This window comes from Castor canadensis, chromosome 11 (assembly GCF_047511655.1).
Source record: "Castor canadensis chromosome 11, mCasCan1.hap1v2, whole genome shotgun sequence".
In the NCBI taxonomy this organism is placed as follows: Eukaryota; Metazoa; Chordata; class Mammalia; order Rodentia; family Castoridae; genus Castor; species Castor canadensis.
This window is the reverse complement of record NC_133396.1, coordinates 127,023,503-127,083,240: the sequence shown is the minus strand read 5'-3', so window position 1 is coordinate 127,083,240 and position 59,738 is coordinate 127,023,503. Positions and strand designations below refer to the sequence as shown.

Sequence of the window (59,738 nt, the reverse complement as noted above, 5' to 3'; positions counted from 1 at the left end):
AATTATTTCTAACTTTTCTATTCTACTAACATGAGACAAATCAGGACAAAGTGACCAAGGAGATCCATTACTGCTCAGGAACTCTTAAGTAAGACTCAAACTCTGAGGAGATAAGAAGTTAATTAAATATGAAAGAGCTGAGAAAGATTTTTCAGTGAGTTAAATAAAAGTTATTTATCCCTGCTCTCCTTTTGATGAGAGTGCAGAGCACGGAACATTCGGTTATTGCAAACAGGAGTCGTTTTCACACTTGCAATTTAACTCTGAGTGTAACGAGATGGTGGTTTTTAATTAACCATCAGCAGACTTTGTAATTGCTGAATTGGCATTTGAAAAAAGTCAACTATTCATTCTCTGGCACACAAATTGATTTATATAGATTTGTGCAAGTCTTGATAAGACTTCCCAAACCTGTGCCGCTTAGAGTTCAATCAGTTTTATTCCACTGATCCCTTGATCCCCACCCCCAAAACTGACCCCTCCACCTACTTAACAAAATCCTGAAAAAGACAGACACATTTGTCAAACTTTTCAACACAGATTTTAAAATTTAGGACTTTATTTATTGTACCTCGTTTCTATCATGTGTCAAGGCTTTTTAATATTGCAGTGGAAATGACACAAGATAATTACTCAGCATAGGAAGATCTAGACCAATTTTAAGTAATGACTTTGCTTTTATTGGTGATCAATCAATGTCCAATTAGGAAGAACATTGTATACAAGCTAGAAAAAGTTGTGAATTGTTAGAGTTTTTTAGGCATGCCCTAGTTTTCCACTTTAAAACTATGCTTCCTTTCCTCACACATAGTAGGTGTTTAGCAAATGACAGTTTCCTCCTTTCCTATATGTTCAGGAAGCTGAGTGACACTTCTAGGCCTCTAGTAAACAACCTAATGCTTGGGAGAAAGAGGCACTGCACCTCAGCACCTTGGGTTTTTTTGTATGGAAGGCTAGCTTATGCAGATCCGGTGACATTTGTTCCTGAGAACAGCTGTCTGTTGTTTCCCCAGCTTCCCAAAAATAACCTCCAAAAGAGCCCTCATCAATTTCAAGTGACACTAGACAATTGCCTAGAGGGAACACACATATGGAAGAAAAATATTCAAATGGAATCCAACTGGAAGGCTAACCCACTCACCCTTCACATGGTTGTCTGAAGTCTATGCAATCAGGCCGGTTACTAAAGCGGGGTGAGTTTCACCCTAGGGTTTCCACTAGCAACCAATCTCTCTTTGCCTGTTAGATATTATGGTAATCATAATACTGACAGTGTGACATCAGTAACTCCCATGGCAACAGACTGATGTGAAAATCAGATGACTAATTTAACCTAAATGCAAACAGAAGGAGACACTGGTGGGCTTCATAGGGGGACTTCCATGAGAAGATGTCGAGATGCAGAGAAGTTATGATATACAGGAAGAAGAAGCTGCTACTAAACCAATTGGTGTAGTAGAGTAGTTTGACCATCTACTCTAGGGAAAATAGGAAACCTCTGTTAACTTGCTAAGGATTGCTCAGTTAAGAAAACTGGAGCCCGGTGCCAGTGGCTCATGCATGCCTGTAATCCTAGCTACTCAGGAGGCAGTGATTAGGAGAATCCAGGTTCCAGGCCACTCTGGGCAAATAATTCTCAAGACCCTATCTCGAAAATACCCAACACAAAAAGGGTTGTCAGAGTGGCTCAAGTGGTAGAGTACCTACCTAGAGAGTGTGAGGCCCTGAGTTCAAACTCCAATACTGCCAAAAAATAGAATCAGGATGGAGGGCAGGTAATTAATTGTACTCTGTAGAATTTTGATGGTTTTGGGCTTTTCAATGCATTTTTATATACTATTTCATCTTCTGAACACTCCTACAAAACAGCAGAGACAGATATTATCACCTATATTGCAAAAGGCTTCTTGTTGCTTTATTTTGGTTTGGGTTGATTGTGTTTTTGTTTGTTTACTTATTTATTTATTGTGGTAGTGGGATTTGAACTCAGGGCTTACACCTTGAGCCATTCCATCAGTCTTTTTTTGTGATGGTTTTTTTTTTTTTTTTTTTGAGATAGGGTGTCATGAAATATTTACTGGGGCTGGCTTTGAACCTTGATCCTCCTGATCTCTGCCTTCTGAGTAGGTAGAATTCCAGGCGTGAACCAACAAGGCGCCTGGCTTGTTTGTTTATTTTTGAGATAGGGTCTCACTATGCAGTCTTGAACCAGAGGTCCTCATGCCCCAGCCTCCCTCATGCTGTGGTTCGAGGTGAGTATCACAACATCCAGCGATTTGCTCTATTTTGCTTAAGCAAAGATCTGTCAGACTATTAACTAGAGTCTTTCAAGAAAGACTGTGGCAATTTTAAAAACGATTATGTAAGACAAAATGTAACTGTGAGAAAACACGATGCGTTGATTAAATACCAGGGGAAGAGGGGGAAACCATCTGAAAGGGCTTAAGGGAACAGTAGAGCCAACCTGTCTACACTCAGGCTCCGAGTCTGTCCCAGCTCTATCCCAGCTGGGCGAAATGGGACTGGAAGACACAGTGGTGTCTCCTCTTCTTCATCTGAGATGGGGATGATGGGGGGCCCACCTCACAGGGCTGTCATGAGGATTTGGTGAGTTATAATATACAAAGTACTTAGCATGTTGAAAGCACGATGATTATTCACAAGCCACAGCCTCAGGAAGCGTTCACATCTAGTCTTGTCCTCAGGAGGCTCCATCCCATTTACACTTGCCCACGGGATTCTGTAACTTCAACTCTTTCCAGATCCTGGCAAAGAGCTGAGCATCTTTGGGAGGATGCTGCAGAAGCACTGAGTGTTTCCAGTGGCTCCAAAATTTCTGAATAGAACATCAGTTTCCAAACAAACAGGCAATGTAAACATTTAGCAACATTCAAACACTGGCTTCACCAAACAAAGACTTGGAAAATTGACACATTTGTTTCAATCAAAGCAAATAAATGATAGGCTAGAGTTATTAGGATGCACAAGCATTTTGTTTACATTTCCCAGAATTGCTTTCAACAAAAAAGCAGCCAGCAGGTGGAACTGCTTCCATTTTAAACACGAGACTGTTGGGATGAAACAGGCATTTTTCTAAAATATTTTCTTGGTCGAACCTCTGGGGTTTAGAAAGAATTAAACCAGATGCTCTCAACCTGCATGTATGGGTCAAGCCCCCTGTTATGTGCCAACTATTCTGTTGGAAGCTATTCTCCTGAAACACACCTCATGCATATCTATGATTCCAGTGCTCGTGTTATTCCATTTAAGAATTCCTGTCCTCTGCGGAATCCTGAAACACTTGGCGTCGGTGTTTGCAGCATCTCTCTCTGTTTGATCTGTGTAGTCTTGGCATTAGCTTGTTTTTTTGTTGTTGTTGATTACTCTCTCCATGGCTGCAAAGACATTTTATTCCATTTCTTGAGGGAAGCAAGTTTTAATTGCCAATCGACTAGGTATTCAACATGATAAGGTGTCTAAATCCTGAGAGCTTCCTCCTTTCATTAAAATGTAGATCCAATTTCTCTTCCCTTAATGCCACATGCTGTTATTAAACCGAAATAATGAAAATAGTAAAAGCCAGATGTCACTTCAGTCTCAGGTTTGATGTGGGGACACAATTTCCTCTCCTCAAATCTAATCTGCCAGTTATTTACTCACCTCATCCTTTGGAAGAATGCACAATTTAAATGTAAATGCAATTCACATAGGGAAGCAGATAGTAGGTTTGCAGTTTCAATTGCCAATAACCTTTAGCAAAGCAAAGATTTGCTGCTGTGGGTCTCAGATAACTTTCCTCCTGAAGCCACCTGCCTCCTAGCTTCAGCCATGCAGGCAAATGGAGTAGGGAATGGCCATTTTCCCAGATAATTTACCCAACTGGGGGGAAGAAGGACAGGTGTCGGTTTCACTGAGATAAAGCCATCGTGGTTGAAATTGTCAGTTGACCAATTTCTTTCAACAGAGATTTATTGACCATTTCCTATGGGACAGGCCCTGTGCTTGTCCTAAGTCAGGGAAGGTCAAGGAGACAAGGAGACAAGACAAGGATACAAAAGCTGCAGTCTTTGAAGGAGCTCACTATGTCTGTTAAGAGAAATGGAAACAAGTCATTACAAGAAAATAAGACAAGTTGTCATCAGGGAAACTCAGCATTGGGAACCCCTAAGGGTCAAAAGTGTTATTCAGGCTGAGCAACAGTGTGTCCTGTGACAAGTAGCTGCACGATGGTGCAAGAATGCAGGGAGCAAAATGAAAGGGTCTGGTGGTTCACACCTGTAATCCCAGCACTCAGGAAGCTGAGGTAGGAAGACTGAGTTCCAGGCCAGCCTGGGCTACATAAATAAGATTTTGTCTCAAAAACTGGGGTGGGGGGTGGGGAAAGGAAAGGAGACAGGTAAGTCAGGTGAGGGTCAATTTGTGAAGGACCTCATGGGCCATGCTAAGGAATCTGGCTTTTATCTTCTGGCACATTTTAGTTTCTGAGTGAGACATGGCATAATTAAACATAGGTTGATATATTGTAAGAACTTTTGTAAATGCACAACAATAAAAATAAAAATAAAACATAGGTTGCTGCTGAGTAGAGAATGGGTGGGGCGGGCAGAATCTGGAGGCTGCAGACAACTTGGGAGTTATCACAGCAGTCTAGAAAAAGGATGATTCAGTCTGAGGAGGACCAGAGAGGAAGACACATGGCTCAAGAATGATTGAAGAGTCAGAAAATCCTGGACAGGATGCCTGATTTGCTGTCTCCACTTCTCTTGCATAGGCCCCCTCCTCAGTACCCATCCTTAGTCTCAGTCATGAGCCTGCTTACATAAGAAGCCATATGGAGTTTGATCTACACAGCACTGACACTTAAAAAATTAGTCTGTAACTGTCTAGTCAACCCTTGACTATCCACACTACTTGAAGGCAGCAGCAATACAGATAATCCATAACTCTCTTCTGTTTGGCCTTGTAATTAATTACACCTTTTAGAGCAAATTTGCCTTCCTAATTAATCTTTCTTAGGCTAGTATTAAAATTAACTAATATTCTCTAAGCCCACACCAGCTGGGCAGGGAAGGGAGAGCAGGCGAGGAGGGCAGGAAGAGACAGTGCCACACTGAAATTCACCTTGAATCAACCCAAGGGAGGATCTAGGTCCAGCTCATGGCAGGTGCTCTGGAGTTAGACTCCAGCCTCTTGGGGAGTTCAGTCACCTAGCACCTACTAAGCACCAGCATCCAGCCTGCTAAAAATGAGAAGAACAGACCTCAGTACTAACTGGGGTGCTGGGAGGGAGAGGAAGTTGATGGTTTAATCAGGTGCAGTGAGTGCTTTGTGCCTTCCCTTTAAGAAAACAGGCATGAACAAGGTTAATAGAGGGGGGAAAAAATCCCAACAAATTGGTAAGAAACAAAGAGGGAAATGTAGCTTAATTGCCATTTTGCAAACACAACAGCAAATATGCTTTTAATAAAACAAGCGTATATAATTTCTTCTTTCAGTAAACCAAATTAGCAAATTTGTCTAATGTGCGGGAAGATATGATCTCCCCGAGCAATTTTCAAATGGGGTACCCTATCCAAGGTCTCCTCACTAATGCTTGGAGCAGCCATGGAGGGGCAAAGGGCACAGAGAAGCCCCACTCCAAGATGGTCACAACAATCCACCCTCATCTGCCTTACATATTGGCCTCCTCCCTAGAGAGCATTTAAAGGAAATTTTTCACTGCTACACCAAGGTAGGAAGCTACCTATCTACTCTGTTTTCCAAGCTGCTTTTTTTTTTGTCAGCACTGGGGTTTGAACTCAGGGCTTCATGCTTGCAAAGCAGGTGCTCTACTGCTTGAGCCACACTTCCAGCCCTCCAAGCTGCTTCTTCAAACCAAACTGTTCCTTGCTTTCAAACCTGTCATGAAGATAAGCAAGTTTCTGATGCTGATAAATTGTGGCCAGGGAAGGCAGCGTCTCTTCCTGATACTCCCTGAGTTCTAAACTTAGAGATTTACGGAACATAAACTACTTGCCAGAAGTTTTAGGTAACCTGTGGAGATGGACGTCTAAGATGAGGTTCTGGACCAAGAGATTACAGTCTAGATGGAGAAACAAACCCAAATATTTTAAGGAAGAGGTAAGCAAAAAGTCCACATGCAAGAGCAAGGGTGGGTCAATGGAAGAGCGCTTGTTTAGCATGCACAGAGCCTGGCCAGCCAGGGGTACCCGTAAGTTCTGCAGAAGTTCAGAAGCAGACAGATCACCACTGGTTGAACCCAGTGAGTTCAGGGAAAGCTTCCTGGAGGTCTGGAGAAGTAGCAGTGGAAGACTGAGTATTCTAGGCAAGGGCACATCATGAACACAGGCTCGGGAACAAGAAAGGGGTCCAGACCAGGTTGGCTTTGGCCAAAGGATTCACTTTAGAGGAGTGGGTGGATGCGGTGAACAAGTTTGCAGAGAGCTCCGGATTTCAGGTGAAGGTCTGAGCCCTCAAATCCCTTCTGTTTCTAGGACCCTTTCATTCGGAGTCCTCTTCTGCTAATGGGAGGCAAAAGGACCAGAAGCATGCCAGGATACTAAAGTCATCCTGAAATACCAGAGGTTTCATGGAGGTTTTCTGCTTCCATAATTTTAAAACAATTTAAGCATTTTCAGAGAAGTAAATGACAAACAAGTACAGTATAATAAAACCCACACTTAGCACTCACCCAGCTTCAACAGTTGTCAACATTTTGTCAATCCAATTTGTCACCAAAGGGCTTTGAGCAGGGGAGTAATGCCATGACATTTACATCTGAGAAAGGCTCCTCTAGCTGCTACAGAGACGATGATAGAATGGAGCAGGGCTGGGTACATGGATTATCATGAGTTTGCAGCAAGCCATTCATTTATTCATTCACTTATTCCTTCACTCAAGAACTATTTCCTGAGTCCTACCACACACCTGCTACTCTTCTTGGTGCTGTGGATTTAAGGTTTAAAAAAGCACCTGAGGTTCCTATCTACCCACTAGAGCATATGGCCTAGGAGGGGAACTCCGACAAGCAAGTAAATGAGAAAGTTTCGAGAAAGATGAGACAGTCTGATGTGGTAGACAGGAGTGGGGAAGGAGGATTCTGGGTGGTCAGGGAGGAACTTGTCTGTATCCCTGGAACAGCAAGAAAGTCAGAGAGGCTGAAGCACATGTGGGAGGATGGGACCAAATGAGCCTGGCCAGGCCAGGTGAGAAGGGATGCTTGCTTGGACTATGGTAGCCACAGTGGGGATGAGGAAAAAAAATCAATGTGAGAGAGATTTAGCAAGGAAAGCCAACAGGATTTGGTGATGGATCAAAGGTGGGATCGGGGAAAAGATGAGAAGGATGACTCAGATTTGTGGCTTGAATATCTCAGTAGACAGAGGTACCCTTCCCTGAGACAATGAAGAGGGACAATAGGGGAAAAGTCCAGATACCTCATAGTCTTCTGAAGTGAGGCCTGGAAAGGTAAGTCACATCTACCCTTAGATCCAGTCAAAACCAGCTACCCTTGCCACTTCCAGGTCAGACATTTGACTCAGACAATTTCAAGTGATTGTCATCATCACCCCAACCCTCCACAGCTGGCACAACTTACTCCACCTCTGGTCACCTAGGGTGTTTGGAAGGACAGGTCCCCAGTTTCATTTGCTTGGGCAGGGGAGACACTGAACGTAGTGCTCTAACTATTTAACAGGGCACTGGGGAGGGGAACACACTGAGCCAAGCCAGAGGAATATGATAGCAGGGTGGTGTTTTTTCAAGGATTAATCTTATCATGATAGAAGGGGTCCTCTGAAGCCATGTCAATGTCTCCTGCTATTTTGTGGCTCTATTTATCCTCCATGCACCATTGACTCAGGACAACATGAAGGCTTAGCATTAAAGGGAACAGGAGTTTGTGGGCAGCCAATATTCAGGCCTGGGTTAGAGAGAGGTTTGGAATGAGAATATCTGTTCTACCCTCATTTTGTGATGTTTTTGCATGGTGGACAGATCTATTAGAAGAGACATAAAAGGCGACCTGTGGAACTGGCTGAGGTGAGGAGGAGGAAGAGTCCCCAAAATGCAGTCTAAACAGGAGATAAGAGTAGCTAGGGCAGATCTCTGTCTCCAGAAATGACTCCTTCACTCTCTTCAGCCGGCTTTTTTGCTATTATCTGTCCTTGCTGCACCTTACTGTAGAAGGACATTTTTCTCTGCTGTCTATTTTGGTGTGTGTTGTGGGGGGAGGAACGGACATTAGGGGTCATTGTCTGGGAATGAATCCTGGACAGCAGGAGGCTGTTGCTCTCCCTCCTCATCCCCATCATCTGTCACCCAGCGAGGGCAGCCGGCAGCTAGGCCACGGACTGCCTAATGAAGACAGAGAGGTGGTTCCGGCTGTGCACAGGTGCTGCATCCCCATTAACAGAGGTGACATTCCGAAACACTACTCATTACAGAGCAGACATTGGACAGGGCTGGGACACATATTGATGGCAGCAGGGCCAGCCAGCGTCTGTCTCAAATCCCATTGCCCCTGAGCAAGAGAGAGAGAGAGAGAGAGAGAGAGAGAGAGAGAGAGAGAGAGAGAGAGAGGGAGAGAGAGAGAGGGAGAGAGAGCCAGAAAGAAGCATCCCGAGTGTTAGACTGGCAGGCCTCTCACTTTGCAGAGAAAAATGAATTCTTGCCACCTCTGACTTTGAGGGCCAAGTTATTCTCTCTGCTGCTTGCTCACCCAAGGAGCCTTAGCCTCAGGCCCACCCCAGTGTCGACCACTTCTTAAGAATTCCCTGGCTTCTTCCCTCTTATGAAGAGCTCCTAGGACGGTGCAGATGGTTCGGGGGGAGGGGTTGTGAGTCTGGTCCTCAAAATCAGACCTGTTTTTGGAGTCTTGCTTTCCAGATGGGAATGGGCCCAACCTAACTAGGAAGTATGGAGGTGTGCTGCCAGACTAAGAGTTATCAGGGACAAGGGACAGGTGGACAACAGAGGACGTAAGAACTGGACTGATCTCCCTCTCATGGGATGTATGGTGGGACAGGACCAGTCTACCCATCACCTTAGGGAAGTGTGAATGGAGCATGCACAGCAGCTCTCGGAGCCAGGTGCAAAGTGGCCAAAGGTAGAGAGTCTTCCTTCGCACGGACACTGCGCCCACACAGCCCCAAGCACGCACCCCACTCCCACCCCCGGACCCTGCACCCCGCGCAGCGCGCCAGGTGCTCTGCGCATGCGCACTCGGCTGCATCCTCCCCCCCACCCCGTGCCTCCTCCCCCCTCCCCCGGCCCCCTACACGGCGGGGCGCCCCCGCCTCCGCGCCACTCGGTTTTAAACCCGAGCAGACGGAACTCGACTTAAAAATAACTATTTTGACAGTTGCGATGTAAATATGTGAGTGACGCGTGGGGCTGTTTTTCCTTCACACTTCCCTCACCCCTCGCTCCCTACCCCAGCCCCACTAGGCTGAGGCTGAGATGATGGGAGAGCGCCGCCTGCAGGATGCTCCCCGAAATGCAGCAGAAGGAAGTGACGTGCTCAGCTCAGCTAAGAGAATCCCACCACCCGACACCATCCCACACCACGTGCGTTTGGGGGCAAATATATTTCTATGTCTTGTCTATACCCTAACAAAGGGAAAAGTATCTGAGTCGCGGGTTTAATGATCCCTGATCTTCCCATACTTCTGTTTTCAATTCAATTTGACCTATATTTACTGAGTTTCTGCTCTGTTGGGAGCACCAGACTAGATGCAGTGGAATATGTGACAGATGCATAATGCACAATTTGCCATTTGTAAATTCTTTTTTTGTTGTTGTTGCCGTACTGGAGTTTGAACTCAGGGCTTCATGCTTACAAGGCAGGAGCTCTACCACTTGAGCCACTCCACCAACCCTTTTTTGCATTGAGTATTTTCAAAATAGGGTCTCTGAACTATTTGCCCAGGCTAGCTTCCAACTGCGATCCTCCTGATCTCTACCTCCTTCGTAGCTAGGATGGCAGGTGTGAGCCACAGGCGACTGGTGCCATTTGTAATTCTTCCAACTAACGCTTTCAGCTTTGGGTCAGGCACTAAGCTAGGCAGGCCTAAAGTGCTGAGCTGTGTTCTTGGCTCTGCCCCAGGTAAAATGCTGATGGCCAGGTAGACAGGTGATGCTCTCTGTCTGGGCCTCAATTCCCAGACATGCTACTTGAGCACATGCTACCTGATTTGGTCCTCACATTTATTTTGTTATATGTATAATATACATTTACTATGGATAATAAATATTTATTGTCTGCATCTTACATATGGGTGGCCCATGTGTGGGAAGATGACATGACTTCTCTGGCTGTCACAACTATTAAAGAGAATTGATCAGAACCTAAGTCTTGTGCTCTTCCCCCATAGCCAACTGAGTGAAGAGAAGGAAGCAGAGTTCCACCGGCTCTATATGAAAGGGACTCAAGGTACAGACAGAGAGCACCACGTGTCTACCTGGCCATCAACATTCCACCTGGGGCAGAGCCATGACCACTGCCCAGCACTTTAGGCCTGCCACCTCGCCCTAGGCAGTAGAGTGCAAAATGAGGGCACAGTACAAGATGCTTCTAAGGTTTCCCAATTTTCCTCTTTGGAAGAAGGGTAGAGGAAAAAGTGGGTGACGAAGAGTTAGAAAAAGGAAGAGGAAGGAAAAGGGAGGAGTGAGGGCTGGAAAATATGTGTGGACACAGTAACCTGGTACTTGGAGCTCCAGCCACCCTGTTCTCAATGTCCTTTCCCAACCTGGTGATGCTCCTTGGCCAGGTGTCAGCTGAGGTTCTCAGGCTCTTCCCTCCCTCCTAACAAAACCTGTTGCAGGAGGGCCTCCAGTGCTGGAGACAGATCATGATAGCTGCCCAGCACTTGTTTCCCTCCTGGATCGAAAATCTCAGAGGATCAAAACCTAAAGTCACAGCCCTAATGAGCTGTCAGGAATCAGAATCCTGGAGAGAAGAGGAATTTGGGAACAGTAGGGCCCACCAGTGACAGAAGAGGCTTCCTAAAGAGCCTGCTGTCAAGGGCAATGCTGGCTCTGTCTGCACAGAGCCATGGGCAGAAGTCTGTAGTTGTTAGCAAAGGGGAGAGAACATTCCCCAGGATCTGTGCCCTGAACATGCTTTTCTCTCCATCTTCCAAGGTACAGATCAAATTCCACCTTCCCTGATCTGTTCCCACTCTGCAAGCAATTGGATCCTCTCAGGCCCCTGGAGTGCCAAAGCCCTTTGCTTGTATTCTACCCAAGGCATTTTGCACTCCGAACGTTGTCGTGCTGCTTTTTGTTATATTGCAAGTTCCTCAGGACTGGGGCAATGCCTGAGTTCCTGTGTTTCCTCTGCAGCAGCTCCCACAGAGCCCTGCAAAGCGTTAGGACTCAGTGTTGATTGAATGGATTCAACAGAGACAGCACACACAGATTTCCTCACACCTACAGTGAAGGCTTGGGTGCAGACAGCAGAGCTGCTGGGGAAGGCATCCCAGCTGCCTCCTGAACTGAAGGCTTGGGATGCATATCTGTCCCATACCATTGCATGAATGCTTCATGAGTGCCCTGTGCCAGGCATCTGCCCGGCTGAGTCTGGAGAAGAGGGAGCTACCCCTCTCAGGAGGGGTGCTCTAACCTACAGCTGCTGTGTGACCTGCCCCCAAACACTTCTTCCTTCCAGGAGACTGACTTTGGGGTCAGAGATGATGACTCAGGTTCTCTGTCCCTAAGGGCCCTTGTTCAAAGTTAAGTAGAATCTCTATCCCCCGATCCGAATGGAGTTGACAGAATAATCATTTTTAAAATAACTTTATTGATCTAGAATTCATATACCACAAAATAACCCTCGTTCTTAGTGCAACGCCATCTTATGGCATCTTTCCGTCCTTGCAAGTCTGAAAATTGACAGTGTTCTGTCAATCGTTCTGAGAAGCCCAGTCTTTAAAGCCTGTAAATCCATGGCATCAAGTAGTGCTAAAGCACCCAGTAGTACTCTAGTCAGCTTTATCTATTTCTCTGAGATGCTAGGAGGAAGGGAGGCTGATTTCCCTCACTTTACAGGTAGTATAAGTGGGGCCCCAAGTTCCAAGGGCTCAGGTGTCCCCAAAGCCTCACTTTACATCATATCCACATCCCGACTCTTCCTCCCAGTCTCCATTCTCCCTCTGCTCAGCAGATTGGTGGAAACAAACGTTTGGCTTCTGCTGCAGTGTATTACAGTGTGAAATCAACACGGAGGCTCCATCCACCCTGACGACATCATTCATTTACTGCAAAGGGATATAATAAAGTCTGTTTATTACAGCAATTAACAGAGCAGCATTTGCCGGCATGCTTTTCAGTGGCAACCAGAAAAGTGCTTACTCCAGGTGCATAGATTTGAGAAACCATGCAGCTTGAGCCAAAATGAAACCAATTAGAGGCTTAATCAATGGGTCTCAGCCACCTCAGAAAAATGAGCCATCCAGGAGTCACTTCAGCAGAGGTAGAACCTCAGTGCAGGGGTTAACAAGATATAGATTGCTACTCTACTGGGTTAAGATCTGATCCTGTCTCTAGGGTCATGGTCTTGAGGATGTACATGTAATGCACCCCACAACCCAGCTACCTCATGTGCTGGGTTCAAATCTCACTGACCTATATAGGTACAGTTGGGGAACATTAGCACCATCGACTCTCAGGGGTCCCCTGCGACTGTGAAGGTGTGGACATAGGACTAAAATCTGGGCCAGAGAGAAGAGGCAGAGAAAGCATAGTTACAACATTTCTAAGAACTTCATTAAATTCAACCAAGAGCATCAAGATCTCAGCTCTAGCATGGGGATGTAGCTCAGTGGTAGAGCTCTTGCCTAGCATGTGCAAAGCTTGGGGCTGTGTGTGTGTGTTTGCGGTGCTGGGGATTGAACCCAGGGCCTTGTGCACGCTAGATGAGTGCTCTATCACACGATCTACAGCCTCAGAGCTTTTGTTCATATTTTTGTTTTAGAGGAAAGATCTTGCCATTACCTTTTTCTGGGCTTGCCTCAAACTCACAATCCTCCAGCCTCTACCTCCCAAGTAGCTGGGATTATAGGTGCGTACCATCATGCTCACCAATGACTTTGATCCCCAACACCATGAAAATATAAAAGACCTCAAGTTCCTGGAAGAAATGTGGTTGTGTAAGTTAGGGGAAGTCGGCTTTCCTGCCTGGAGAATATATACTGTCTTGTTTCTGGCAGAAAGACTAGACAAAGACGTGGAAATCTTTTCTCCTAGCTCTTTGGTGGATGGACAGAAGGAAGTATCCCCATCAAGTGTGACTTACTGCTAATTAACCAAACTGAGTTCTCCATATGTTATTTACACCAATTGGACATTTCCTCAGACCCAGGTCTGGTTTACCCAAGAAGGGCAATAGCCTGTATCAAGGCTGGGTAGGGGAACTTTCCAAGAGTTCTTCCTAGTTTCTTCCAGGGCAACCATTAGGAGTTTCGATCTCTTAGAAAGCATGAAACTGGGTGCCTAAGACAGGTAGCAAACTAAAGGTTACATGTGCAGAGGCAAAACCCTGTCAAAGATCCCTCAGGAAGTTAGTGGATTCTCCTTTCTTCATCATTCCTTTCCCTCCTTGGACCTCTGGGAGAAGGTGCTGTGTTGAGGGATGAGGGCAGAAGGCTGCCTGGCCTCTCTGGAACAGAGAAAGTCAGAGCTTTGAGCATCATGAACAACGGGATAAAAATAGCAGCGTTGCCATGGCAACAGAGGCTGGGAGAGTCCTGAGGATCTGTCTGGGTCCTGCCATCTCCCCCTCTCTTTCCTTCCTCCCGCCCCTCAGATTGGAACACAGAAATGAGCTGAGGGAGGAGAGAGGGCTACCCCAGAGAAGGGAGAGGGACAAGCAGCCATTAGGAAAACCCTTGAACTCCAGACCCTGAAGGTTTCTGCCAGACCATGTTGGGGGCTCCTGGCTTTTGGAATTCCTTCCTTAGCCCAGGGAGTTCCTCCAGGGATGTCCTGGACAGCTCTCACCTCTCCTGGTGGATGGTTTTATTTCCTGGCCTCCCCACTGAAAAGACAAGCTTTCTAATTCTTTTTCATGGCCTGTGGTGGTCAAAGCAGGGCTGGCCACAAGAACTCTAGCACAATGGGCATTGACCACTCCAGGGACAGCCTGGGGGCCAGGAGGGTTCATTCTGATGTGCCAGATGCCCTGGCCCTAGGCTGTTAAGCAACATGAACTCAGGAAGCTGTTTGTACCGCAAACAGGGTGATGGTTGTGACAACTATCTCTTGCTGTGTGTCAGAAGCCTGGTAAGTTCATTCCTTGGGAACAGATTCTGGTTCTTGGTTCTTGCAGTGTTGTTAGCCTGATCACCTCTGGGCACAGCAGCCACCTTGAGGATGAACCCAAACTTCCTGGACTAGCTGCTAGGTCCACAAAGGCAACAACCCAGATTCCCTTCACTGTTGAAGACCAATCTTTGAGATTGTGAACTGAGTGTCCATCTCAAAGTTTAAGCCATATCTAGACATATCCAATACAAGGTGCCCTGTACCACCTGCCTTCACGTGAGGTAGGGAGGGAGGGAGACTCATCACCAGGAGAAAGGAAGCAGTTTGTCCTAGTCATGAGTCAGCCATGGAGATAACTGAGGACTGGAGGTTGCAGTTTTCCATCCAAAAACAGCCACCAGCTCATTCTACCATTATAACTTCCCCAGTCGCTGGGCAAAATGCACATTGTCTGTAGCCAGGGCAAACTTGGCTTGAGGCATTTCCCCTCCAGAAGGCAAGGAAAGGAATGAAGTGGGGTGGTTCCATCGGCTTGAAGAGGGGTGTGTGGTCAGCCGTGCAAAGGGAAGCCCAGGGTTGCATAAATGGGGCAGGTGCAGACCCTGGCCTTTCAGCTCCCTTCTGAATCTGTTGAGCATCTGCAGGTGGTGGCGATAGGGGGCGGGAGGGGAGGAGAGCACAAAGGTGGCACCGGTGATGGCCTAGATGGCCTGCAGTCACAGTGCAGGTCAGACGTACTCCCTTTGGCATGGCTGGGGAAGTGTCGTCCCCACATATTTGCTGTCTACACAGTGCATCCATGGGGACTCAGGATACCTGCAACCCCTCTGCTTCCATGGTCCTGAGCTCCACTGAGGCTCAACCTCCCAGACCTACAGAGCCCTGAACTCTGAAGGGGACTTAGAGGACATTGGTACAGTCCCCTTTATAGTTGAGGAAGCTGAGTCTCAGAAATAAGGTCTGACTCACCTAAGGTCACAGGATCAGTAATGTCTAGACAGGGCCAGAGCCCAGGGACCTGGGTTCCAGCACAGGGCTCTCCAAATCCCACTGTACTTCCTCATGTAGGTAATTAAATTATTGCTTTTTATTTTTTCTAAAAATAACAATCTCCCTATATATTTCTGTGGACCCATAGGCTACATTCAAAAAGTCCTTCCCTGGGAGTGGAGAAGGAAATCACACTCTGAAAGACTTCAGCCTGAGACAACACGCCCTTTAGGCTCATGGGCCAGGGTTCCAGACATCTTAAGTTACAAGGACCCCATGAACCCTTCCCACTTCATTCCCCGTTCAACACCCCACAGCCCCACAGCGGAAATGAGTAGGGGAAGTTTCCCCTTTAGAGTTGGGAGATGCTGAGTGCCCTCCCTTTCTTCAAGGGGGACCTGTTGCCATGCAAAAAAAAAAGAGTCCTGCCTCACTCCAGGAGTTCAGGACTCCCACCTCCATGGAGTCTCTAAGAAAGGACCATGAAATGGCCTTTTCTTGGGCAGGGAGTGGAGAGAATTTGAAACAGAAAAGATAAAATTATTCAACTGAATTTTTGTGAAGGAGTGAGACTCCCAGCAGGGCAGGGAACAAGGTGGCCAGGCCCATCCTAGAAGGAACAGGGGACAAAGAATCATGGGCTACAAGTCAGAGGCACAGGCTGTGATGGGGGAACAGTGGGGCTGCTTTGCCTTTTAGGATACATGTGTCCTGCGCTCACCCAAGGGCACAGAGGTGGGCACAAGTTTCCAGAATGCTTCCCAAGATGCTGAGAGAAGCAAAGTCTCCATCTCCCTGAGCAGGAAACAGAGGAACAAGATGATATGGTGTGGGGGACTGGAGGTGTGGCTCAAGCAATAGAGCGCCTGCTTTGCAAGCACAAAGCCCTGAGTTCAAACCCCAGTCCTGCTCACCCCCCCAAAAAAAGATAATGTGGTGTGTCTGTTTGACACCTCCTTGCTGTCTCCTACTTAGGCCACTGCTCCTACAGCATTGGCTTCCACCTTAGCCTGGATGAAGAAGGAGCCAGCTCCTCTCTGTCCAGAGACCTTGCAGGCCAAGGATAGCTGTTTGTAGGCACCAGCTGGGCTGCACTCAGACAGCCTTGACCTTGGGACCCCACCAAATTCCCAGAGCAGGAGCCCAAGATATCCAGTGTCTTGGGGGAAGCAGCTCTGAGTGGGCTCCCTGCCAAACCCTGCGGCTGCCCTCCCTGCCAAGGAGTGCAGGTACCAGGGGGAAAGCTGTCCTTCACACCTCCTCCCAGGCCTGCATTCTCCACTCTTCTGACCTTTCCTCTGGGTGAGCCTGTGTGGTTGGGACACAACACCCAATACCTCTGAGGCTTGAGGATATGATTTCATCCTCCCCCTCTCAGAGTAACTTTTCCAGGACTGCAGCCTTGCAGGCCACCGCCACAGGGATGTGTGGCCCCAGGAAAAGTGCTCAGACTTCTTTATCAGGGCAGTCCCCACAGCTTTTCTGCTCTTCTCTGCCTCACTCAAGGCTTCTCCTGTCCCTTGTGACCTGACTGGCCTTTATTGCTCAATCTTGTTATTTCCTTGAGGGATAGACTTCTGTTTAGAATTCTTTGGATATAAAAGGAAATAACAGATTGCAGGAGGGGGTGGAGAATGGAGGAGAGAACTCTTAAGCTGTGCTGGGGCCTCACCAAGACAACCCTGATCCCACCAAATCTGCCCAAAGCCCAGGAAATGCCCCTGACTGTGAGCATGAGCCAGGCAGGAAAGGCTGCCAGGTTCTGATGAGCGGCAGAAGGGGCCTCTACCCTCCCTGTTTGTCCAGAGAAGTCTGCATTCCCTGGAAAGGGGAATTCAGACCCTCCTTCTGTCCTGGGCCCTGACCTCATCTATGAGGCCATCTGTTTATCTGTTAGATGGGCTATTTTGTCCCTGGATGCTGGCCTGGATGTGATCGCTCCTGTGTGGAACTGCTCCTGGGAGGAAGATGGCGGGCTCACGAAGCCACAGGATCTGCCTACAGGTTCTCTGATGCTGGTACTCCTGTCCACATACCCTTCTAGCACCTGGGAAGTCCAGGCACAAGGTCAAAGTGGGGACAGAGAGAGAGGAAGGAGGGAAAGAGGGAAGGGAATGTTTTTTCTTTTGCTTTCTACCTCCTAGAAATGGACTAGGGGTGGGGAGGAGGGCAAGACTGAAGCCAAATTGATGGGGTGGGGAGATGAGGAGAAAGGTCAAGGGCAGTCCTAGAGCTCCCCCTGAAGGCACCACATGCAAACAAATTCGCCCCTGTGGCTTCTGAGAAGACAGGAACGAGGCAGGGAGACAGGAGAACAAAGTTGGGGCATAGCATAATACAGGAAAGAGGTCCCACAGTCTGGACCCTGGTAGATCTAGTCCCTGAGGGGGTCGATGCCTGAGGGAGAGGCCTCCCCACATCTGTGTGATGCCAAGTATGTATGGACATCATGGAAGTCAGGGTGTGGGGGGGTGGTCAGGGCCAAGGCTGAGGAAAGACAGCCCTGTGGTGTTGGAAGAAGCAGAGCCACCTCTCACTGTCCAACTCCATCCTCCACCTCAGGCCTAGCCCAGGTCCAGAAGGATGCTAGGAAGGGGCTGGGGTCCTAAGGCCCCAGCAGAGATGCCATTCTGGACTGAAGGTAGTTATCTCACACCTTCAGTGCCAGGATCAGAGCAGGGCTGCTAGGTGGCTGTCTTCTAGAGCAGCCAGTTTCCTATTTAGTAACAGCTCTCTTCAGCTAAGGCCGCTGGTCCCTCGTGGGAGGGGCTACCCCAGAGGAGTCTCCAAAGCCCTCAAGGCATAAGTTTCCACTCCTTGGCTTCCCAGTCTCTGAAAGGCAAGTGGCAGGTCCTGGGATTTCCCTTGCCCGACTGGGGCCTCTGTCCAAGGAGGACTGAAGATCAGAAGTGAATGGGTATGGGCATGGGGAGGCCGATGCCCTCACGTTAGTCAGGAGTCAGCTAAATGAAGACAGAAGACTCACAAATGGCCTCCTGCTCTGAGCCTCAGCTGCAGTGGGCGGCCTCAGGCCTGGAACCTGCTGGGGACTGACAAAAGAGCCCAGGTTCTGCTCACACTGCCGTTTCCCGCTCTCTGTGAACTTCCTCCTTCTTCCTCTTCATCTTGCAGAAGCCATGGAGGCCACAGAAGCAGGCGAAAGTGAACTGGGGCATGCCCTGGGCCAGGCAGGGGGGATGGTCTCCAGAGAAGATCTGTAGGGGAAGGCAGGGAAGGAAGAGGGGTGGGAAAAAGGCAGAAGAGGTAAGCTGGGGTTAATGTTCCTAGAATCCTTTGGGCTCTGTAAGGCTGTTCAAGCCCTGATACCATCACACCAACTAGAGGAGTCTCACCACCAAACAACAGCCTCCTTAAAACCTACATTTTCCTAATCTGTGTGGAGCTGATGTCATCAGAGGAGAAAGCCCAGCTGCGTGCTTTGTCCCTGGCCCTCTGCCTCATATCATCCCCTCACACCTGTGGCTGAAGAATAGGAAGCAAGGTGGCTCAAAATAAGCTCTGGTTGTGTCACCTTACACACAGGTGTGTGTGCGGTGGGGGAGGAGTTCAGACGCTCTAGATGTGGGATGCTGTGGAATGTGATGAATCCTCCATTCAGGACAGCCTCTATTCAGACACCTGGCATATAGTCGCAGGTCGTCTGACTTCCTTAGGAAAGCCTATAAAGGAGCATCATGCATGTCCTTTGCCTGCTAGGAGTAACACATCCTCGTGCTCATCATGCAGGGGAACAGAGAGCAAAGACAGCTCTTCAGCTAACAGGTTATTTTATTTAGCACCTATGCTGGCCAAAGGAATTGGGAGGTAGGAACAAAGAGGAAAGACATCATTTCCTCCTTAGCACAAAGCCAGCTGAGGTGGAGGATGAGCCTGCATTTGCCCCAGCTGGGCATGTGGTTCCCACCTCTAGTATCTGCAGTAGTCTGGCTGGGGATGGGTAGATGGCTCAGGCTATGAAAGTATCCCTTGCCAGTCACCCATCTAAGTTTCTCTAGCCTTGCCTACCTGCACAGCCACCTCTCCCTGCCCCCCTCACCGCCACCCCTTTCACCTCTATGCCTTTTCTTGACACTGAGCCTGCTGAAGGACAAGTACCTGTGAGTCAGCTCAAGCAGGGGAGCTGGGAACAGGAAAGGGCCCTCTATTTGCATCCCGGGCCTGGAGTGAATTGCTGCTCTGTCTAGGAAGAACACAGGGAGCAAACAGGTGTACAAAACCCAATGCCAAAGGGAAGGAGAGAGGCTGGGGGCAAAGTGAGGGGGTTTGGAATTAGGAAGCTAAAACACCTCCCTTTGCTATCAGAGATGGCATCGTATGTTCGGCCCCCCAAACGCAAGGCATGTCTGCAAAGTACTCTGTCTCTGAGGATCCTGGTACAGCCCAGGTGGTGGCTTTCTGAACAGGTCTGGCTAACCTTGCCCATCGGACCAAACCTCCTATGTGCTTCTTCATCAGAGCAGAGGCCCTCCCCAAGCACAGTCCCCACTGTGAAGCCAGGTCCTATCAGGATTCTCGCCTCACTCCCTCCCTTCCCCCCTCAGTGCCTGGTAATACATCTAATAGCTGTAATTAATAGGTGCAATGCATTTCCAATGGCCAGCTGGGTGGGCAGGAGGCCCAGCTTGAGTCAGCACGGGTAGATAGGCAGGCTGTTATTTAATAACCCACCGGCTTTCCAGCACCATTTACACACCCACTCTGGTGGAGTATATATAGTGAGCAGAAAGCAACCTCCAGGATATATATAGACAGAGCCGAGACACAACTACTATATTTCTAGATCCATCTCCTGCAGCTATCTCTGGATTCCTTCCCATGACAAACCTAGAGAGAGATAGGGACCTAAGCCGAAGTTTAGGCGGCCTGGGTTCTATTCTTGGCTCTGACGTTGATTTGCTGTGTCACCCCAGGCAAGTGGCTATATCTCTCTGGGCCTTCATTTCCTACTTTCCGTGTACCAGGTTAGACAAGGTTGAGCCTCTAAACCTAAGGGACTAGATGGACACTGGAAATTCTAGTTCAATCAGGAAGAAGGGAAGGGGAGCAGAGGGGTTCCCTGGTTATCAGTACTTGTAATGTATACACTTCCTCCCATGTTGCCCGTGGATGTCAAGGGTACTATCAACAAAGCATTCTCAAGATTACAGAAAAATGATGTGGAGGAGTCAACAGATGCAAAAACGCTGACTTGGGGAAGGAAATCACAAGTAAAACAAACTGCGTAAGTATCTTTGACTCTCACAGCCCCACCACAGGTCTAGGGCAGTTCAGGGTCTCTGGTCCCAGGATATCTGGATCTTCTTCCCTCTTCATTCTACTTTCCCTCCAGTGCCTATTCTTTGAAAATATACCTCCTTCGGTGACTGCTCCTCCCCATAGTCCTTTGGGAAAGCGAAAATCCTGATTTTTTGCTCAGTCCGCCGTTGTAAAGAAGGTTGGGATAGGAGTGGGAGGACTGATAGAAGACCCTCAGGAGCTGAGCTGGGGGCTGCAACCTGGCTCCCAAGAGGAGCCCAAGGACTGTCCACCCCAATGAGACACCTGGGTCCAAAGACAGGGGGAATAATGACACAGAGGGCCTGGCGCCGTATTCTCCCCAGAACTTGGATCTCGAATGCTTCTCAACCAGGGCCTGCCTACTAGAGGCCTCACTGCAAGGGCACAAGTCCGAGCCCTGGGGGAAGTCTGGGCTGCCAATGGCATCAAGGTTGCTGGATCAGCCCCTGAAGTGGGGGACACATGGGGCAGAGAATCCCGTGTCAATGTCCTTGTCTGCTGACCAGTAGGTACCTGGGGAGCTGCTTTGCCAGGGCTGCAGTCTCTGCACCTCCGTCTGCTTTGCCCAGGCAGGAGTCTTGACCCCTCTTTTGTCTGCCTTTATCCTTCACACTTGGCAGTTGCCCCCAGCACCAGCTGGAGACTCCCTGAGAAGTCAGGTTCCAGTGGTCCTCTCCTCAGTGGCCCCTGGAATACTCCCCACTCACCTGTGCTCCTGATGGGAGCTTTCCTCCACCTCTTCACCCCCTCCCATAGTCCAGAAGGAGATCAGGAATGGAAAAACAGCCCTAGAAATCCAGAACTGGAAGATAGACACTGGACCAACCTCCCTTGGCCTCACAGTTGGCTCAGCTGACTGCAAGCTGTTGGCCCTGGCTCGTTTTCCTTCCTCCTCTGGCTTTTCCCCAGCTCAGGTCTAAGATGGTCTGGGGTCTGGGACATACAGATGCTTCTCTGCCCAGCTAAGTCTAAGAGATGTTGAGCCATAGGGCATCCTCACAAACCATCCAGGGACTCCCCAGCCTCCCTGCTCACCCTTTCCCATGGCTCTTGCCCCACATCTCCTCTCTCTGCCACACTCTCCTGACCCAGCACCTCGAGTGAAAGAGGAGCAGTTTGAACATGTGAAAAAACTAGGAAGAGGCTACCCGTAAGATGGGGAGGAAGCCGGGACTTTGAGCTTGCAGACCTCAAACTCCTTGATGTCTCTTCAATTTTGGCAATGTCTTCCATCAAAGTGGGCGGCAGTGGGGGTGGAAGGGTAGGAAGATATTCAACAGTGTCAGGACAAGCCAGGAGTTCTCAGACAAACATCCCTCCCACTCTCACCCCCTCATCTCCCAAGGCAGCAGAGGAGCTTCCAGCAAGACTCCCATCCTCATGCCCCACCACCCCCACCCCAGGTAAAGGGTAGAGAAGTGACCCAGTGGGGAGGGGTGGCCCCAGTGCCTCTGAAACAATGCAGAGCCCTCTGCCCCCTCCCCTGTGCCCTTCGCACCATGCCTCAGTAATTAAAATATGAATTCACCTTCCATCCCAGAGCCATTCATCACAGCAAAGGGAAGCAGCTGCGGCTTAGGAGACCGGATTTGGGGGATTAGCTCGGGCGGTGGAGCAGACACACCAGGAGAAAGAATTAAAAAGGAAGGGGGGGATTGGGTTTTCTCTCCCTACCTCCTCCCTCTGCTCCCTCTCCCCTGCCATCTCCAAGCCTCACACCCCAACCCTTCCCCCAAAGCCTGGCCTCTGCAGGTTTCTGGGAACTGTAGTCTACCAGGCAGTGTTGATAAACAGGCAGGCCAGGGGTGGGTGGTGCCACAAACTACAGATCCCAGGACTTCTTCCCAGAGTTGGCAGAAGCCAAGCTGGGCACAGGGCTCCCGTCTGGGAAACCCACGTTCTCCTTGGAAGTTAACTCCTTCTTGGCCTGCTGGAGACACAGTTCCTGGGATTCTGGAGCCAAGCCCTCTCCTGTCTTCCATGGCCTTCAGAGGCCACAGCCCCGAGATTACCAAGGCCAGACCCTCTTGCTTCTTGCTTGCCTGCCTATGGAGAAAAGGAGAAAGAAACCAAGCCTATCTTTAAGACTATCAGAGCAGCTAAGCATTTAACAGTAGCTCTGAGATATTTGGAGGTCATTGTAGCTGGGGGTGGGGCTCACAGTAGCAATAGTCTTGAAATGTCCTTGTTTCCTTCATCAGGATTTGAGAGGGGCCCACCTTGAATCATAAGCGTGATAGAAGGTGTATGTATGTGGGTGAGGGGCATCAATAAGACACACAGCACTTAGGAACCTGGTGGCCCAGACTACAAGCACCACAAGGGATCTGTTGGCAATAATGGCACCAATAGGTTTCGGTTCTTATTGCACCCTTAAGCTTCTGTTTCCCAGGTCACGGTCCTGCCTCAAGTCTAGCTTGAATTCAGGATCACCCTGAGGTAAAGTTTTAGTGCCAAACCTTTCTAAAGAGGAGGACAGAGATTTTTTTTTTTTCAATTGTCTTTGCATTTAGAAAGGAGAAGAGTTTGGCGGTCAAATTCCATTTCCATTAAAAATGGAACAAATACCACCAGAGAAATTTGCCTGAACCTCAGAGTGGTTAAACATGGGCCCACTCTCCCAAGGGGGGCCTATGCTGAGTCTATCTGAGGACTACAGGAGACTTACGCTGCTCAGAAACGTTTTCAGTTTCAGCTGTCTGCAGGCAGGGACAGGACAGAGGCAGGGACAGGACAGACGCAGGCCTCTGATCTGTGACTCCTCAGGGAGACAGGGCAGGAGGCCAGCTTGCATATTCAGGGCAGTTCAACAATTACGAGAGATATACAATTGCATATCTTCTCCAGGCCTGCCCCCTGGCAGTGGCCAAGAGTCAAAGGATAGAAAGAAGGTCCAACTTTGTAATCCCAGGCCCAGCTCCAGCAAAGGGCAGGAATGACTGTCTCAGGTGAGTTGCCCAGTTGTGGGCTTGCTCTGGACCTCTCATCTCTTTCCTCCCAGCTCACGATTCCTTCCACTAATATTTACTCTGCAGTCCCTATTGAGTGCTTTATTTTGCTTGAAGCTTTTCAGAGGTAGATTCTTTCAAACAGTTCACCTGTCCCCTTCTCCTCAGTGCTAGGCAAACCACATAAAAGGAGTCCCTGGAAGGGCCTAATTAAGGGATTGGGAGCCAAGGAAAGTGAATAGGGAGGTCTTCAGAGCAAGGAGGGACATTGGGACAGGGGCTAGCTATCTCCCATCTCTTGGCAAGAGAACCTATTGGGCAAAAAACAAACCTGTTCCTTCTGTCATCTAAGAGAAGGCAGAGAGGAAGTAGCCTGGGTCAGCCCCAGCAAAAACCCAGCTGGCCTAGGCTCTGTCTTTGCTTCTATTATTTCCTTCTACCTTCAGTCTCCTGCTGGAAAAGGAAAACCAGTGATTGACAAAGAGTGATTGGACTTGAGCCATGCACCCCATAGAAGCCTCCAAAGAAACAGCCCTGGTGTGTGCCCTGCACTGCCCAGGTTCAGGGTACTTTCCATGCACTAGTTGGTTCTCCCTGCCTCTAGCATAATGTGATAAGAGATGGGTTCTGGCATCATTGAATCTGGGTTCAACCTCTCGCTCTGCCCCTTACTAACCAAATACACTAGGTAGATGCAGTTTCCCAGCCTTCTCTGTACCCTAGATTTCCTGTAAATAAAATGGGCTGTCTTGGGTTCCCGCAGGTAAGATGGCCAGAATCATGGTACACAGTAGGAACTTGAAATGATGATTGGAGAAATTAAGGGCTCCCAGACATTATAAGTAATTTGTCTTCTGACTCTCAATACCAAATACAGTACTTCCTATGACTTTTCAGTGGTCTGTTTTAGACAGACTGGGGGCTGGAAGGGAGGTTGCACAGGAGGTGGGGGTGATTCCCCTGTCACTCCAGCCAGACTGCCTGCTTCATTTCCATCTGTTGGAGTGTCCCAGGATGGCTGGGACTGAGTCAGGAAGATTTAAACTGGGTGGAAGTGGAAATAGGCAAGGGAGGGAGCTAGGCAGGCTGAATGACAAGCAGGAGGGGAGAAGGAAGAGCAGGTGCCATTTGTGTATACAGCAAGAGGAAGAGAAAGACCAGGAACTAGGGACTCTGGGCTCCAGTCAGCCAGCCAGCTTCCTCGAGGGGCATGGCCTTCCCAATGTCAACCTGGAGCATTCTCCCCTTTTGTGGCTGGCCCAAATGTTCCCATTTTCAACCACTTAGGAGCCCGATGTCTCCTGACACAGCTGAGGATTCTGAGTTGGGTCTAGAGGAAAGAGAAATGAAGGAGCAAGGCTGAGAAGAAGAGGCTGTCTGGAGGTGAGGAAAGGCCAATCCCCCTTACTCCAGCCCCCAAATCTCTGGCATGATCTTGGGCTCAGTAACTTGGCAAGGGTGAAACCAACCCCTCAGCAAGGCCTTTGCACATCCTGAATGTCTCCTTCCTCTCTCTTTGGGATCATCAGTCCAGTCTCCTCTTTTAGAGGGAGAGACCGGGTCTTGAGAGTGGAAGTTACTTGGCCAGGGTCACAGAGCCTAGTCCCAAACCCAGAGTTGGTAGATCACCTGCAGGCCCTCCTCTCCGAGCAGACCTCCCTCGGCTGCCCTCTCTGTGGCTGGTCCTTGGGGAGGTGCAGTTGTGCAGAAGGAGCTCGTCCCTTACTGTAGCCCATGGCTTTTAGCCCTACATGAGTTTGGAACAGCAATCACATAGGAATGAAAAGCCATAGGCCACGGCAGAGCTGAGGGGTCCAGCAGCAGGAACCACAAGAGAAAGCAGTAGGCGGGGACATCGGGGGGATTCCCGCCAATACCCCTCCCAGTCTCTACCCAATCCACCCACACAGCCTCCCTGGCAGCCTAGGGCCCCCCCAGGTTGTGTTCCCCACCATCCTCCACCACCTGCCAGGCCCCAAGATCACTAAAGCCATCCTAGTAATGAGTTTCCAGTTCTTTCCTACAAAGGCCCTACACAATGGTCTTCACTGCGGGTACGAGGAGGGGTGGCTTCCTGGCCATAAAGGCCTTCCTCAATTCCCTTAATCAGCTTCCAGTTCCTTCCTGGGGTCCCTAACTACCTCTCCCCACTACTCCCTTTCCTATCAATAAGGGCAATCTTTTCAAGACTGCCAGTCCAGTCCAGAGAGAGGCCTCTTAGTGGCTCCCTCTTTATAAGGCTTAACTCTTTCCAGGCCAGCACAGGAAGCAGAGGGGCAAAGGAATGCAGAGACTAAGACCAGTCTTCTCTTTGGAAGAGGAACAGGGGTCTCAGAGTATCCCCCCAGGTTAGAATGGGCCATGCTTCCCAGTCTAGTGCAGGTAGTTACGCATTTCACCCATTCTTGAATGGACAGGAGGGGAAAGAGGTGGTCTCAAGACCTAGCTGGAGACAGGAAAGGGCCTGCGCTGAGATCCCCACCAGCTGAGAGCAGCCAGCTCTGAGCTGGCCCTGGCTACTGCTGCCACTCTAGTTGGCAAGACATGATGGTTGGCACAGGCATCTCCAGGACTGCGGTGAAGAGCTGAGTTAGGGAGCACTAAGGTCTCAGGACTCTGGAAAAACTGTGGCCTAAACACAAATTCTATTTGATGTTCCCATCCTGCAAGGCCATGGCCTTGGAGGAGTGGGACCCCAAGGGCTCCTGCTTACCCAGGAGCAGGAAAACCCCAGAGGATTCAGACCTCCAGGTGCAGTTCTGACTTCTCCCAGGGACCCCCAATAGAAAGATAAGAAGCCTCAGGCCCAGATCAGACTCCATCAGCTTCAGAAAATAGCGGCCACCCCACCTCTGCTCTATCCTCTCTGGCCTCTGGAGGGGGAGACTCCCTGACCCCTGCAGGAGGCTGGGTGAAGCAACCCTGCCTTAACTAGACTTAGAAGAACACACACACACACACACACACACACACACACACACACCCCCTAAGCAGACTGGCCCAGCCTTGAGGGTCAAGGTGCCATCACCCAGCTTCCTACCTGAACTCTGGGTCACTGGCCCCCAGCCCAATAGCCTCTGGTCTCCCTTCCTCTCTCAAGGACCCCCAGAAGCCCGACTAGGACCTGCAAAAAGCCCTGGGCTCCAGGAAGAATGCCCTCAACTTCCTCCAAGGCACCCTGGCCAGGGGCTGGGACCTTGGACTGCTCACCTAAAGGACCCAGAATGGGCGCCTGTCCCTCGCAGTCTCCCTCAATTCCCGCAGAGCCACTTCCTGCCTGCCAGGCAGCCACTCACTCCTCCACTCACCCCAGCCCAGAGGCTCCACGCCCCGGTGAGGGCAGGCCTCCTCCCTCCTCCTCCTCCGCCCACCGCTGGCCAGGCCTGAGCTGTGCCCAACAAGACTTGACTCACTTGTGACCCACCCCTCCCTCAGCCCTGGACGGTGGGGGTGGGGCGGCCGGCAGGCGGGGGCGGTCAGGTACTCCTTCAACCCTGACTGGCCTGGGTAACAAAGGTCTCATTGAGCTTCTGGCTGTCTGGTCGGTGAAGCACGAACCTCTTGTATCTACTCGCTTTTGATCTCACTCCTTCTGAACCAGCCTGTATTACTCACGTCCCCCTGCCGGGCTATTGGTGTGGAAGGGCTGTGCGGTCCCCTCCCTCCCTCCCCATCTCCTTTCTCTCCTTCCTTCCCCTGCCGCTCCCCTCCGGCTTTTTTATGGTTTAATTTTTTGGCAGGAGACCTGAAGCGGCTCCCTGCAGGCCCCCTCTCCTGCCTGACCCCCCTCCCTATGTATGTAGCCTTGGTTCCCCTCCTCACCCCTATCCATACTCCCCTGTTCCCACCACTCCCTGCCCTGGGAGGACAAGGTCAACACTGGTCTGTCCTGTTTCCTCCTTCAGATCAGCTCAAGTCTGGCCCCACCACCTACCCTCTCCTTGTTCTTCCCTCCTGGCCATCACTAGTCTGTCCTGGCTTCCTGTCCATGGACACAGGAAAGGCCATGGCAGACCAACCCAACCCGACAAGCCCCATATAAGTTCGGGTGGGGGAGGTTCTCACTCTGAAGTGTTTTGGGGGCCAGAAGTCTAGTGGGGGCACAGGTGGCAGGTCAAGTGAGCCTCAACTCCATTTCCCAGGAAAAACCTGCCTCGGACAGTCCTGAGGATGTTTTGTCTATACTGGAGTAAAAGGTCATGCTACAGCCATCCCCACTATTCCTATCCCCAAATCTTCCATTGCTCTACTGGTACTGGAAGCTGTCTGGGGCCCAGCAACCCAAGGAGCCTGAGAACTCCTTGGGTTCTTTACATACTCTGTATGTAAAGGCCACCTCACAGGGCCACTGAACCATTCTCTCTGGCTTTCCCTGGCCTTGTCTCCCAAGATCCCAAGGTCTAAGGTCTGCCTAGGAGTGGCAACAGATGCTAAGAATTCCCATGTTGGCTGATTCCTGAGAGCCCAGCCCATATCCCCCCCACGCCTACCACCTGCCGCCATGGAGTTTCTACCCCTCCCTGGCCCTCAGGTACTCCCATTCAGCTGAGGCCAGGGTTTGGGAAACTTCTCTTGCCCTGACAGAGGCTCCATTCTTCCTGCCGCTGGCTCTCATTGTCCCTCATGACTCTACACATTCTTCGGCCTCTAATAAGAAGTGAGACCTGCCACCAGCCCTGCCCTGCCCTGCCCTTGTCAGCACAGACTAGGCCCTGCAGCTTGTAGCAGGAGCTGGGGGAGGGAGGGCTAAGAGTAACCACAAGGGAGCAAAAGGAGGTGGGACAGAACCAGGAGAGACAGAACAGAGACACTGAGAGAAACTGTGGAAGAGGGGGAAGAAGGTGATGGTACATGGAAATATCAGAGTTGTACAGGGAAAAAGAGCTTGTGTGTGTGAGTGTGTGTGAGTGTGTGTGTGTGTTGTGTGTGTGTGTGTATAAACTGTGTCATGCATGCACTTAGGCATCTATTGATTATAATCACTGAATAAAGCAAGCACTATGGTTATTCCCATTTGGTGGATGAGAAAACAGGCTTACAAAGACTAGCTTGCCTGTTTGTGGATTTTTTACTCTTAGAGGAGAGGGTAGGTAGGAGAAGCATGAAATGGAGAAAAGAGAGATCCTGAGAAAGCAGAATGTGACAAGGAGGAAGTGAGGGCTGCAGTGAAGCACAGGGTAAGCTGGGAGAAGATGGCCGGAGGTGTCCCTGACTTGTGGTCTTTAGAGGCCTTCCACTTGCCTGGAGAGCAGACACTGAAGGCCTGGAGGTGTGCCCTTTCCTCTCTAGTAACAAGTCCCTCAATCCAGCATAGGCTGAAGAACCCTGGCCCAGCCACGAAACTGAAGCTGAGAACATACTGTGGCTTTTTTTGTTTTGGTGGGGTTGGGTTTGAACTCAGAACTTAGTGCTTGCAAATGGCTTAAGCCACACCTCCAGCAAAAGACACTGTAGCTTTTTAAGGAGGCCAGAGTGCTACATTTCTATTCAGTGGCACAGAGTCACCCTGAACCTTGGCCTACATCTGGGCCTTGGGGTTGGTGATGTTTCTACCTGAGAATAAGCCAGGGGGAGGGTACAGCACGAGTTTGCAAGGGGAAGAGTGAGAAAGGTCAAAGAGCCATTTAGCCCTCCATGGGAGACAAAGTGGCTGGGAGAAGTAGCTCTGCTCCAACAAGGGCCACTGGGCAACCTGCCCCCAGAGGCAATGGAACACAGGTGCACAGCCAGCCATTCCTCAGAAACATGCTGGACACCCAGTAGGTGCCTAATAAATGAGATGCTAGTGTAGAGGGAGCCTTGCATCTGGAAGGAAGTTGGATTATCAAATCTAAGATCCCATTAAGATTTCGGAGTCCACAATGGTCCTGACTTCTCAGAGCTTTTTGTAGACTTATGTACCTTTTGGGGGGACTTGGAGCCCCTAGGACCGGTAGGGACATTTAGGAAGACACTGAATAGGAGGCAGCTGCTCTGACCATCCCATACATTCCAACCAGGGGAGACTAAACTGGATGTGGTCTGAATGGCATAGGTTCAGATCTGTTGAAGAAATGAATGAATGAGCTGATGAAGTTTGGAAGTAGGGAGAGAGATGCAGCTGCTCCCATATTTCAGGGTTGGGCTGTGCTTGGAGCTCCCTTGGGCCTGTGCTCTCAGGGAGGGGAGATCCCTGAGCTGGAACATATTGTGGGATGGGGCTTAGGTGCACAGATTGTGACTCTACCCACCATGGTGGGGGACACTGTTGAAACTTCAGGGAATTTGATCCTGATGCCTCTACCACCAAATGGGCTTCCAAGATTTGCAGGTGCATCCCTGGGCCAGAAGTGACCCAGAAGACTAGTTCCTGAAGGACCTGGTAGGCTCTGGTATACACTGTCCTCTAGACCCAGACCCAGAGCAGGACAGAGTGACTTTCCTCTTTCTAGGCCATCAGGTAGCCATCCCCATGACTCCAGCTTCCATGGCTTCCAGCTTCACCTGGTCTCTACTCCAAAGCTCCAACAGTGTATTTAACAGTTTGGGAGCCCCACCCCCGGAGGTGGGGTGGGTGCTGCTCCACTGAGCAGGGAAGCACAGAGAGGTCAGGCATGAATTTCCTTTTTTTCCAGGGGCTTTCTCCAGTTGTCCCAGGAGCCTCCATTCTGAGTCTTCCCCCTCAGTAAGCACAGGGAGCACTCAGCCTAGCAGAATCCCTAGGCTTTTACAGGTGGGACCTGGTGATAGCCTCAGGCAATCAAGGTATGAGAGTCAGAAGAAAAACAGCAACAAAGGCAGAAGCTGAGGAGGGTGTGGAAGGGAGAGGAGGGAGTCTACAGCCTTGGCCAGCCTGGCTTCTGATCTCTATTAAGCCTTGAGGCTGGGCTGTAGGAGGGAGGACACAAGCAGGTGCTTGTGCCACCAGAATCCCAGCTCCCCAAGCATAGGACTCGGGCCAGTTTTTGCCTCTCAGACAGCCACACTGTTAAAGAGAAATATCATAATGGATCACTGGCAAACTCACATGCATTTCACCCCAAGCAATTCATGAATATTATCAAAATGTTCTAATCCCTGCCCAGGCCCTAGTCCTGTCCGTTCATTCCATGCCCCCCTCAACCCACACAGGGCAATGAGGGCCAGCCTAAAGAACTCCAGAGCCCGTGTAGAGTACCCCTCAGAGGGGAAGGTAGGCAGAGATGAAGGGTGTGCAGGGAACACCACTCATTTAGCAAATACGAGCTGAGCACATACAAAGAGACGGGCACTGTGCAAGGGACTGGGAGACACGGCCACCAAGCAAGCAGTCCAGTGGAGAGACAGGTGCCCATGCAGGCTGCAAGTCCACGGTCTCCTCTACCACCCAGCTTGGGTCTCTCTGTCCTCCCCATTCCTTTAGGAGAGTGGCCTCTACTTCTGAGGCCTCCCTGGATAAGTCTCTTTTTTGTGCACTGTGGGAAGAAGATACAGGCAGATGGAGGGGCCCTGAGTCTCCCATGGTGCCCAGAACACTTGGAGGAAGTGTTGCCTGGGGAGGATATAAGAAATCTTTCCCTTTTTCCTGCCTCGGTGACAGCCCAATGGAACCGAGCAACCTGAAAGGTGGAAGCTGTTCCCAGTCTGTTCCTCAGCTGGGTCATCCTGGAGGATATAAGCCACCCAACTGCCCCCATCAGGGCTGCTTGCAGGACAACCTTTCCCTTCTCAGTTCAGAACCCTCTCACCTTGGGGTTCCCATCCCAGCCACCAAAGAGCTGACTTCCCCTGCAAAGTTAGCCCTTGTAAGCTGAGCTAAGTTGTTTAGTTGAAAAATCACCAGGGAATATGTAATCAGACCAGAAGAAGAATTTATTAATGAGAGCTGAGGGCAAAACACTAGTGCTTCCAAACAGAGGCTGTGGAATGCTGGTCAGGAAAAGAAGGCCTCCCTGGGGCCCCCAGGCGCCCTCTCCTGACTGGCCAGGGAGAGGCAGAGGCTGGCCAGCTCTCTTTTCCTAGGGGCACCCTGTCGTGGACCCTCTGAGCAGCCTCCCCAAGGCGACCACCCCAGCCAGGGCTCCTCCTCCTGGGTGGGCCAAGCTCCAGCCCTTCTTAGGTGTGCAAGGGCCCCAGAGAGGATTGAGAGGCAGGCTCAGGGCCAAGAGGTCCTACCAGACCTCACAGACACATGACTGCACAGGACTCTAGGGGGTGAGGAAATAGCTGGTATCCCCCTGAGCCTGGGGACCACCTTTGCCTCCGCAAGAGTTGATGGTTTTCCCCAGGATATGATTTCTCCCCACCTAAGTAAGGGTCTCCTGAAGATCTCTGCTCCAGGGGTGCCAGACACCTCTACTCTTCCCTTCTTAGTGCCATACAAATGCACAGGTGTCACAAAGTCCTGGTCTCTATCCCAGTTACAGCCCTTTCCTCATCCTACTCCACACCAAAGAGCAAAAGGAAAGGGGGGGGCACTCAAAAAGGGGGTTTCAATCAGTCGGAGAGGGAAATTCGACTATCCCTGAGCCACGACCGACCTCCCTCACAGTCCCCCCAGAATCCCACCAGCTGTAAAACCCTTTACAAGGAACAAAGGCAATGGGGGCGGGGTGGGGGCTCTTTTTTTGCCAGACCAGGGCGGTGGTTGACGCAGCCGTCAGCGGGTCAGCGCTGGCTCGCAGGTGAGCGCCTGAACCCGCACCCTGGAGTTCGCCCCATGCCACAAGGGACCCCCCCAGTCCCCCAGCCCAACCCAGAGCTGAGACGCGAGTTCTCAGCCGCTCCCGGCCCCCAGCCCGGCCGAGGGGTCGCCGACACGCAGCACTTTCTGCCTGTTTGTTTTCGCTAAGTACTCACAGTTCGGATGCTGGGCCGTCTCCTCTCTTGCACTCACTTCCTTTGTCTCTCTCTCCCTCTCTCTCTCCCTCTCCAACCTCTCTGTTCCCTCCTTGTCTGATTCTCCGCTGTAGCTTCCAGTGGGGAAAAATAATTATTCTTCTCAATGGGTTCACACGGGGCGCACGCACACACACCCGCGCGCGCACACACATAGCGCCCTGGCACCCAATCAATGCACAAATCTTCGGGGTCCCTTTAACCTCTGAGGATGACTCTGGGAGTTAATTATGGAGCCTATTTCAGCGCGGCATAAATATGCATTAAGGTATGAAATGACAAGCGACAACCGATTCGCTGAACTTCAAGGAATTGGCATTCAGACAGACTTGTCTCGCCGCCTCCCACGCCCCCATCGCCCCACGAACCATCTCCAATGCCTCGCGCCTTCCCCGAGCTCGAAGTGACCATCGCTTGCTCCTACCCGGGTTTCAGGGGTCCCGGTCGCGACGTGGGCACGGGAGACCCCCTCGCGCGCCCCCTGCGGCCGGGGCAGACCCTCAGCGGGCGGTCCCTCCTACCCCTCCTCCTGCAGGCAGAGCCCAGGCCCCGACGCCCCTGGCTTGGTTTCTATCTGGGAACCAACTCCGAGCTCAGTCCTTGGAGGAGCCGGCGACAGCGGGACGGCTACCTGCCCGCTCGCCTGAGTTCTGGGCAAAAAGACCGCGAGGCGGTTCAACTCTCATTCAGGCAAATCCTCCTTGCGCCTTGGGGTCCCGCCGCCCCCGGTGGGTCCCGACCTGCACACACACACACACGCACACGCACACACACATGCGCGCGTTTGCACGCGCGCGCGCACACCCATGCACGCACACGCACACATGTATGCACACCCTGGCGCACAGACACTCCCGCGCGCGCTCACGCCCTCACACACTCAGGGTTATAACAAAGGAAAAGGGGCCAAGGCTGCCTTACTTTTCTTCCGCTTCGCTCCTCTTTTGCAGCCCCCCAGCCCCAGGGCTGGCGCGCCCGGCCCTCCCTGCCCTCCGCGCCCCCCGACGGCAGCGGGCGGCCGGCATTCCGGAGCAGCGCGTCGGAGCGGCAACTTCGCGCCGGGCAGCCCGCGCCTCGCAGCCCGGCGGGCGGGAGACAAAAGCTGCGGCGCCGCCGGAGGCCGCGCGGCCAAGGTGTGCTCGCTAATTGTCAGGAAACGTGTGTGTGCGCGGCCCGGAGCCCACAGGGCGGGGGAGGGGGCGGCCGGCGGGAGCGGGAGAGAGGAAGAGACCACCCCACCCCCAGCCCCCGCCACTAGCCAGCGCCGGGCACCCGAACCGGGATTAGAGCATAAATTATCTGCTCTCTTCTCATTGGGCTGTGGCTGAGGACGCCGTCGGCGGCGCCGGGCTAGGAGCTCGCCCCGCTCTTTGCATTCACCGCACAGCTCTGGCTCGCCTCGCTTCGCGGGGGCCGAAAGCCCGGGGCCTCGGCTCCAGACACCAGAGGACACCAGCCGGCTGGTCACGCCTCTCCTGCCCCCACCCCTCCCGGCCTGGTTTGACCCGCCCCCCACCCTCACCCCAAATTCTGGCTGGTGTCTTGGGGAGGAAGAAACGGGGCGGGGGGAGGGGAGGCGGGAATAGGCCCAGGGGATAGAGATCTCTTTGCCCTTCTCTGTCACACCCCCCTCCCCAGAAGGAGAAAATCCCGGACAGCTGGGGACAGTCACCTGAGCCAAGCCTGCTTCAACCCTAAAGGCCTTGGAGAGTCATCAGAGGGGACCCGTTCAGTGACCAGGGCCCAAGTCCTGAAGCCATATCCTACTCTGCACACCGTTGCAATGACAAAGAGAAAGCACCGAGGGTTTTTACTCCTCTCCTCTCTTCAGTCTGCTCAGCTCCAGCCCAATTTCCTGGGCCTTCCTTTGGTCCATCTGGGAAGACAGCTCTTTAACTGCCTGCAGAGGAAATGCCCTCAGGAACCCCTGCCAAGAAGTCATTCATTCATTCAGCAAGCAATATGCAGGTCCACCCTCTGCAGAGGCGTGAGCTAGGTACCAAGAATACCAAGGGAAAAGATTCAGATGAGACAGTTGCATAAAACTAAAAACAGCTGTGCAGGCAGTGTGTTATCCAAGGTTCAGGTAAGGTTTGAACCCAGAGGCAGGAATAACTTGCTTCAGCCATTCATGCAGCAAATAATTTAGCTTGTCTTACAAGCCAGGCTGTGTGCTAAGCTTTTGAGATACACAGGTGAACAAGTGGGTGTGGTGCCCAGTCCCCTGGAGCTCACACTCTGGTGGACAAGATAAACACTGGTGTGATACGGATTTATCAGAAGGCATATGGAAATGTGTGAGAATATTGGGGGCTCGTAGTCTACTCTGGGGGAGCCCAGGAAGGCTTCTCTGAGGAACTGAAGTCTAAAAGATGAAAGATAGTAAACATGGGATGTGGAAGAAAGGAAAGATCCTTGGGCAGAGGGGACTTGTAGAAGGGCCCTGAGCTGCTGGCAACTGGCTTATTTGAAGGCAACTACATGTCCACCTTGCAAAGAGGAAGTACAGAGGGAGGTGGACCTGGGAAGGGTCTGGGGGAGATAGAAGCGCTGCTCAGAATCATATTTACAGCTATAACCGAGGCAGTCTTCTCCAGGATCTGCAGACTAATGTTTTGGATGAGGCTCACTTTTGTGTGTTGCCATATCTCAGGCCAACCCCACACCCTACCCCCTTCTTTACTTCTACACATTGTCTGCTGCAGCTGGACCAAAATATGCCCGCTGAAGACAACTCTGAAATAAAGGACACAGATAATGACATAGATGCTTTAACAGTGGCTTGCTGTTGACTTTGTCATTGCATGACTCGGGGCCCTCACATAGGAGCAGCTGCCCACGTGCTGGCCTGGACTCCTTTCCGTGTGCTGGGATTGTATGTTTTCCCATCACTTCCACCTTTATTGTCCCTGGATTCTCACAACAGCCCTGTGAGTTTATCTCCAGAAGAGAGATGGGGAAACTGAGTCAGCAAGGGAAAGAGGACTGCCTCGTAGCACATAGAAATTCAGAGGCCAAACTGAGTTTGTGGCTCCCTGCCTTTTTTTTCTACTAGACCTCAGGTACTTGCTGACATCCCCAGCTCTTCAGTGAGCCTGGTGAGGGCAGGGGCTGAGTGATCCCAGGCCTGTGTGAGAACCTTCAGCACCTGGGACAGTGACAGGGCTCTGCACGCCCAGTCTCCAGCCAACCCTGCTGTTGGGCCATTCTCCCATCAGATTTGGGAACGTGTTATTGTAGAAACTGGATGAGCTTAAACACAGCCTGATTGGAATTACCACTGTTACTAATGCACTTCACTTTACTTATCCTTTCTGAGCCACTCTTACCTCATCTGCCAAACATGATTCACAATATTCCTCTGAGAAGGCTGTCATGAAAAGTACATATGTATGACTATAGGAAAATACACAAGACATCACTAGCTGTAGTTACTTCTGGGAAGGGGAGCTGGGTGGATACGACACCTATATTTTATGGGGTTTTGTTTGTTTTTGTTTGCTTGGAGATGGTCTTGCTATGCAGCCCAGGCTGTTTCGAACTCAATAAGTGTAGTCCAGACTGGCCTTGAACTGGTGATCCTCCTGCTTCAGACTCTCAAGGGCTGGGATTACAGGTGTGAACCACCACAGTGTGCCCTCAGTTTGTGATTTTTCCCTCTAGTAGTTGTGATGTGGTACGATGTGCTTGTATCACTTGTCCAAAAGGAATAATTAAGTATTTTAATGAGATCATAAAGCAATATAACAGTAACACTAAAATAGACACCTCTGCTGAATTGAATGGAGTTTTGTAGTTTGAAACACCAGGATGTATTATTGAGGAAAATCATAGTCTCTTTCAGAAAGTGAATGCTGGCCTGAGGGTTTGCACACCACCCTCTCTCCAGGCAAGGCTATAGATAGCTAACTGGGGATATTTTCCAGTGGTAACCCTTAGTCACAGAGGGAAACAGCACCCCAGCAGACTTGAGAGATCCAAATCCCTGCAGGTAATAGGAGATGAGTGCGTATAGAGCAGGGGTGATGGGGAGAAAAGGCCGTGGATCTGGAGCACCCCTCAGCAGGCCCCATTGTGTCCTGACAGGAGAGGGCAGGGAAGGACTCCCACCTGCCAACCCAGTGCTGCACTGCTGAGGCCTAGAGAGCTCACTACTTGTCTGGGTGCCCTGTGGCCCCCGAGGAAAGCTGAGAGCGGCAGGTGCAGAGCCTAAGGAGTGGAAGGGGCTTTCTCCTGTTACCCTGCAGGTATTGAGGTCCTGGGACAAGACAGGGCAGCTATTCATCAACCAGCACAAAGAGCCACACTGAGCCCAGCCAGGTCACCTCAGACACTGGGGCATAACATCAGTGGGAACTTTAGAGGCCTCATAAAAGAGGGCGTTGGACTCTCACATCTAGTGGTTTTGGGGGGGGGATTGGGGCAGGAAAGAAGCATTTTGGAGAGGAAAAGACACATGGTGGGCTCAGCTCCAATAAAATAAGGAGGCGGGCAGACACGATCAGAAAGACTAAAAGAACAGGAGTTAAAACAAGTAGAATAATTTACTTTGGAGAAGAAGCAGCCAAAGGAAAAGGAAGGAAGGTCAAAGGCCCAGGCTAGAATGGGCACACTTCCCACTAAGGAAACTATGCACTAGTCCTTTCTCTGCTGGGTCTGTGCTGAGGAGACATTGTTTTAATCTGGGGTAGGAGCTGGGGACACAGAGATCCTACAGCTCCAACACTGGGCAGGTTACCTTCCAGACCTTTCCCTCCTGTCCATCTTGTCCTAAATAGGGCAAAATCCAACTATCACCCATCCCCCATCAGTCCTGAAAATAAGGACTTTTTTTTTTTTTTGGTGGGTCTGGGGTTTGAACTCAGGGTTTTGTGATTGCAAAGCAGGCGCTCTATCCCGTGAGCCACACCTCTAGTCCATTTTGCTCTGGTTATTTTTGGAAATGGGGGTCTCATGAACTATATGCCCTGGCTGACCTCGAACCACATGCCTCTGATCTCAGCCTCTCAAGTAGTTAGGATTACAGGCATGAGTCACCAGGGCATAGCTAGGAAGGACTTTCATGGAAGGGACAAAGACAAACTGTCTCCATATTAGACATCCGGATGCAATTCAGGATTATCCTTACCTGCAGAATTCTCAGTACGTACTGTGTGCCATGCACGGGGTGGGGTCTGTACCTATTACAGCCACCACAGCATCAAATAAGGAATATAAATATTGACAGAGATCCACAGTGTTAATCAATGAGTATGTCATGTGCCTGACACAGCACCAGACACCTCTGCGATACAGGATTGTTTCATTTTCTTGATGAGCAATTCCTCGTACTTGCTAGCTAAATACTTAAACTGTATATGATGTTTTTGTGGTGCTGGGCCCAGGGCCTTGCCTATGCTAGGCAATGCTGTACCACTGAGCTGCACCCCAGCCCCTGTATGCAGCTTTAACTGACCACCCCCTTTCTTAACAGCCATGCCTTGTGTTACAAGTCTAGCTTCCCACCTCATCCATAGTCCCATAACCGGAATCCCCAAACCATTCTGTACAACTACTAATTGAATCCCATCTTTCACTTCCCCTGCCCTCTCAGACCTTTACACTGTGTCCTCCAGATCTCAGTCTGTCACCAGCCAATTTCCCTTCACTGTCTTGCTCTACCAACTCCTGGCTAACCCTGAAGGCACTGCTTCCCCCACAGACCTGCCTACAGGGGCTGAAGCGCAGAGGAACAGTGAGGCTGATTTGAGGTGCTCCCAGATTTCCTCCTGCAGAAGCCCCAGCATCTTTATAGGACCAGTTAGACCCCCACCCTGCTACTTTATTTCCATCTCCTCACTCTCTCACATGAGCAGACCCTAGTTAATAACATTAACTGCTTAATGTTATTCTCTGCCATCCTTGCAGTTATGAGAGACAAACAGTCTGGGTTACCATCTGCTCTAGATCCTTCCATTCCTGCTTCATCCCTGAAACTATCCCCTCAGCCTCCTGAATCACACATATAACTGGAAATGGAACCCAGAATCTTGCCCATGCTAAGCTAGCATTCCACCACTGAACTACACCCGAGGCCTTCTTTGTTATTTTACAGCAAAACTCAAGCCAGTTCACTCTAATTACGCTATACTTCTTACCTACAGCCTCTCCTCAGTTAACTCCAGTTCAACTTCTGTCTCCAAGACCCTACCGATGCCTCTCTTACAAGACCATTGACAGTCTCCATCTTGCCAAATCCAAAGGCCAACTTGACCTGTGATCAGTGTGTGACACAATGGACTACTCACTCTTGAAACACTCCCGACCCCTGCCTCATTAGCCACATGTTTGTCTCTCTCTGGGCTTTCTTTTCCTCTTGTCACTCTCTAGGCCATCCCATCTTATCCTGTGGTTTTAAAATTCAAGCTCTCACCTGAGCTCCAGGCTTGCTTATCCCAGTGTCCAATCCACTCAGGTATTATATTAACTTCCAAGGCTGCCATAACAAAGTGCCTCAAACTAAGCACTTTGTCTTTAAACAGCAGACACCTACTGTCTTAAGTTATGGACGTTAGAAGTCAAAGTCAAGGTGCTGCCTCCTCTGAACCCTCGACAGGGAGGTGCTTTCCTTGCCTCTTCCAATTTCTGGTGGCCCCAGAGTGTGGCACATCACTCTTCTATGAAGGCCTTCCCTCCACGTGTGTACCTTTACATGGTGTCCTGTGTCCTGTGTGCCACTGGAATCTCTCTGGTTCATATTGTATTTAGTGCCACTCTGATGAGCCCATCTTAACTTGATTATATCCACAAAGACCCTATTTCCAAATAAGGTCACAGGTGTTGGAGGTTAGAACTCCACAAATCTTTTCTGGGAACCCAAAACAGAAGACTACTCAGTATTTCAAATCTACTTTGTCCATAATGGGATTCTCAATTTCTATACCTCTCGCTCCTGTTCCTTCCTCACCTTCCCCATCTCATTTAATAGCACTATTGGCTCTGTCCAAAACCCCAGAGAACATCCTGACTCCTCTCTTCCTCACTGTCTACAGCTAATTTATCAGGGAGACATGCTGCCCAAATCCGGCCCCTCCTCCCTTGTTCCCACAGAGTCTAGTAACCTCCCCTCTCTTGTAGGATGCAAATCCTCACTGCTCTCCTGCTTTACCCATCCTTCTCTCTATAGTCTACTTTCCTTCTAAAAGCCAGAGGGAATGTTTTAAAGCACAAATCAGATCACATCCTCCCACTGCTTAATACCTTCCAAAGACTTCTTACTGGAATTAGAATAAAATCCAAGCTTCTTAACTTGCCTTATGAGGTTTTACATAGTCTGACCCCTCTCCTCCTCTCCTCTTTTTTTTTTTGGCAGGTACTGGGGTTTGAACTCAGGGCTTCACACTTGCTAGGCAGGTGCTCTACTGCTTGAGTCATGCCTCCAGCCCTGACCCCTCTCCTCTCATTCCTACAACTCTCCTTCATCCTTACCTCCTCCCTACCTGTCAGGCCTTCCTCTGACGCTCTTGAACATTACACATTGTTCTTGCCAGAGGGCTTTGCACTTGCTGTTCTTTTTCCTGCAACACCCTTCCTGTATTCCGGCATGCATTTCTTCTCATTATTCCAGTCACATCTCCAACGTTACCTGCTGAGAAAAGCTCCCCATCATAAGAGGCGTTGGCTATCCCATTACTCTACCTGGTATCTTAGGTTTAGCTGAAATTGTTTCACTTACTAGTTTCTGTGTTTACAATCTAACTCCCAGTAGAATATAAGAGCAGGAGTTTAATCTGCCTTTGTCATTGCTGGGTCATCAGCATCTGCCACACAGACAGTAATAGGAGTTCCATAATATTTAATTTAATAAACATTGATTATTTATAAATTGATTTATTTAATAAATCAATTTGCTGCTGTGTCCCAGGAACTATACTAAGGTCTAGGGATTCAACAATAAGTAAAAAAACAAAATCTGCTTCTCCATAAACAAGACAGCAGCCCTCCCCCATCTCATGTCACAGAGAAGACTAGCTGTTGAGCAACTTCTCAGCAACACCGTCTCTGAGGAGGAATAATTCTCTGTCCTAGAGGTGCAGAAGTTTCTCCAAACCTACACAACCTCTGATACTTCCCTACCTTCCAATTTCAGAAGATGGTCTTGCTTCTTATTTCACAGAGAAAAGGGAGGCCTGATCCGGGAATCATACTCCATCCCCTAGCTGCCTCCCCTTTCCTCCTTCCTGCCTACCATTTTACAAAGACTGGGCTTTGCATTCAGGCAGACATGGATGCCAACTGTAGGTGTGTGAATGATCTTGGACAATTTTCTTATCCTTTGAATCTCACTGTCCTCATCTGAATCTCAGTGTCTTCATCTGTAAAATAGTCATCTACTTCATTAGGCTGTCTTTAGCACTGAGCAAGACTGGCGATGTAGTGGTAGAAGTTCAAACCCCAGTACCACCAGAAAAGGGGGCAGACAAGATATCTGTCACCAGCCTGCCTTTATATAGATGCCCAGGAAATGTTTTGTTCCCTTCCCTCTTCCCTGTTCCTCTCCCCGTTACCCTCATCCTATGAGATTAGTGTGATTGGACCTATTTGATAGATGGAGAAACTGAAGGCAAGTCTTACGTTCAGATCTATTGGTTGAAACTATTCCAGGAATGGTGGGCATGAATAAAGGAGAATGGTGGAGGGGGGAATTCAAGTATGATCTATTTGATACATTGTAAGAGCTTTTGTAAATGCCACCGTGTACACCCACCCAGCCCAAGCATAGAAAAATAAATTAAATAAATTTGATGAAGCACTAAAAATGCTAATGAATTTGTGAGTAAATAAAATATTAAACGATTAAAAAAAACTATTGGTTATCTTGCCCAAAGTCACACCCTGCACAGTGATGGGCCCTGAATTAAAGCTCAGGTCTCAGACCCCAGGCCTAGGATTCATCCCACTGCAGCAAAAACAAATATAAAAGCAATTTAGTGACTTCTTTTTTTCTTTCGCAGTGTTGGAGATTGAACCTAGGGTCTCATGCATGCTAAGCGAGCCCTCAACCACTGAGCCGCATCCCCAAAACTCTAGTGTTGTTTTAATAAAGCCACATTAATTCAATTTAAAAGATTGTCTCTTAGTGTGACATTTCATCCATTCTCTGTGTGTGTGTGTGTGTGTGTGTGTTTGTGTATTGTGTTAAAATATCTTTTATCTTAAGAAAGATATAAGGGTGGAGGGCATGGTTCAAGTGGTAGAGTGCCTGCCTAGCAAGCTAGGGGCCCTAAGTTCAAGCCCCAGAATTGAAAAAAAAAGAAAGATTTCATTTTTTTTTTCTTTTACTTGGAAATAAAGCTAATTACACAGCATCCATCCCCACTATTAGAAAACTAACTCAGATGTCCTAGGCAGGCTGTTCCACCCCTTCTGGCTAAAGGCTAAACTAGTTCCAGAATGTGCCTTGGAGGAACAAATGCTGGTGGTTTGGTTGGAGGCTGGGGAATTGTTTTGAAGCTGGCTGTATAAATAGCAATCCTAAATTGAAGGGGTTAGTGGAGGATCCAGAGAAATTAGCACCTCTGGCCCTGCCACCCTCTCTCATTGGAGTGCTCTAGGACTTGGGCACAGCCTCTTCAGAGAAGAAACAAACAAACTGCTCAGACATCCTGCCTGCCTCTATAGTCCTCTCTCCCAGGCCAGGTAGAGAATGGTCTCTGCCTGTCTCTTCTGAATTGCTCCCAGCAGGCCCTATGGGAAACATTTTAGATTTGCATGAAGAGCATAAAAATGTGGCCAGTGTATTGGGTCTGTATTTTATTTTCTTTTTTTCATGGAACTGGTCCCAAGAGGTGACTGACAAGTTGGGCCAAGTGTACCGGAAGCCTTGTCTCAGCCAGCCCATAACTCCTGAGCCACACAGACCCCTAAGGACCCTGTGAGCCATCAGAGAATCATAAATCCAGAAAGCTGGAGTCTGGGCATTCACTGATTGTGCTGGGGAAAAAGCCGCTGATCCTACAGCCACATGAGTGGGAAAAAGAAAAAGTAACCCATATGTATGCAACATTGAAACCTGTCAAAGTCATTTCGAGAAGGGGAGTGGGAGAAAAGGGAGAATAATACAGGTGATGAACCAAACCAGGGTGCAATATATGTATATGGAAATGCCACAATGAACCTCCCCCCCACTGTATAACTATTATATACTAATACATTTTTTTTTTTTTTTAAAGATGCAACCCTACTTTGGGAGGAAAGGAAGCCACTGAGGGATGGCAGGAGGGACTAGTGTCTTTTCACCTGAACCACAAAGGGGCCAAATGAGGCTGTATCTGAAGTCCTTTCATCATGGAAATTCTGGATCCACCTTGTAACTAAGGTCAAGCATGATCAAATAAAGGTAAGAGGACATCAGGACAAGACAGCAAGACTGGGGGACCAGAGAAGCCAAAGAGGCAAGGAGGAGGAGGAGGAGGCATTTACTGACTGATTACGGTCACATTTCATCCTTAAGATAACAAGGAAGGCAGGTGTAGTCCCAATTTTACAGAGGTAAAATTACCGTCACAAAGGTAAGGGCTTCAGGCAGTCTGAACCAGAGCCTGCACTCTTAGACCATGTCTGGTCTAAGTATCCCCGACCCCCACCCCTGTGACCAGGAGAACCTTGGAAGATCCGTGTGCACAACACCTGTTTCCCCACTTTATGAGAGAGGAGTGGCTTTTTGTTAGGGCCGGCGCATTGGCGCAGACAGGCAAACGGAGCCAACATGCAGGTGGCCCGGAGCTGGGTTTGTCGCAAGACCTATGTAACCCCACGGAGACCCTTCGAAAAATCTCGCCTTGACCAAGAACTGAAGTTGATTGGCGAGTACAGGCTCCGGAACAAGCGTGAGGTCTGGAGGGTCAAGTTCACTCTGGCCAAGATCCGCAAGGCCGCCCGGGAGCTGTTGACCCTGGACGAGAAGGACCCGCGGCGTCTGTTCCAAGGCAATGCTCTGCTGCGGCGACTTGTTCGCATCGGGGTGCTGGATGACGGCAAAATGAAGCTGGATCACATCTTGGGCCTGAAGATAGAGGATTTCTTGGAGAGGCGCCTCCAGACCCAGGTCTTCAAGTTGGGCCTAGCTAAGTCCATCCACCATGCCCGGGTGCTCATCCGTCAGCATCATATCAGGGTCTGCAAGCAGGTAGTGAACATCCCAAACCTTCATTGTCCGCCTGGACTCCCAGAAGCACATTGACTTCTCCCTGCGGTCTCCATATGGGGGTGGCCGCCCAGGCCGGGTGAAGAGGAAGAACGCCAAGAAGGGCCAGGGCGGAGCCGGTGATGATGAGGAGGAGGATTAAAGATTACGCCATCCCACCCTGCCATGGGCTGTAGAAGTGTCTAGTTTTCCAGTCTGGTAATAAAACAGTATCAATGCTTTGTAAAAACTAAAATAAAATAAGAGAGAGGAGTGGAAATCATATGGAGCCTATAGAGTAGATTGCCTAAAATGCACACCTTCTGGGAGAGAGAGGGACAGACAGAGAGACAGAGAAAGAGGCTACAGAGGATATGGTAGACAGATGTAATATTCACTAGGAATGGGTGTAAACTCCCATACCTGGGTACAAATTCCCATTATCTAGGAATAGTGAGGGGACTAAAAAGCATGAGTTTAAGAGCTTTACCTAACAGCAACTCAACTCAGGTTGAGCCATCAGTTGGTTGAGGCTTCCAGAAAGGCCCAGATCATAACCCCTGGAGTATGTATGCTGGGTTGGGTTTCCTTGCGGCCAAAGGGCCTGGAGAGGATGACAAGCAGAAGGTAGGAGATGGAGATGAATGTTTGAGGAAGAGGTGAAGCACTGACAGATGGAAAGAACCAGGTGACCTCGTGCAAGATACACACCATTTCCTTTCTGTGACCGGGGTTTTGTTTTATAGTAGCACTAGCATAGAGAGTAAGGCCATGCAGATAAAGTGCTTAGCTCCGAGCTCTACACAATAAATGTCAGCACAGTAGCTGGTATTAAACACTGAGTATATTCATTTCCAACAAGGGGAGCCATCAGAGACATGGCTGAGGGTCAGGAACTGGGTCTTCATGGCATCAGACCAGAGCCACAATTCTGTGTCCAAACTGTGCATCCAAGCCTGAGGCCCTCAGTCTTGTTAAACCTCAATACACCATCCTTCTTGGTGGCGTACTGAGCTTCCTCAGTGAACCAAGCAGAGAAGTGTCCAGCGAGCAGTCCATCCTCCCCTGGCAGGCCGATTTGGTGAGGGTAGGGTACCAACCTTCAGTGACCGCTGATGTCCAAGTGCACCTCCTGCTTGCACATCCAGCCTCTTCCTGCCCTGGTCTCTCCTCCTCCCCAGCCCACTGCCCCATCTTGCCCTCTGCCCACTTCCCTGCTCCCTTGCTAGGAGCAGTGACAATGAGGATGCTAGTCTCCCCTTGGGCTTTCTTTCTGAGCCTTAGCTGAGCCTCAGTTGTCTATACTGGCAGGAATGAGGCACATAGTAATCCTTTAATGCCGAGGAGGATGGGTTCTAACTGTCTAGAAAACAAGAGTGTACATCACAGACCATGTGTTAGTCAGTTTTCATTGCTGAAAACTGAGATAACTCATTACTGAAAAACACCTGAGATAATCAACTTAAAGGAAAAAAGATTTATTTTGGCTTACAGTTTCAGAGGTTTCAGTCCAAGGTCCGCTGACTCCCCCTGGCTTTGGGTCTGATGCAAGGCCCATCATGGTGGCAGGAGCATGTGACAGAGGCCACTCGCTTCGTGGCAGCTAGGAAGCAGAAAGACAGGAAGGGTCCGGAAGCAAGATATATACCCTTTGAAATGAAGCTTCCCGTGACCTACTTCTTCCAACCAGGCCCCACCTCCTAGTTCTACCGCTTCTCAATAATGTCAGCAAATTGTGGACCCATCAGTGGATTAATCCCTCGATTAGGCTAGAGCCGTCATCATGCAATCACCTTCAGTGATTGGATCCACCAGCTGGGGGCCAAGCCTTCCACACATGAGCCTTTTGAGGAGCACTTCGTGTTCAATCAAAACAGGCCGTCAAAATAAAAAAGCACCTGCACTATCGCCTTGTTCAATGCTTGGACTCAATGGGTTTCTCACTTTGCAGAGCTTAGAGTTACTTGGGAAGCTTGTTAAAAGGTAGATTCTGAGCTGGGTGCCAGTGGCTTACACCCATAATCCTACCTACTTGGGAGGCTGAGATTGGGAGGATTGCAGCTTGAGGCCACCCTGGGCATACAGTTTGAGAGATCCCCATCTCCAAAATAATCAGAGCAAAATGGACTGGAGGTGTGGCTTAAGTGGTAGAGCGTCTGCTTTGCAAATGCAAAGCTCTAAGTTCAAACCCCAGTCCTACCAAAAAAAAAAAAAAGATAGATTCCTAGTAATCTCATCTATTACCTGTCTGGCAGGTGACACCCCTTTCGGTGGTCTGCATGGACACTGAGGAGCACCCTTCTGCTTCCTGACTACCCTTCATCTGCTGGCTGTGTATCTCTACATATCTGCATGGCTCTGTAAGGGTTCACAAAACACCTCTGCCACCAAAACAGTTCACAAACCTCTGGAGAAAGATTCCAGCAGCTGTGTGTGTGCTATGGCCTGACTGTTGGTCTACCATGAGAGTTTAGAGGCCACCCAGCCTCCATCGAAGGTTATGGAAGGAGAGAGAGCAGAGCTAGGACAACTAGGTAAGGTGTTCTTCCCACGCAGCAAGCTTTGCTTCTTAGTGGAAATGCTCAATTAGCCCAGCTCATGAATTCTGCATGTCTAACTGACTTTCATCCCCTCCCCTCCTCCCTTCCACAGAGCCCTCTGCTCCCTGGGATGTAATTACAATATCTGGCCCATTTTAATGAAGTAAAAATATTCTGTGTTTGTGCATGGTTTCTCCCGTGACAGAGAGGGCTGGAGGGGGCAGGGGAGAGGCGGGGCTTTGGGAGATGAGAGGTTGATAACCTCTCCTCACACTCCAATCAAGCATCTCCATCACAAAGATCGCTCACATATACTCTCTCACATGTTTTAGAACCCTTTCTGCCTGCAAGATGTGGCTGCATGGTTTTTAAAGTGATGTTGACATTATGTCAGCTCAAGTAAATCAGAATTTCCATCTCACCCAACTCATTCAGCTGGGAGTCTGAAGACCAAGATATGGGTTAACTTTCATGATCCCACTATCAAAAGTGTTTTATTAGACAGTCAGTTTTTGTTTCTCTTATTGTTTTCAGTGATACTCACTAACCTATAACCTCACATAATACACTGACCTCAAAGCCCTGGTTGTAACAAGCATGATTATTTTATAAACCACTAAGAAAATAAAGAGCATTACTAATTACTGTATAACCATTGGTTATAAGATGTGTGCCAATTACAAAGATATTAAACTTGGAAAATAACACATGAAAGTGGTAAAATGATGTAGATGACAGAGAGCACAAAGCAAACACTAGCTCAGCTATCTTTGGCATATGAGTCTTTTTATTGAACACTGATCCCAAATTCAATAGCAAATGAGAAGAGGGCCCAGAAAGAGAGTGATAAGAGACAGTTTCCATTTTATCATGCTGGAGGACCATAGATCATTTTTTCTTACACCCTAAAACAATACTACAGCTTTAAGAATGTATAGTTCCATTTAACAGGTGAAAGCATCAAGGCTCAAAGGCATATGTGATTGCTCAAGTTCACATAGGTGAGAGACTCAGTGCTTGGGCTTCTGTTTCAAAACTGACTGCCCTAAATTACCCAAATGTTCATCAACTGATGGATGGATGGAAGGATGGGGGATGGATGGATGGGTGGATGGATAGGTGGATGGATGGGTGGATGAGTGGATGAATGGATGGATGGATGGTTGATGGATAAATTGATAGATGGATGGAAGGGTAAATGGATGGATGGGTAAATGGATGGATGAAAGGATGGATGGGTGGATGGATGGATGGATGGATGAATGGATGAGTGGGTGGGTGGATGGATGGATGAATGGGTGGATGAGTGGATGGGTGGGTAGATAATAAAATATGACATAACTCTACAGTGGAATATTTTTAAACCAGAGAAAAAGAAATAAAATACTGATACATGCTAAATGTAGATGAGCCTTGAAAACATGCTAAGTACAAGAAATCTGACATAAAGTCACATGAGTGATTCCATTTATATGAAATGCCCAGGATAGGCAAGTCCATGGACACAAAAAGCAGGATTAAAAGGAAGAAGAGGGGATGATGAGTGACTGTTGATGAACAAGGTGGTTTCCTTTTTGACTGATGAAATTTTGTGGAGCTACATGGTGGTGAGAGTGTTGACCAATTTATACAGAGAAAAGGTTTCTCTGGGCTCACAGTTTTGGAAGTTTCAGTCGATGGTTTGTTGATCCTGTAGCTTTGGACCTATGGCAAGGCAGCATATCATGGTGGGAACACATGGCAGAGGAAGACTGCTCAGCTCATGGTCAGCAAGCAAGAGAGAGGAAGGAGTTGGGGTCCCATTATCCCCTTTGAAAGCCTACCCCCCAATGACTTGAAGACCCCCCCACTAGGCCCCACCTCTTAATAGCACCACCCAGGATCAAGCTTTTAGCACATGGGCCTTTGGGGGACATTCAAGATCTAAGTCAAAGTAATTGTGAATGTACTCAGTGATACTAATGGACAGGTTCATGTTTTGTGTATTTTTATCACAATTAAAAGGAAGGAAGAGAGGGAGGGAGGGAGGGAAGGAAGGGAGGAAGGAGAGAGGAAAGGAGAGAGGGAGGAAAGGAGGGAGGGAGGAAAGAAGGAGGGAAGGAAGGAAGAGAAAGAATGAATTTTCGGGGGGAAAATAAATTCCGTGTCCTTTCCTTCCAGTTCTGCTGCCACACAATCTACAGGCTGACAGGTGATGCCTACCACACAGTGCTACTCAACACATTGTAGATACAGGTGGGGAAGGGCTGGCTGCTGTCTAGAGAACTGCCAGAAGGCAGGGAACCCAGAGGAAAAAGCCTTGTGCAGCTCAGGAGCCTGTGGGTGGAGTGGAGCAAGGGCCTCACCTCAGAGAATGCAGGACAGGCAGGAGGAAGAGGACAGACTAAAGTGGGAGGAGGTGGCAGGGTGGCAGGAAAGGAGCTGGGGGCAGCTGGAGAGCTTCCATCCCAGAGGACAGGACACATCGGGCCCTTGGCAAGCCCACCCCACCCCGTTCCACCCCACTGTGGGTTGTGACTGTCCGCCTCCAGCAGGAAGACAGCAGAGCCAGCCAGGGATCATCTGTCTTCATTACACCATCTCCACCAGCTCCGTCACTTCAGGCCAGAAAACTCATCAATATTCCCCTGTGGCTTGGCAGCCCCAGCCCCTTCCTCCTTTGCCCCCTCCCTCCCCCCCTCCCCCCCACCTCTCCTTGTCTGCCTCCTCCCAGGGTATGTGCTGGTGATCACAGCCTGTCCTCCACTCTGGGGTCCCTGCTCTCCCTCCTCTGGAGATCCCTCCATGCCTTCCCTCCCTGGCTGCAGAGTCCCTGCCAGGAAAAAAAAGGACACCTTCTCTCAGGGGTGGGACAGGGGCTCCCCGGGAGACAGCCAGGCTGAGAAGTGCATCTGTGTTGTCACCCTTTGCAGAAGACATCCCTGAATGCTCTGAAATTTCAAAGTGCTCCAGCTCTCTTTCTTGAGTTTAAAGCCTGGGCTGTTTTCTCATGAGGAGCCTGCCCTGGGTGTTTGTGTTCTTTCTGTTCCCCTGTGGGAGTATTCCCTGAGGACAAGTTCATGTCACACGTGCAGCCCCTGCTACAAACCTAGCACCTGGAACAGCAGAACAGTGCCCCAAAAGTTGGAGGTGGGGGTCAGGTTTGGGTGCCCCAACCTCACCAAAAGTTGGGGCAGGGAGTTTCCATACTTCTGTAATTCAGTGGCAAGAAAAAAAGGCATAAACCAGATTGGACATTCTCTGCTCTCACACACCTGGTGGCCTCTGTTGCCTTTAGAACAAAATCCAAACAACTGCTGGATGTGTGATACATGCCTGTAATCCCAGCCCTCAAGAGGCTGAGGCAGGAGGATCATGAGTTTGAGGGCAGCCTGGGCTACATAGTGAAACCCTGTCTCAAAAACATACACACTTACAAATCCACACAATTTCCCAACCTGGCCCAATTGACAAGGCTCTGGGCGTACCTGTGATTTCATTTCCTACCAGGCTCAGCTTAATTTGCTCTGCAGAAGCCACCCTGGCAGTGACTCTAATGCATCAAGTTGACCCGGCGATCTTGGATGCCTTAGCTCTTCTTGCTCCCCGCAGCCCAGGTTCTAATTCAGACAACTGGCTTCAGGTGGCCTGTCACCATTTCTTTTAGGTCTGGGCTGAAATCTCACCTCCTCAGAGGTCCTTCTGTACCACCCTCCACTCCTGTGGCCTATTTTCTTTCCCTTGGTGTCTCCTGATTCTCTAGCCCATACTTGTTGGCAGATCTTGGTTAGAACATAAACACTGTGAGGGCAGGAACCTGAGCTTGCCCCATGTGGCAGGTGCTATGGGTGCCCACTGTCCTCTGCCCTAGCCATGAACACAGCAGGCTTATCTCCCTCTGCTGGCAACCGCACCTCTTTGCCAGGTGGCCTTCTCTTGCTGTGTCTTACCTTTTGCACCAAGCAAAAGGGAATTAACAGCCAATCAACACACACATCCAGCTCTCAACTACTGGCTGTTGGGAATTGGTAGAAAGGGCTGTATCCTCGCACTGTACACTAGTCCCCTTACGCCTCAGCTGGGGAACCTGGGAAGTACGAATTCAGTGCTGGCTCCAGAGTTACTCAGTAACCTGATGTGTCCATGCTTCTTGTGGGACTCATGTGTTGATAGCCCTCTACTGGTCGCCTTCCTTTTTCTTCCCCTTTTCCTACCCACAATGTGTAGTGTGTGTGTGTGTGTGTGTGTGTGTGTGTGTGTGTGTGTGTGTGTGTGTGTGTGTGTGTGTGTTTGTGCGCGCGCACGCGCGCGCTGTTCTCCATCAGCTTAAAGAATTAAACTGACAGGACCCCGGGTGGATAGCGAGGGTCTCTGGGCCACAGAGGGCCCCTCCTGATATGGGTGAGCCCACCACACTCCCTAATCCCCTGTGTCTTCAGCAGGCGCGAAGCATCTCCTTTGGATCCCTGCCCCTGCAGCAGGTCCTGGTCCCTTCCTCCATGTGCCTGCCTACCTGCAGCTCAGCCAGCATTCTCAGCTGTGCACTGCATGGTGGGCCCATCTATCAGGGCCCAGAGCCGAGAGGAGAAAAGCAGCCCAACTCTGAACAGGAGTGGGGAGCAGAGGGGCAGCCTTAACCCGAAACACAACCTTTTCTTGTCCATTAGCAAGGAATGGATTTCTCCTTTTTCCTTTTTTTCTTGCTGTGCTGGGGATGGGGCTCAGGGCCTTGCACACGTTAGCCAGGAAGCTGCTTTGGTCTGAGTTGACTTAGAACATAATCCTCATTAGATGTGTGGTGCAAGCTCACATCTGGTGCCAGTGGCTCACTCCTGTAATCCTAGCTACTTGGGAGGCTGAGATCAGGAGGATCACACCAAAAAAAAAAAGAAAGTGCGATGTCCCCTACCCCACCCACTCACCCAGCCTGGGCTCTGTCAGGCTTCCAGGGCCGAGGATGTAGCTCCTTCACCCATTCTGAGGCTGCACCATGGATGGGAAGTGCAGTGGTGACCAGAGCGTGTGCCTGCAGAGCGTGTGCCTGCACAGGGCCCATCCCTTACAGAGCTTATAGGGCATCAGGTTCTAATGACACCCCATATCCTGTCCCATAAGGGACGGCCTTCTTCCCAACTTCATTGCAGTGCCTGTCAGGCCCACCCTATCTTTCCTGGATCCCCAGAGTTCCAAGGGTGCCCTCTGCCCATGGCCGGCCGCTCTGCTCTTGAGCAGGGCCATGTGGACCTCCTTCTGGCTGTCCCTGGTCCAAGAGCTCAGTGGCAGAAGAGGAAATCCTCCAGGCTGGCTCTGGACTCTCCCTCCCTGGGCACCTGCCTCGGAGGTTGTGCCTGCCCTTCCCTTCCCCGGCAGATGGCCACTGCACCCTGGGATCTGCAAGCAGGAGAAGCAGAAGTGTGGCACCTAGACCAGGTGCCCCTAACTGGCTTCCTATATCCTGGCAAATTCCCTCAGATCCCTTCCCAAAGAGAGGACCCTGTCCATCTCTGGACAGTGTTGGCTCTCTGCCCCAGCCCAGCTCAGGGTTCACACTGATCATTTAATCATCACTCAACAAATATTTCTGGCCTGCCTGCTTTGAGTCAGGCACTGTGCCAGGCCCGGGGGATACCAAGATGAATGAGGAAGTTGGAGGGCCCCTGCCCTCCAGGACCTCAGGAGAGGAACACAAATAACATGGAACACAAGTGGTAAAAGCAAAGATAGTGCTCATAAAACACAGAGAGCCAACTGTGTGCAGGCACTGTTCTCAGCACTTTACAAATATGAAGTCATGTAATCCTGTAGACATTATTGCAAATACAGAAGCTGAGGCTCAGAGAGTTGGGTAACTTGTTCAAGTTCACCCAGCTGGTAAAGGGTTGAGGTGGGATTCAAACCCAGGCTTTCCAGCTCCAGAGCCATGAAACAGTATCAGGCATCTCAGCTACCTGGAAGGGTACTGAGGGATTGCAGAACACTGGGCTTCTCTTCCAGATTTCTTGAACTGGCTTAAACATGGCTCTGAATTTTGGAAGCTGGCAGAGGCCATGGAGTCACCAGTACTAAGCTCTTAATAGTTCAAAGCCTTGCAGGTACCGAAGGGCAGCAGTGGGGGCTTTTGGCATGGGAGGGTTGGGAGGGGGTGGCTTCATGGTGCCAAGGGTCTCTGACCACAGTACCATGCATTTGGCATTGGTTGGTTTCCCCACTTGAGTAGAAGGTAGTCCTGGGGGTCCCGATGAGGTCTGCCCCCATTTATTTCACTCAACCCCATTATGGTCTACCCTTTCTGGATCACAACTCACCACACTGAACTTCCTTGTTCTGTTGTCTGTCTTCCACGTTCCATGGGAGCTGGAGCTGCAAATGTCTTTCCAAGCTCATATCCCCACATCTAGTGCCATACCTGGCATGGGAAGTAATAATATTAAAAAGTTATCAGCCAAGTATAGCAGAGCACAGCTACAATCCCAGCTACTCAGGAGGTGGAGGCAGGAGGATCATGAGTTTAAGACTGCCCAGGTAAAGTTAGCGAGAGCCTATCTCAAAAACAAAATAAAGCTGGGTGCTGGTGGCTCACACCTGTAATTCTAGCTACTCAGAAGGCAGAAATCAGGAGGAGCAAGGTTCGAAGACAGCCTCAGGCAAATAGTTCATGAGACCCTATCTCGAAAAACCCCATCACGATAAAGGGCTGGTGGAGTGGCTCAAGGTGAAGGCCCTGAGTTCAAACCCCAGTACTGCAACAACAACAAAAAAGTTATTGGGTGGAGGGATGGATGGATAGATGGAAGGAAGGATGGATGGATAGATGGAAGGATGGGTGGATGGATGGATGGGTGAAGAGAAGAAAGCAAGTAGATGAATTTGAATGTCTATCACCCTGGAAGCAGAGCAGTATTACAGTTGTTGCCCCATTCTATGGACTTTAGGCACTGGCATGGCCAAGTCATGAAGCTGGATCCTTGTTCTGATTCCAGCCCAGGGAACATTGTTGGGTCATTCTAGGGGCAGGTCCCCCAGGGTCCTAGGAACCCCTGAAGGCTCAAGGAAAGTTGGAGCCTTGTCTCTGTACCAGGTCCTGCTTTTCTCCCCCTTGGCCTCCACCCTCTGCTGGTCCCTCTAGCAACCTTATAGAGGAGGCAGAGCCCTCAGAATCCAGGAAACCATAGTCCCTTTCCTGGCTTGGTCTGTCCTTGTGGCCTGTCATAATGGAGCGGACATGAGGCTTTGTGGGGTAATTCGAATTTGATGAACATCCCAATGACTGGGGCAACACCCACAAACTCTTATTTATTTATTTATTTACTTATTTATTTATTTATGTGGTACTGGGGTTTTATCTCAGGGCCTTGAGCCACTCCACCAGTCCCTCTTTTGTGCTGGGTAATTTCAAGATAGGGTCTCGAAATTTGCCCAGGCTGGCTTTGAACCTCGATCCTCCTGATCTCTGTCACCTGAGTAGCTAGGATTACAGGTGTGAGCCACACCTAGCACCCACAAAGTCTTCCTACCCAAGCACCCCTGCTACAGTGCAGATCCAGACACTAAGCCATTAGAGAATGGCATCTACCAGTTCATTCCACAGGCGTTGTCCAACCTCCTGCTCACCAGGCAAGAGCCCTGGCACCTGGGACCCAGGCATGCCCAACAGGAGCTCGCAATCAATCAGGGGAGACCAAGGGAAGAGCAGCGCACATGGAAGCTGGGAGAGACAGAAAAGAGGAGACAACAGCTGTGCTGGTGTAGAGGCAGGGAGAGGCAGACAAGAGAGCTGGAGGGGGAGGTAGGGGCAAATCCAGTTCTGATAGCTGTTACACAAAAACCCTCACTTAGTCCTCACGATAAGTCCATAAGCCAACAGTGTTAAAGTTGTGATTTTGTAGATGAAGAAATGACAGAACAGAGAGGTCCGGTTCCAGTTAGAAAGTAGCAGACAGTATTTGAACCTAGGAAGCTGAGCTCCAGCATCTGGGCTTCTAGCCTCACATTGCATTGCCTCTGCAATGGTGCCCTTTTTGGCCCCAGGTGATCCCCTAGGAATGGGAAACCCTGGAGATCTAAACAGAACTGGGGAGAGAGTTTGTCATACTTGCCTTTTGGGAGCTGAGCCTGGAGAGGAGGGGAGGATGGTTTGGGGAAAGAGGTGGTTTAGGAGGCCACCACTATAAGCCAGTGGGAAGAGAGCAAAGGTTGCTGGTGGGAGAGCAGGAGGTGGATTGGAGAAAAACTGAGAAGTCGAATTTGGCAAAGTGTGGTGCCAGTGCAGGCAGGAAATGCAGAGCTAGGAAGGCGGAGGTGTGAAGGGGACTTCCAGATTCCTGGCAGGGTGCTTTGAGGAGGGTGCACCACCAGCCAGGCTGCAGAACCCAGGAGAAAGACGGTGGTTGAGACAGGATGCCTGGGGGCCCCTGTGGACCACCCAGGTAGAGATGCTTGGTGCTTTCACAGGAACCCTGCAACAGTGCAGCCTCCTGGTGCTCCCCTCACCTCACCTGCCTTATCTTCCCCAGCCCCTGTGTCACCCCAGGGCCACCAGCTTCTTGGAAAGTCCCAGTGCTTGCTTTGGATTCCAGCCCTACCCTTCCCCACCCCTTCTCACCCACCTGGTGCCAGGGCCCCCTTCCTGCTGCAGTGTTTGCCTCTGAGGGAGGGAGCATGGCAGGTCCTCTCCATTGCCTGCCTGCCCCTGAGGTCCACAGAGGGTGAGATGGCACTGATGGACGATAGCCCTCCATGTGACAGGAGCACAGCCTATTACTCTAATAACCCTGCTGGGTGAACCAGTGCAAACTGAAGACCCCATGATAATCTGTACTGGAAGTCTCAAGTTGACCCACTGGGGCCTCAGAGGGTACCCTGTGTCTGTGGTGGGGGAGGGGGACGGGGACACGTGGGATAGGACAGGGCTCTCTCTAGAGGCTAGACAACCTGGATGCTAATCCTGGTCCGGTTGCTCACCTGCCACTGACCTTGGCAAGCCATTCACCTGGGAGAGATTCTGCTCAGCTCTGCCTTCTGGCTCAGCCTCCTGGAGGAGTGAGAAGCCCCTGGGGCGCAGAGCAGGGCACAATCCTGGGGGGAGGCCCTGGCTGGAACTCTGCCAGGTGTCTGGGCAGCAAATTGACAATAAGAGCTTGTTCTGCTTATTCTGTCTGTCTGTAGGTCAGGATGTGTCAGGGCTGCTGTCTACATTGTGGTAAGCCTCTTGCCAATAAGGCGGGCCAGAGGGAAAAAAGACCCTAGGAAGAACCATCCTGGTGTTGAGGGGGTAAGGAGGAATGTGGTCTCTTTTTTGCCTGAGGAGACTTACATATCAGACATTTTCTTGTCTGAGGTAGAAGTTAGGTGAGTGAGGTTTGTGGACAGGGGAGGTGGCCATTAAGCCTCCAGAACTTTCTGGAAATCAACTGAGTAGGGCTGAGGAGACCACGTGGGTAAGGGAGAAGCCCCCCCCCCAGGAAGCGCTCCCCAGGGATCCAGCTCCCCATCTCTGCTGAGGTACAGGGATTGGCCTGTGAGGCCTGAGTCTGGGGCTGCTGCTTCCAGAAGGTTCTCTCCACCTCAGTCACACAGTCTTTGGGCTATAAGGCCTCTCTGACCCGACGACAAAGGACTCTGCGTTGTTTGCCTCTCCCTGCATTTTGAGACCTTCTTCTCTTCCTGTAATTACCAACAACCCACATTCTGTTCTTCAGGAAGAAGCAGAAACCTCTACCCAACTGGCTGAAACAACAAAGGAATTTGCTTAGTCACAGGTGCTTCAAGTAGGGGCTGGAGGAGCAACTGGGATATCACCTGGCCAGGTCGGCCAACTTTCTCCCCCCCTTCCTCAGCTTCCCCAGTCTGGCTTTCCCCTAGGCCTGGCTTCCTCCCCCAGACTGGATCCCTGATTTCCCCCTGCTAGTTTCCTCTTTAATCTTAATCCCCCTAACCTGCCCCCACCCCAACCTGGCTCTCCCCGCCCCCCAGCCTGGATCCCATGTGGGCCTCCTCTCTTCCTGTACCCATGGGAAGCACTTGTGTCCTAGACTGGCCAGAAAAAGACCTGTAACATTCTCTGACCATGGGACGGGGGAGCAACAGAGGAGTAACAGTGGGGGCCTTGTAACTCAGGAGCCAGCCATGCCTGCAGTCCCCACCGAGGCCTGGGTCTTCCCAATGGAAGTAGGAGCTGCTAGGATAGGGAAGGGACCTGGCATGGGGAGACCCCCAGCACACACCCTTCCTCTGGAGCCTCCCACCTCTTCCTATCTCTCTCTGCAGCGAGCTCTCCTCTTAGGGTGGCTGAGATCCCTTCTAGATGGCCAACTGCCTCCTCTTTGTACATGCTAGGCAAGATTTCTACCACTGCACGCCTCACAGAGCTTTCTTCTTTGCTGTGCTTTTCCTTTCCTTTCCTTTCCTTTTTTCTTCCTTCCCTTCCTCCCTTTTCTTTCTTCTTCTTCTTTTTTTTTTTAAAGACAGGGTCTCACTATGTAGCCCCTATGTAGTTCCAGGTTGGCCCGGAACTCACAATCCTCCCGCCTCAGCTTCCTGAGTGCTGGGATTACAGGTGAGCACCATCACATGTTGCTTCACAGTGCATTCCTCAAATTTAGCCTCATACCTGGTGAGGCCCTATTTCAAAAAAAACAAGGTGGAATGCCTATTCCTGACATTACCCCCACCACACACACACACACACACACACTCTCTCTCTCTCTCTCTCTCTCTCTCTCTCTCTCTCTCCTGTCATCCCCACAACACATTAGGCTCCTGGCAGTCCCTCTTCAGCCTGTGTCCCCTCTGCCAAGCCCTAGGCCCCCTTAAGCCTGAGCAAAAGGACCTCCTCTCTTACCTTCTTCCCCACGTACTCAGTCTCCCCTTCACTTTCCTACCAGCTTCTTGAAACACCACTGCTTCTGTCTCCCCCTCCATCAAAAGCCTTCAATGTTGGCCTGGGGGTGTAGCTCAGTGGTTAAGTGTTTGCCCAGCACATATGAGGCCTGAGTTACCACAAACAAAACAACAAAAAAACACCTTCAACGTCTCCCTGTTGCCCGCAGGACCAAACCCGCCTTTACCTGTCCATCAGGGCTCTACAAGTCAGCCTCCTCTAACTTTATGGGCTCCATCTTGCCCTTTGCTTTGCTGTCTGTGACAGCAAATGCCTGGACATTCCCACCTCTATAGTCTTCTGTGGCTGCCTAGGCCTCCTGCCCTCCCCTCTCCCCACAGCCATCCCTGACCACTTCAGTCCTACACCCTATTATCATCTGACCTTGAACCCACTGCCTAGGCTTGTGTGTGTCTGTCTGTCTGTCTGTCTGCTTTGTGGTCCCTTTCTTAAGGATGTTCTGCATCCTTGAGAACACAGAATGGTCCCTGTCCTTGAACCGCTGGGAAAGCCTATTCTCAGTGCAAATGAGCTTGCACGTGTGGAATGCACCTGTCGGTGTAGAAGGGGTCCCTTAGTTTTTCCAGCAAGGATTGCAGAGAGAAGGTGCAGAGGTGGCAGCCTGCTGTGCAGGAGAGAGCCACAGTGGCATCAGAGGACTACACCAGCTCCAATCCCTGCCACCCTGCTCACCAGCTGTGGGGACTCAGGTGAGTCACTAGACCTCTCTGAGCTTCTGTTTCCTCACCTGGATGAGAGAACATCACGATGCCTGTGCCGCCTGGATTGCAGGGTCATTGCGGATCACGTGAGGTAAAAGCTCTGCAAAGCTGTGTAAACAGACTGTCCAACCAACCCAACCAGCCAGTGTTTACCCAGTGACCTGGCCTCTGTCTGCCCTGCCCCCGGGATATTGAGGAAAGGGCTGGAAGGCAAAGCCTGGCCCACTCCCAGGAGGAGCTCTGCACCAGCCTGGACCTCGGCAAGATGTGGGGAGGACAGGAGCTGATCAAATGCCATAGTTGTAAACAGCAGGGAAGGGCGCCTCTCCCCAGGCCAGGCCACCTGCAGACCAGCTCCATCTGACACCTGTGGGCGGCCAGCAGGGCCTTCCTGCCCTCTAGTGGACACAGGTGAGAGGTGCACCCACTATGTGGCAGCTGCCTTGGCAGCAAGGCGGAAGGTTGGCAGGATGACGCTGTGTGCATATGAACTTTGTTATCTTACAGAGCCTCAGCACACCTTCAGGATCTGCATCATGGCCCTGTTTGTACAGATGGAGACCCTAAGGCTTAGAGGCATGGAATCGTTCCCTGTCCGTAATGGTGGAGCAGCCTCTACTGAGTGAGCCAAAGATTGGGAAGATACAGATGCACTGCTGGGGAAAGTTTTGTCATGGCAAAGTCAGAACAGCTGGTCTGGAAAGGTCCCCTCCTTCTGTTCCTTTGTCACCTTGCTGTTGAAGATTAAACCCCCTCCTCTGTGGCTCTCTGTGGTCCATGACCCTTTTTCCCTAGGGTAGGGGACAGCAGACTTTTCTGTAAAAGGCCACACACTAAATGCTTTAAGCTTTGTGAGCCCTGTCACAGCTATTCACCTCTGCTGGTGAAGCAGGAAGCAGTCCTAGACAATGCATAAGTGAATGAGTATTCATGAACAATGGCTGTGTTCCGAGAAAACTTAATTTATAAACATGGAAATTTCAACCTCCAGGCAGGCTCAGTGGCTCACGTCTGAAATCCCAGCTACACAGGAGGCAGATATCTGGAGGATTGAGGCCAGCCCAGCAAAAAGTTCTCCAGACTCCATCTCAACCAATAGCAGACAGGGCATGGTGACACATGACACATGCCTGTCATCTTAGCTATGTGGGAAGCATAAATAGGAGAATCAAGGTCCCAGCTGGCCCGGACAAAAAGCAAGACCCTATCCCAAAAATAACTAAAGCAAAAAGGGCTGTGGGTGTGGCTCAAGTGATAAAGTGCCTACCTAGCAAGCAGGAGGCCCTGACAGCAATACCCAGTTCCACCAGAAGGAAAAAAAAAGGAAAGAATTCTGAATCTACTATCATTTTCATTCATCAGGAAAAATTATTTTTCTTTTGAATTTTCTCAACTATTTAAAAATGAAAAACCTTGCCTGAGGCCTTGTGTTCAACCCCCAGTACCAAAAGAAAAAAGAAAAAGTATTCTTAGCTTTGTAAATAAAACAAAAATGATGTCAGGGTGTAATTTCCTGACCCCTGCTCTAAGATGCAGGAGTCTGTCTCCAAAGCATTCAGGCTCCAACCCCTCCAGCCTGACTGCTCCTTCTTTGTCCCTTCCCTTTGTTCCATTTCTTTTTCCAGTTCCTTCAGCCAGAACCCAGGGTCCCATCTTCCACCCTGTCTTCTGTGCTACAGGACTTATTTATCCACAGGTTCCAGGGCCTGGTACAGGAGCCTCAGTGTTCACCCCTTCCTGCCACCTCTCCCCACAAAGCCTGTGTCTAGCCACCCCAGCGTCTATCACACATTCATATCTGTGTGCTTTAGAGGCCATGTGCCTTTCTCCACACCTCCAGGAGTGACATGCCATGCTAGAGAAAGCAACTGGCTTTGTCACCACTCTAATTTGGGTCTAAATCCTGCCTCTGCCATCAGTCAGCATGTCATCTTTATCCCCCCCGTCTCAGGGCACTCATTGTGACCATGTGTGAGGCAATGCAGCATATGGTGCTGTGATGTGAACATGGAGCAAGCAGTCAGGAGAAGGGGGTCTGGTTCCTGCCTGGCACTTAACAGCTGTGACTTTAGGGAAGTTATGGGGTGCTGGAGGGTTAGA

The 59,738-nt window shown here is 50.2% G+C and overlaps 1 protein-coding gene and 1 pseudogene across 3 annotated transcripts; one reads left to right on the top strand and one right to left on the bottom strand.

The window, feature by feature from the left end:
* Nucleotides 1–11,690: 11,690 nt before the first annotated feature.
* Nucleotides 11,691–26,832, bottom strand: Blacat1 (BLACAT1 overlapping LEMD1 locus). Of its 3 annotated transcripts, XM_074048510.1 has the most exons (5): nt 26,709–26,788; nt 22,079–23,951; nt 21,064–21,776; nt 19,369–19,453; nt 11,691–18,467 (listed from the first exon to the last, which is right to left on the bottom strand). In XM_074048510.1, the coding sequence occupies exon 5, from the start codon at nt 18,426–18,428 to the stop codon at nt 18,327–18,329; it is 102 nt and encodes a 33-aa protein (XP_073904611.1). In that variant the 5' UTR covers nt 18,429–18,467; nt 19,369–19,453; nt 21,064–21,776; nt 22,079–23,951; nt 26,709–26,788; the 3' UTR covers nt 11,691–18,326. The 3 variants fall into 3 exon arrangements, with proteins under 3 accessions (XP_073904611.1, XP_073904610.1, XP_073904609.1); XM_074048509.1 differs by lacking the exons at nt 21,064–21,776; nt 22,079–23,951 and having other exon boundaries at nt 26,709–26,832; XM_074048508.1 differs by lacking the exons at nt 19,369–19,453; nt 21,064–21,776.
* Nucleotides 26,833–43,059: 16,227 nt separating this feature from the next.
* On the top strand, nt 43,060–43,696 carry LOC109695051 (small ribosomal subunit protein uS4-like; annotated as a pseudogene).
* Nucleotides 43,697–59,738: the final 16,042 nt, after the last annotated feature.